Genomic DNA, 51,462 nt, shown 5'->3' on the forward strand with positions numbered 1-51,462 from the left:
GCCCCCTCCCCCCAGCCAGCCAGTCCCAGCCCCTTTCTGGAGACATGTACCTTTGAGATGGTGGATTGGCAGTTTGTCCACAGGAACGGAGGCTGCTAACACGGCAGGTATCAGCACCACTGTGATCCGGGATTGAGCCCCACATTTCTAGTCTTGCCCCCTAATTCTGCCTTAATGGGAACTGTCTCTTTCTTCTGACACATCCAAACGAGGGAGATCCTCGCTGTGCCTACACTTCCAATGGTACTGAAAAGTGTGATGTATCACGGGTCCTCGCACATATGACTGTAGCAGCATCTCCAGGGTTGCACGCTCAAGACTTGGGTGCAGGGCGATCGGCTTGGAGTTACGGCAAGTGACAGCAATGGGCAAAACGGCACTTGCTTAATGACCATTAATGGCAGCAGGGACTCGCCCAGGAAGTGCTGGGGTGTCAGCAAAATCAGGATGGCAGCCGCACAATCAGGTTTCACTACATATCCAGGATAGGATGGGGGACTGGGGCAGAGAGGGAGGGGGTGGGGGACTTGCTACCTAGTGTGCCAGGCTAGTCTGGCCACCGCTGGAACCGGAACCGAGCAGCCTCATGGGCCGAGCAGTCGGGAGCCCACAGCCGGCAGGAGAGGAGAAGAGAGGAGAGGAGCCAGGAGCTGGGCCGGGGGCCGAGGGGTCCCCAGGAGAGGCCTCGGGGGAGCAGAGAGCGCCGAGGCAGCAAGGCGGAGGGAGCGGGTGGCGGAACTGGGGGACGGGGCTGGGTAGAGGGTCTCGGGGGCAGGCAGAAGCTCCTGCTGCTCCAGAGCCTCTCGGGGGGAGCAAGAGAAGGACGACCTAACATCCAGCTGTAAGTACTCTATTGCTTGCCTGCATTATATATGCCAACGTTAAAAAAGCATTCTGTTACAACACACCTCCAGTAACTCAAAAAGCCCTAATACCCCACTTTTCTCCTGCACCCTATATGTTCACAGTTTGAGAAATACATTTATTTAGAACAAACCTCGAGATACTAAAAATGCCCTAATATATTCCTACACTGTATTTTCAATGCATATGTCCACTTTAAAAAAAAGACTAAAACAAATCTTCAATAACTATACTATGTTTGTAATGCATTATATATGTCTACTGCATGTATCATATCTAAAGTATGAAATGAAAAAACAATCCTAAACCCCCTATATATGCCGATATTTCTCTCCTTAATTATATGTCTCCACTTTTTAAAAAGCTTGTTTGGTTAAAACATAGCTCAAGTGACTTAACAAGCCCTAATAGATAGCTAAACTCTACACCTGTAATGTATTATATATGTCCATTTTGATTAAAAGAAACCTGGGAAAATGAAACGATGAAGGACCGAGCAAAAACAATACGACACGGAAAAATTAAAGATATCATGAGATACCAGCATGGTTGCTCAAAGAGCCCTCTGAGAAGAAGAGGGACAATATGGTCAGGTAGAAAAAAAATGGAAAGAGGGGCACATAAGTAAAGCAGAATACCAGCGAGTAGACTGAATCTGCAAGGACGGACTCGGAATAGCAAAGGCCTGGAATGGGCAAAGACTGGCAACAAAGGCCAAAAATAATAAAGGAAAATTTTATGTAAGGAACAAGAAGAAAGTCAAGAAAGTCAATAGGTCCACTGATGGGAGCAGAAGGCAGGAAGGAGACAGGCAGCAGGGTGAATTCAGAAATGCTTAACTCCTTTCCATCTCTTTTTCAGCAAAAGAAAAAAAATCAGCCTATCAACAGCAACATCGAGAGAGATAGAATCTATATACGATTCCAAATAGGCACGAAATTAGTCAAAGAGGACCAATCCACTCTGGATGGGTAGAAATGACACCAACCCTCCCAGGCTTCCAAAGGAGCTGGCAGACCTAATTTTGGGGTCACCAAACGTCATTTCTGAATGCTCCTGCAGCCCAGGGGAGCTCTCAGAGAACTGGAAAAAGAGCTTGACATCAATTCCTGGGAAAATCCTGGAATAGAGAATCAAGTGGTGGGTCCTCAGGGGGCTGACCAGCCGCACCCAGCATTTATTCCTTAATGGAGCTACCGGTACATCTACAAGAAGGGAAGCATTCAGTGGGGTACCTCAGGGATCTGCCTTCGGCCTAGGACTCTTCCACATCTTCATCAATGATCTAGATGAGGGGATAGAAGGGGAACTCATCAAATGTGCAGAGGACATCAAGATTGTTGGAAGATAGGCTCAATATCCAGGAGGATCTTGACAGACTTGAACATTGGGCCCATCTAACAAGATGCAGTTCATTGGTGAGAAAAGTACAGTTCTTCCTTAGGCAGGAAAATCAATTGCACAGGCACAGAATGGCTCAGCAGGGATAATTGTGAGACGGATCTAGAGGAAAACCACTGAAGGATCAGCCAGATGTGTGCTGCAGGTGTCAACATAGGCCAATGCAGTCTTAGGCAGCAATAAAAGAGGGGCAGTTTCAAGATGGCCAGAAGTGCTGCTACCGCTTTATATCGCACTGGTGAGACCACCTTGGAATACTGTATCCAACTCTGGTCAGCCCGATAGAAAACATTGTTGAGACTGCAGAAAGTGTGAAGAGAAGAGCAACAAAGATGATTTAAGAGCTGGAGGCTAAATCATTTCATGAACGGTTCAGGGAGTTCGCTATGTGTAACCTATCGAAGAGGATAAGGATCGGGCAGACACAACAGCAGTCTTCCAGACTGTTAGGGTCTGTCTCAAAGGACAGGGAGTGACTTAAGAACTGCAGAGCAGGAAAAAAGCCAAGGGTGGACGTTGAAAGGGAGACCCAACCAAGAAGTCAGGAGAAATTTTGAGACAGTAAGAAGTTGTGAGTGCTCCATCACTGGAAGTTTTCAAAAATGGACAAGCAAACCATTTGACTGGGATGGCAGAAAGTTCCTGCCTTGAGCAGACGGTTAGAGTAGAAGACCTCCAAAGTCCCTTCCAGCCCTATGAATCAATCTCTTATGTTCTACCACCCCTAAGACTACTTGACCACCCACAGGCCACTGACCACCCCCGGCTTCTCCCTTCTGTTGCCACTCTCTTGCAGGCTCTGGAGCAGCAGGAATGTCTGCCTGCCCCCGAGACCCTCAGCCCAGCCCTGTCTTCCAGCTCTGCCACCAGCTCCGTCAGCCTTGCGGCCTCCGGGGGTCTCTGCTGCCTCGTGGCGTCTCCTGCGGACCCCTCGGCTCCCAGTTCGGCTTCTAGCTGTTCTCCTCTCTGCTCCTCTCCTGTGGGCTGCTGGGATGCCAGCTGCTCGGCTCATTCAGCCACTCGGTTGTGGGTTCCAGATCCTGTTCTGGCCAGACTTTCTGCTCTGCCCACCGCAGAGCCCTCACCCTGTCCCTGGTGGCCCTCATCCTCAGCTGGAACTCTGAGGCTTGGAGAGGAGCCTGTGGACTCACCCTACCAAGTTCACCTCCAGGCTCCTTTTTGGCTCGGAGCCCTGGGATTCCCCAGCCCTCTCAGGCCCTGATGCTCGGTGGCTGTGAGGTGTTCAGCTCAGCTGACAGCCCTGCAGTGATTGGGAGGGCGAGGGTGAAGGTGTTGCTTCAGCTGGTAAAGGGGGGGGGCTCGCCTGGCTCCCCGGCACACTAAGTGGCAAGTCAGGGGAAGGGAGGGGAAGGGGGTGAAAGGGTAAAAGGCCACCGTAACTCCATTCCAGCTATGGGGAGAGAGGGTCAGCGAGTTGTCCCATGTGCTGGTCGCTTAGGAGCACCAAAACCATTTCTGAAGAAGGCCACTTGGCTGGGGACCTCCCTGTGGAGATCTTCACTGTCTTTCTCGAAACACCTGGTCTGCAGCTGTAATTCTTGCATCGTCATTTTGACATGGTTCAGTCCTTCTCCGTTGTCCTCCTCGGCTTTCCACAGGTCTCCAACAGTGGCCTGGGAAGCATAGCTCTGCGGCGGCTGCTGTTGCTGCTGTAGATTGTTGACTTGCTTCTTTTTTCCCCTCAAATTCTGCTGAAGAGGACTGACTTTCTGCATCAGTTGGCTGGAGTGGCTTTTCTCCATATAGTAACTTTGGCCCGTCTCAACCTGTTCATGCTGCAGACTATAGAGGTGCTTCTTAAGTTCTTAAGAAGATTCCAGACTTCTTCGAGACCTCTTCTCAAAGGTTCTAAGGCAGCCTTCTCATATTTGAGAAAGGCCGCTTGGCTGCTGACCTGCAGCGTTCTTTGTGCAGTTCTTCAGTGTGTTTCACCAAATATTTGATCTTTAGCCCTCGCTGAGGGATCATGGTGGTGGCACGCTCCAACCTTTCTCTTTTGTCCAGCAGTTTTCTGCCACTTTTTTGTTGTGCTCTTTAGTTGATGGACCATCTTCTTGAGGCAAGTGTGCTGCTCTTTCATCCATTGTTTGTCTCTTGAATTCCTGGGTCTGAAGGTCAAAGGCATCTCTTGACTGCTTAACCATCACTGGCCACAGAGAGATAGCCCAGGGATATTCACTTTAGGGCCGTTTCTTCCCTGTTGCTGACCTGTCTGAAGAAATGGAGAGACACAGTCACATCCTCCCTCCGTTCAGGGGCCATTTTGCTAACTGGCCTTAAAGTGGCCCATTTTGGGAAACACGGACATAATGCATCGATCATGACCTCCCTTCTAACTGTCCCAAGTTCCCATTTGATTCTGACTCCTTTTCAAGACAAATCACCTCTCAAAAGAGTGCAAAGGAGTCGGCATCAGCAATCGATCAGTTTGGCCATCTCTGGCCCTACTAGGTTGCTTCTGGTGACCGTAAGAAGCGAATTAGGAAAGAAGCCTCCGCTCCAAGTACTGACCAGGGCCATCCAAGGCACAACAGTCTGCTGGGTGACCTTGAGCCAGTCTCCCTCTCTCAGTCTTAGCCTACCTCACAAGCTTGTTGTTGTAGGGACGAAGGAGTCTTCGGTATGTTCACTGCCTTGAGCTATTTAGGGAAACAATAAAGGTCAGTAATAAATCTCAGTAATAAAAATAATAAATAAATAAGTAAATCTATCACCAGGCCGAGTCTGTAGGTGAAATAACCATATCTAGCCAAAGGAGTCCCTTTTTAGCTTAATTTCCCCAAATCTTTGAGCCCGGTCAGTTTCCAGCTTGGTGGTCTCAATGCCTATCTTGAACTGGGACATCTTGAAGCCCATTTTTTCTCTAGATAGCCAGACAGCCAGTCCCAGCCCCTTTCTGGAGACATGTACCTTTGAGATGGTGGATTGGCAGTTTGTCCACAGGAACGGAGGCTGCTAACACGGCAGGTATCAGCACCGCTGTGATCCGGGATTGAGCCCCACATTTCTAGTCTCGCCCCCTAATTCTGCCTTAATGGGAACTGTCTCTTTCTTCTGACACATCCAAACGAGGGAGATCCTCGCTGTGCCTACACTTCCAATGGCACTGAAAAGTGTGATGTATCACGGGTCCTCGCACATATGACTGTAGCAGCATCTCCAGGGTTGCACGCTCATGACTTGGGTGCAGGGCGATCGGCTTGGAGTTACGGCAAGTGACAGCAATGGGCAAAACTGCACTTGCTTAATGACCATTAATGGCAGCAGGGACTCGCCCAGGAAGTGCTGGGGTGTCAGCAAAATCAGGATGGCAGCCGCACAATCAGGTTTCACTACATATCCAGGAGAGGATGGGGGACGGGGGCAGAGAGGGAGGGGGTGGGGGACTTGCTACCTAGTGTGCCAGGCTAGTCTGGCCACCGCTGGACCTGGGAACCGGAACCGAGCAGCCGCATGGGCCGAGCAGTCGGGAGCCCACAGCCCGCAGGAGAGGAGAAGAGAGGAGAGGAGCCAGGAGCTGGGCCGGGAGCCGAGGGGTCCCCAGGAGAGGCCTCGGGGGAGCAGAGAGCGCCGAGGCAGCAAGGCGGAGGGAGCGGGTGGCGGAACTGGGGGACGGGGCTGGGTAGAGGGTCTCGGGGGCAGGCAGAAGCTCCTGCTGCTCCAGAGCCTCTCGGGGGGAGCAAGAGAAGGACGACCTAACATCCAGCTGTAAGTACTCTATTGCTCGCCTGCATTATATATGCCAACGTTAAAAAAACATTCTGTTACAACACACCTCCAGTAACTCAAAAAGCCCCAACACCCCACTTTTCTCCTGCACCCTATATGTTCACAGTTTGAGAAATACATTTATTTAGAACAAACCTCGAGATACTAAAAATGCCCTAATATATTCCTACACTGTATTTTCAATGCATATGTCCACTTTAAATAAAAGACTAAAACAAATCTTCAATAACTATACTATGTTTGTAATGCATTATATATGTCTACTGCATGTATCATATCTAAAGTATGAAATGAAAAAACAATCCTAAACCCCCTATATATGCCGATATTTCTCTCCTTAATTATATGTCTCCACTTTTTAAAAAGCTTGTTTGGTTAAAACATAGCTCAAGTGCCTTAACAAGCCCTAATAGATAGCTAAACTCTACACCTGTAATGTATTATATATGTCCATTTTGATTAAAAGAAACCTGGGAAAATGAAACGATGAAGGACCGAGCAAAAACAATACGACACGGAAAAATTAAAGATATCATGAGATACCAGCATGGTTGCTCAAAGAGCCCTCTGAGAAGAAGAGGGACAATATGGTCAGGTAGAAAAAAAATGGAAAGAGGGGCACATAAGTAAAGCAGAATACCAGCGAGTAGACTGAATCTGCAAGGACGGACTCGGAATAGCAAAGGCCTGGAATGGGCAAAGACTGGCAACAAAGGCCAAAAATAATAAAGGAAAATTTTATGTAAGGAACAAGAAGAAAGTCAAGAAAGTCAATAGGTCCACTGATGGGAGCAGAAGGCAGGAAGGAGACAGGCAGCAGGGTGAATTCAGAAATGCTTAACTCCTTTCCATCTCTTTTTCAGCAAAAGAAAAAAAATCAGCCTATCAACAGCAACATCGAGAGAGATAGAATCTATATACGATTCCAAATAGGCACGAAATTAGTCAAAGAGGACCAATCCACTCTGGATGGGTAGAAATGACACCAACCCTCCCAGGCTTCCAAAGGAGCTGGCAGACCTAATTTTGGGGTCACCAAACGTCATTTCTGAATGCTCCTGCAGCCCAGGGGAGCTCTCAGAGAACTGGAAAAAGAGCTTGACATCAATTCCTGGGAAAATCCTGGAATAGAGAATCAAGTTGTGGGTCCTCAGGGGGCTGACCAGCCGCACCCAGTGTTTATTCCTTAATGGAGCTACCGGTTCATCTACATGGAGCGAAGCATTCAGTGGGGTAGCTCAGGGATCTGCCTTCGGCCTAGGACTCTTCCACATCTTCATCAATGATCTAGAGGAGGGGATAGAAGGGGAACTCATCAAATGTGCAGAGGACATCAAGATTGTTGGAAGATAGGCTCAATATCCAGGAGGATCTTGACAGACGTGAACATTGGGCCCATCCAACAAGATGCAGTTCATTGGTGAGAAAAGTACAGTTCTTCCTTAGGCAGGAAAATCAATTGCACAGGCACAGAATGGGCGGTACCTGGCTCAGCAGGGATAACTGTGAGATGGATCTAGAGGAAAACCACTTAAGGATCAGCCAGATGTGTGCTGCAGATGTCAACATAGGCCAATGCAGTCTTAGGCAGCAATAAAAGAGGGGCAGTTTCAAGATCGCCAGAAGTGCTGGTACCGCATTATATCACACTGGTGGGATAGAAAATGTTGCTGAGACTGCAGAAAGTTTGAAGAGAAGAGCAACAAAGATGATTTAAGAGCTGGAGGCTAAATCGTTTCATGAACGGTTCAGGGAGTTCGCTATGTGTAGCCTATCAAAGAGGATAAGGATCGGGCAGACACAACAGCAGTCTTACACACAGTTAGGGTCTGTCTCAAAGGACATGGAGTGACTTAAGAACTGCAGAGCAGGAAAAAAGACAAGGGTGGACGTTGAAAGGGAGACCCAACCAAGAAGTCAGGAGAAATTTTGAGACAGTAAGAAGTTGTGAGTGCTCCATCACTGGAAGTTTTCAAAAATGGAGAAGCAAACCATTTGACTGGGATGGCAGAAAGTTCCTGCCTTGAGCAGACGGTTGGAGTAGAAGACCTCCAAAGTCCCTTCCAGCCCTATGAATCAATCTCTTATGTTCTACCACCCCTAAGACTACTTGACCACCCACAGGCCACTGACCACCCCCGGCTTCTCCCTTCTGTTGCCACTCTCTTGCAGGCTCTGGAGCAGCAGGAATGTCTGCCTGCCCCCGAGACCCTCAGCCCAGCCCTGTCTTCCAGCTCTGCCACCAGCTCCGTCAGCCTTGCGGCCTCCGGGGGTCTCTGCTGCCTCGTGGCGTCTCCTGCGGACCCCTCAGCTCCCAGTTCGGCTTCTAGCTGTTCTCCTCTCTGCTCCTCTCCTGTGGGCTGCTGGGATGCCAGCTGCTCGGCTCATTCAGCCACTCGGTTCTGGGTTCCAGATCCTGTTCTGGCCAGACTTTCTGCTCTGCCCACCGCAGAGCCCTCACCCTCTCCCTGGTGGCCCTCATCCTCAGCTGGAACTCTGAGGCTTGGAGAGGAGCCTGTGGACTCACCCTACCAAGTTCACCTCCAGGCTCCTTTTTGGCTCGGAGCCCTGGGATTCCCCATCCCTCGGAGGCCCTGATGCTCGGTGGCTGTGAGGTGTTCAGCTCAGCTGACAGCCCTGCAGTGATTGGGAGGGCGAGGGTGAAGGTGTTGCTTCAGCTGGTAGGGGGGGGCTCGCCTGGCTCCCCGGCACACTAAGTGGCAAGTCAGGGGAAGGGAGAGGAAGAATTCCTTTTCTTTCTCGAAAGGGTAAAAGGCCACCGTTCCTCCATTCCAGCTATGGGGAGAGAGGGTCAGCGAGTTGTCCCATGTGCTGGTCGCTTAGGAGCGCCAAAACCATTTCTGAAGAAGGCCACTTGGCTGGGGACCTCCCTGTGGAGATCTTCACTGTCTTTCTCGAAACACCTCGTCTGCAGCTGTAATTCTTGCATCGTCATTTTGACATGGTTCAGTCCTTCTCCGTTGTTCTCCTCAGCTTTCCACAGGTCTCCAACAGTGGCCTGGGAAGCATAGCTCTGCGGCGGCTGCTGTTGCTGCTGTAGATTGTTGACTTGCTTCTTTTTTTCCCTCACATTCTGCTGAAGAAGACTGACTTTCAGCATCAGTTGGCTGGAGTGGCTTTTCTCCACGTAGTAACTTTGGTCCGTCTCAACCTGTAAATGCTGCAGACTTTAGAGGTGCTTCTTCAGTTCTTAAGAAGGTTCCAGATTTCTTCGAGACCTCTTCTCAAAAGTTCTAAGGCAGCCTTCTCATATTTGAGAAAGGCCGCTTGGCTGCTGACCTGCAGCGTTCTTTGTGCAGTTCTTCAGTGTGTTTCACCAAATATTTGATCTTTAGCCCTCGCTGAGGGATCATGGTGGTGGCACGCTCCAACCTTTCTCTTTTGTCCAGCAGTTTTCTGCCACTTTTTTGTTGTGCTCTTTAGTTGATCGACCATCTTCTTGAGGCAACTGTGCTGCTCTTTCATCCATTGTTTGTCTCTTGAATTCCTGGGTCTGAAGGTCAAAGGCATCTCTCGGCTGCTTAACGTGGAGATGGAGACCATCACTGGCCGTTGAGAGATAGCCCAGAGATATTCACTTTAGGGCCGTTTCTTCCCTGTTGCTGACCTGTCTGAAGAAATGGAGAGACACAGTCACATCCTCCCTCCGTTCAGGGGCCATTTTGCTAACCGGCCTTAAAGTGGCCCATTTTGGGAAACATGGACATAATGCATTGATCATGACCTCCCTTCTAACTGTCCCAAGTTCCCATTTGATTCTGACTCCTTTTCAAGACAAATCACCTCTCAAAAGAGTGCAAAGGATTCGGCATCAGCAATCGATCAGTTTGGCCATCTCTGGCCCTACTAGGTTGCTTCTGGTGACCGTAAGAAGCGAATTAGGAAAGAAGCCTCCGCTTCAAGTACTGACCAGGGCCATCCAAGGCACGACAGTCTGCTGGGTGACCTTGAGCCAGTCTCCCTCTCTCAGTCTTAACCTACCTCACAAGCTTGTTGTTGTAGGGACGAAGGAGTCTTCAGTATGTTCATTGCCTTGAGCTATTTAGGGAAACAATTAAGGTCAGTAATAAATCTCAGTAATAAAAATAATAAATAAATAAGTAAATCTATCACCAGGCCGAGTCTGTAGGTGAAATAACCATATCTAGCCAAAGGAGTCCCTTTTTAGCTTAATTTCCCCAAATCTTTGAGCCCGGTCAGTTTCCAGCTTGGTGGTCTCAATGCCTATCTTGAACTGGGACATCTTGAAGCCCATTTTTTCTCTAGATAACATTGCTGCCCCCTCCACCCAGCCAGCCAGTCCCAGCCCCTTTCTGGAGACATGTACCTTTGAGATGGTGGATTGGCAGTTTGTCCACAGGAACGGAGGCTGCTAACACGGCAGGTATCAGCACCGCTGTGATCCGGGATTGAGCCCCACATTTCTAGTCTCGCCCCCTAATTCTGCCTCAATGGGAACTGTCTCTTTCTTCTGACACATCCAAACGAGGGAGATCCTCGCTGTGCCTACACTTCCAATGGCACTGAAAAGTGTGATGTATCACGGGTCCTCGCACATATGACTGTAGCAGCATCTCCAGGGTTGCACGCTCATGACTTGGGTGCAGGGCCATCGGATTGGAGTTACGGCAAATGACAGCAATGGGCAAAACGGCACTTGCTTAATGACCATTAATGGCAGCAGGGACTCGCCCAGGAAGTGCTAGGGTGGCAGAAAAATCAGGATGGCAGCCGCACAATCAGGTTTCACTACATATCCAGGAGAGGATGGGGGACTGGGGCAGAGAGGGAGGGGGTGGGGGACTTGCTACCTAGTGTGCCAGGCTAGTCTGGCCACCGCTGGACCTTGGAACCGGAACCGAGCAGCCGCATGGGCCGAGCAGTCGGGAGCCCACAGCCTGCAGGAGAGGAGAAGAGAGGAGAGGAGCCAGGAGCTGGGCCGGGAGCCGAGGGGTCCCCAGGAGAGGCCTCGGGGGAGCAGAGAGCGCCGAGGCAGCAAGGCGGAGGGAGCGGGTGGCGGAACTGGGGGACGGGGCTGGGTAGAGGGTCTCGGGGGCAGGCAGAAGCTCCTGCTGCTCCAGAGCCTCTCGGGGGGAGCAAGAGAAGGACGACCTAACATCCAGCTGTAAGTACTCTATTGCTCGCCTGCATTATATATGCCAACGTTAAAAAAACATTCTGTTACAACACACCTCCAGTAACTAAAAAAGCCCCAACGCCCCACTTTTCTCCTGCACCCTATATGTTCACAATTTGAGAAATACATTTATTTAGAACAAACCTCGAGATACTAAAAATGCCCTAATATATTCCTACACTGTATTTTCAATGCATATGTCCACTTTAAAAAAAAGACTAAAACAAATCTTCAATAACTATACTATTTTTGTAATGCATTATATATGTCTACTGCATATATAATATCTAAGGTATGAAATGAAAAAAAAATCCTAAACCCCCCTATATATGCCGATATTTCTCTCCTTTATTATATGTTTCCACTTTTTAAAAAGCTTGTTTGGTTAAAACATAGCTCAAGTGCCTTAACAAGCCCTAATAGATAGCTAAACTCTACACCTGTAACGTATTATATATGTCCATTTTGATTAAAAGAAAACCCTGGAAAATGAAACGATGAAGGACCGAGCAAAAACAATAAGACACAGATAAATTAAAGATATCATGAGATACCAGAATGGTTGCTCAAAGAGCCCTCTGAGAAGTACAATATGGTCAGGTAGAAAAAAAATGGAAAGAGGGGCACATAAGTAAAGCAGAATACCAGCGAGTAGACTGAATTTGCAAGGACCGACTCGGAATAGCAAAGGCCTGGAATGGGCAAAGACTGGCAACAAAGGCCAAAAATAATAAAGGAAAATTTTATGTAAGGAACAAGAAGAAAGTCAAGAAAGTCAATAGGTCCACTAATGGGAGCAGAAGGCAGGAAGGAGACAGGCAGCAGGGTGAATTCAGAAATGCTTAACTCCTTTCCATCTCTTTTTCAGCAAAAGAAAAAAAAACAGCCTATCAACAGCAACATCGAGAGAGATAGAATCTATATACGATTCCAAATAGGCACGAAATTAGTCAAAGAGGACCAATCCACTCTGGATGGGTAGAAATCACGCCGACCCTCCCAGGCTTCCAAAGGAGCTGGCCGACCTAATTTTGGTGTCACCAAACGTCATTTCTGAATGCTCCTGCAGCCCAGGGGAGCTCTCAGAGAACTGGAAAAAGAGCTTGACATCAATTCCTGGGAAAATCCTGGAATAGAGAATCAAGTGGAGGATTTGCGAGCACCTAGAAATGGACATCCACCAGTATCACCTTCAGATGGGTCCTCAGGGGGCTGACCAGCCGCACCCAGTGTTTATTCCTTAATGGAGCTACCGCTACATCTACAAGAAGGGAAGCATTCAGTGGGGTACCTCAGGGATCTGCCTTCGGCCTAGATCTCTTCCACATCTTCATCAATGATCTAGATGAGGGGATAGAAGGGGAACTCATCAAATGTGCAGAGGACATCAAGATTGTTGGAAGATAGGCTCAACATCTAAGAGGATCTTGACAGACCTGAACAGGATGCAGTTCATTGGTGAGAAAAGTACAGTTCTTCCTTAGGCAGGAAAATAAATTGCACAGGCACAGAATGGGCGGTACCTGGCTCAGCAGGGATAATTGTGAGACGGATCTAGAGGAAAACCACTTAAGGATCAGCCAGATGTGTGCTGCAGATGTCAACATAGGCCAATGCAGTCTTAGGCAGCAATAAAAGAGGGGCAGTTTCAAGATCGCCAGAAGTGCTGGTACCGCATTATATCACACTGGTGGGATAGAAAATGTTGCTGAGACTGCAGAAAGTTTGAAGAGAAGAGCAACAAAGATGATTTAAGAGCTGGAGGCTAAATCGTTTCATGAACGGTTCAGGGAGTTCGCTATGTGTAACCTATCGAAGAGGATAAGGATCGGGCAGACACAACAGCAGTCTTCCACACTGTTAGGGTCTGTCTCAAAGGACAGGGAGTGACTTAAGAACTGCAGAGCAGGAAAAAAGACAAGGGTGGACGTTGAAAGGGAGACCCAACCAAGAAGTCAGGAGAAATTTTGAGACAGTAAGAAGTTGTGAGTGCTCCATCACTGGAAGTTTTCAAAAATGGAGAAGCAAACCATTTGACTGGGATGGCAGAAAGTTCCTGCCTTGAGCAGACGGTTGGAGTAGAAGACCTCCAAAGTCCCTTCCAGCCCTATGAATCAATCTCTTATGTTCTACCACCCCTAAGACTACTTGACCACCCACAGGCCACTGACCACCCCCGGCTTCTCCCTTCTGTTGCCACTCTCTTGCAGGCTCTGGAGCAGCAGGAATGTCTGCCTGCCCCCGAGACCCTCAGCCCAGCCCTGTCTTCCAGCTCTGCCACCAGCTCCGTCAGCCTTGCGGCCTCCGGGGGTCTCTGCTGCCTCGTGGCGTCTCCTGCGGACCCCTCGGCTCCCAGTTCGGCTTCTAGCTGTTCTCCTCTCTGCTCCTCTCCTGTGGGCTGCTGGGATGCCAGCTGCTCGGCTCATTCAGCCACTCGGTTCTGGGTTCCAGATCCTGTTCTGGCCAGACTTTCTGCTCTGCCCACCGCAGAGCCCTCACCCTGTCCCTGGTGGCCCTCATCCTCAGCTGGAACTCTGAGGCTTGGAGAGGAGCCTGTGGACTCACCCTACCAAGTTCACCTCCAGGCTCCTTTTTGGCTCGGAGCCCTGGGATTCCCCATCCCTCGGAGGCCCTGATGCTCGGTGGCTGTGAGGTGTTCAGCTCAGCTGACAGCCCTGCAGTGATTGGGAGGGCGAGGGTGAAGGTGTTGCTTCAGCTGGTAGGGGGGGGGGGCTCGCCTGGCTCCCCGGCACACTAAGTGGCAAGTCAGGGGAAGGGAGGGGAAGGGAGTGAAAGGGTAAAAGGCCACCGTTCCTCCATTCCAGCTATGGGGAGAGAGGGTCAGCGAGTTGTCCCATGTGCTGGTCGCTTAGGAGCGCCAAAACCATTTCTGAAGAAGGCCACTTGGCTGGGGACCTCCCTGTGGAGATCTTCACTGTCTTTCTCGAAACACCTGGTCTGCAGCTGTAATTCTTGCATCGTCATTTTGACATGGTTCAGTCCTTCTCCGTTGTCCTCCTCGGCTTTCCACAGGTCTCCAACAGTGGCCTGGGAAGCATAGCTCTGCGGCGGCTGCTGTTGCTGCTGTAGATTGTTGACTTGCTTCTTCTTATTTTCCCTCACATTCTGCTGAAGAGGACTGACTTTCTGCATCAGTTGGCTGGAGTGGCTTTTCTCCACGTAGTAACTTTGGTCCGTCTCAACCTATTCATGCTGCAGACTTTAGAGGTGCTTCTTAAGTTCTTAAGAAGGTTCCAGACTTCTTCGAGACCTCTTCTCAAAGGTTCTAAGGCAGCCTTCTCATATTTGAGAAAGGCCGCTTGGCTGCTGACCTGCAGCGTTCTTTGTGCAGTTCTTCAGTGTGTTTCACCAAATATTTGATCTTTAGTCCTCGCTGAGGGATCATGGTGGTGGCACGCTCCAACCTTTCTCTTTTGTCCAGCAGTTTTCTGCCACTTTTTTGTTGTGCTCTTTAGTTGATCGACCATCTTCTTGAGGCAACTGTGCTGCTCTTTCATCCATTGTTTGTCTCTTGAATTCCTGGGTCTGAAGGTCAAAGGCATCTCTTGACTGCTTAACCATCACTGGCCACTGAGAGATAGCCCAGGGATATTCACTGTAGGGCCGTTTCTTCCCTGTTGCTGACCTGTCTGAAGAAATGGAGAGACACAGTCACATCCTTCCTCCGTTTAGGGGCCATTTTGCTAACCGGCCTTAAAGTGGCCCATTTTGGGAAACACGGACATAATGCATCGATCATGACCTCCCTTCTAACTGTCCCAAGTTCCCATTTGATTCTGACTCCTGTTCAAGTCAAATCACCTCTCAAAAGAGTGCAAAGGAGTCGGCATCAGCAATCGATCAGTTTGGCCATCTCTGGCCCTGCTAGGTTGCTTCTGGTGACCGTAGGAGGCGAATTAGGAAAGAAGCCTCCGCTCCAAGTACTGACCAGGGCCATCCAAGGCACGACAGTCTGCTGGGTGACCTTGAGCCAGTCTCCCTCTCTCAGTCTTAGCCTACCTCACAAGCTTGTTGTTATAGGGATGAAGGAGTCTTCAGCATGTTCATTGCCTTGAGCTATTAAGGGAAACAATAAAGGTCAGTAATAAATCTCAGTAATAAAAATAATAAATAAATACAGATAAATCTATCACCAGGCCGAGTGTGTTCGGGAAATAACCATATCTAGCCAAAGGAGTCCCTTTTTAGCTTAATTTCCCCAAATCTTTGAGCCCGGTCAGTTTCCAGCTTGGTGGTCTCAATGCCTATCTTGAACTGGGACATCTTGAAGCCCATTTTTTCTCTAGATAGCCAGCCAGCCAGTCCCAGCCCCTTTCTGGAGAGTTGAAAAATAATCACCAACTGGCTGCCTTCACTGGAGGGCCTGGCTTATTCACTGATTGGCCGGCTCTTCAGGGGCTTTTGCAAGTGAGCCCTGAATCCTCATCCTCCAGAGCTCCTCCACCTGAATGGACAACTGTCCATTGTCCGGAGAGCTGGGAAGCCACAGATGTTGCCCCTTGTTTTGGGGGTAAAGTCCAAATTAAAACGTTGTCCCTTGCATCTGAAATCTAGCATTAGAGATCCAGAGAATCCAGGTTTTTGTGTCCATGTCAATTGGAGTCAAAGGGAAATACACATAAGGATTAGATGTTATTTATCTTAAAAAGATGTTATGAGAATGTGGGTAAAGAAACAAAAAGATTAAATCTTGTACAGTCCCTAAACAAGTACCCTGCAATAGTCCTTGTTTTATAGCCTTTCCTTTGGGGACCGTTCAAAGTTCCAATGGCACTGAAAAGTGTGATGTATCACGGGTCCTTGCACATATGACTGTAGCAGCAACCCCAGGGTCACACGCTCATGACTTGGGTGCAGGGCGATCGGCTTGGAGTTATGACAAGTGACAGCAATGGGCAAAACTGCACTTGCTTAATGACCATTAATGGCATCAGGGACTCGCCCGGGAAGTGCTGGGGTGTCAGAAAAATCAGTGACTGGGAGGGAGAGGGTGAAGCTGTTGCTTCAGCTGGTGGGGGGGGTCACCTGGCTCCCCGGCACATTAAGTGGCAAGTCAGGGGAAGGGAGGGGAAGAATTCCTTTTCTTTCTCGAAAGGGTAAAAGGCCACCGTTCCTCCATTCCAGCTATGGGGAGAGAGGGTCAGCGAGTTGTCCCATGTGCTGGTCGCTTAGGAGTACAAAAACCATTTCTGAAGAAGGTCAATTGGCTGGGGACCTCCCTGTGCAGATCTTCACTGTCTTTCTCGAAACACCTCGTCTGCAGCTGTAATTCTTGCATCGTCATTTTGACATGGTTCAGTCCTTCTCCGTGGTCCTCCTCAGTTTTCCACAGGTCTCCAACAATGGCCTGGGAAGATAAGCTCTGCGGCGGCTGCTGTTGCTGCTGTAGATTGTTGACTTGCTTCTTCTTATTTTCCCTCACATTCTGCTGAAGAGGACTGACTTTCTGCATCAGTTGGCTGGAGTGGCTTTTCTCCGCATAGTAACTTTGGTCCGTCTCAACCTATTCATGCTGCAGACTTTAGAGGTGCTTCTTCAGTTCTTAAGAAGGTTCCAGATTTCTTCGAGACCTCTTCTCAAAGGTTCTAAGGCAGCCTTCTCATATTTGAGAAAGGCCGCTTGGCTGCTGACCTGCAGCGTTCTTTGTGCAGTTCTTCAGTGTGTTTCACCAAATATTTGATCTTTAGTCCTCGCTGAGGGATCATGGTGGTGGCACGCTCCAACCTTTCTCTTTTGTCCAGCAGTTTTCTGCCACTTTTTTGTTGTGCTCTTTAGTTGATCGACCATCTTCTTGAGGCAAGTGTGCTGCTTTTCATCCATTGTTTGTCTCTTGAATTCCTGGGTCTGAAGGTCAAAGGCATCTCTCGGCTGCTTAACCTGGAGATGGAGACCATCACTGGCCGCTGACATAGCCCAGGGATATTCACTTTAGGGCCGTTTCTTCCCTGTTGCTGACCTGTCTGAAGAAATGGAGAGACACAGTCACATCCTTCCTCCGTTCAGGGGCCATTTTGCTAACCGGCCTTAAAGTGGCCCATTTTGGGAAACACGGACATAATGCATCGATCATGACCTCCCTTCTAACTGCCCCAACTTCCCATTTGATTCTGACTCCTTTTCAAGACAAATCACCTCTCAAAAGAGTGCAAAGATGTCGGTATCAGCAATCGATCAGTTTGGCCATCTCTGACCCTACTAGGTTGCTTCTGATGACCGTAGGAGGCGAATTAGGAAAGAAGCCTCCGCTCCAAGTACTGACCAGGGCCATCCAAGGCACGACAGTCTGCTGGGTGACCTTGAGCCAGTCTCCCTCTCTCAGTCTTAGCCTACCTCACAAGCTTGTTGTTGTAGGGACGAAGGACTCTTCGGTACGTTCACTGCCTTGAGCTATTTAGGGAAACAATAAAGGTCAGTAATAAATCTCAGTAATAAAAATAATAAATAAATAAGTAAATCTATCACCAGGCCGAGTGTGTTCGGGAAATAACCATATCTAGCCAAAGGAGTCCCTTTTCAGCTTAATTTCCCCAAATCTTTGAGCCCGGTCAGTTTCCAGCTTGGTGGTCTCAATGCCTATCTTGAACTGGGACATCTTGAAGCCCATTTTTTCCTAAATCACATTGCTGTCCCATCCCCCCAGCCAGCTGGTCCCAGCCCCTTTTCAGAGACATGTACCTTTGAGATGGTGGATTGGCAATTTGGTCACATATATGGAGGCTGCTAACATGGCAGGTATCAGCACCGCTGTGATCCGGGATTGAACCCCACTTTTCTAGTCTCGCCCCCTAATTCTGCCTCAATGGGAACTGTCTCTTCCTTCTGACACGTCCAAACGAGGGAGGTCCTCGCTGTGCCCACAGTGCCAGCCATCCAATCCAGACACTTGCCAGGGATTTGGAACAGAGCCTTCCAGCCCTGTGGTCCAGACTACCAAGGATGCTGGAGGTTGTCATGGCAATCTCCAGCCAATGAGGTTAGGAGGAGCCCCTGATGTCACAAGCCAAGCTGAGAGTTGAAAAATAATCACCAACTGGCTGCCTTCACTGGAGGGCCTGGCTTATTCACTGATTGGCCGGCTCTTCAGGGGCTTTTGCAAGTGAGCCCTGAATCCTCATCCACCAGAGCTCCTCCACCTGAATGGACAACTGTCCATTGTCCGGAGAGCTGGGAAGCCACAGATGTTGCCCCTTGTTTTGGGGGTAAAGTCCAAATTAAAACGTTGTCCCTTGCATCTGAAATCTAGCATTAGAGATCCAGAGAATCCAGGTTTTTGTGTCCATGTCAATTGGAGTCAAAGGGAAATACACATAAGGATTAGATGTTATTCAGTTTAAAAAGATGTTATGAAAATGTGGCTAAAGAAACAAAAAGATTAAATGTTGTACAGTCCCTAACCAAGTACCCCATAATAGTCCTCGTTTTATAGCCTTTCCTTTTGGGACCGTTCAAAGTTCCAATGGCACTGAAAAGTGTGATGTATCACGGGTCCTCACACATATGACTGTAGCAGCAACCCCAGGGTCACACGCTCATGACTTGGGTGCAGGGACATCGGCTTGGAGTTACGACAAGTGACAGCAATGGGCAAAACTGCACTTGCTTAATGACTGCCTGATTCACTAAACAACTACCGTGATTCGTTTAACGATCATGTCAAAAACACCGTAAATCTGAGGACAACTCGCTTAAGGACCACCTAGCTTAGCAATGGCAATACTGGTTCCAATTCTGGCTGTAAGTTGAGGACTGCCTTAAGGATGTAGCAGTGGACTGATCTGGAAAAGCTTAAGCAGACTTGGATTAAAGCAGGGATGGGAGACCACTAGGAAATGCCGGGGTTAGTTTGCGAAGGGAGTTGGAAGTTAACGCCTTTTCTTTCTCTTTTCCCCTTTTCCCTCCCTTTTTTCCTCCCCAATTCTTCCTACTCTTGTCTTGTGTCTTTTTGCATTTTATGCCTTAAAGTAATAAAAAATAAAACAAGAGAGAGAGAGAGAGAAAGTGGCCAAGCTGTATCCCTCACAGGAAAACCGCCTGGGTGCAGCCGCCCAATTCAGGGGGCTCATCTCCCCCCATGGAGGGCGGCCCTACTTGAATTCCTCTGGGATCTGCAGAGTGACCGCCAATGTCTGAGACACTCTGTTACTTACAGCGACTGCACTACTGCAAGGGATCCACCTAGGGAACCCGAGGGATGCAGGGAGTCCTTGACTTATGGCCATGATACAAGCCCGCCGTTCCTCGGCGAATCAAGCAGGTCCTTCTGTGAGTCAGAGCTACCGTTGTTAAGGAAATCGCTGCAGTTGCGAAATGAATCCCGAGTTTGGGGTTCGTTTCATTAAGGGAATCCGGCTTTTCCCATTGACTTAGTTTGTTGGAAGCCAGTTGGGAAAGTTTCAGATTGAGATCACATGAGCCAAAGACTGCAACCGTGACAAATACAAGCTGGCTGCCAAGTGCCCACCTTTTGATCATGTGACTGGGAATTTTGCAATGGTTGTAACTGTGAGGACTGGTCATAAATCCCTTTTTTCAGTGCCACTAGCATTTTCAACGGCCGACAGAGGTCTCATTTTACGTTGCTGACTCTCTGCAGCTCCATCAGCACTTCTGTCCTCCCTCCGTGGTGTCGCTGCAGAATAGCTGAGCTTTCTGTGCTCCGTCCCAGAGCAGACCTGGAGCCACATTCCCTGTTCTTTCTTTTGGATGTGGGACTCCGTTTGCTCTTGCTGGTGGGTTTTAATTCCTGGGAGCCCCTTGCCAGCTTTCTGGAAATCCAGAATTGTGCTGAGACAACAGACAAATGGTGTGAAAACAGCTCCGGTAAGGAGGTTGTCACTTTGGGGAATCCAAGCTCCCTGTGGATGGTGGTAGGGAGGCAGGGAGGGGGAGGTGGGCAAGATTGGGGGTCTCTATGACTCCCAGGGGCTTCCTTGGCACAAGAGCGCTAAGGAAGAGTCGGCCAAGTCTGTGCTCCTTCGTCAAAAAGCTTCCTCATGCAACAGACTTTGCGAGGGGCCTGGAGCCTCTCTGGGAACTGAAGCTGGTCTGGCTTTCTTGGTAATGATGACGACGACGATGATGATCCTTTTGTAAAATTGTCCCTTTTTGTGACTCCTTTCCTGCCTTCTATGGGCAGATGGAACCGGCACGTCGGTCAGAGACCGGTGAGCCATTGGCCCTGCGCCCAGCTGGCTGGACCATGAGCTGAGAAGCTGGCCAGATCAGAAGGGCAGGACCTCCCCATCGCCCACACTCCATGGACTGCTCTATTCCTTTCTTTGGGGCAGTGATTGTTAGCTGACTATTTCAAGATGGATGTTAAGAAATCTTGAGCCACGTCTTCATTTTTGACATTTTGTGGAAGGTTGAAGGTTTCTTGGGAGTGGCTACCTGCTTGTCCAGAGTAGCAAATGCAGGAGAAGGCCCACAAGTGGGAGGCCGCAAATCAGGATGACTCATTGCACCGGATTCTTCTTCTTTCCTGGGAATTGAGGAAAGAGATAGGAAGTGGGAGAAGGACAGAGGGGAAAGAGCTTCTGGGTGCAAACACAGTGTTGATCTTCAGGAGGGGGTCTGGTGTCTTGAATCTGTCCTGGGGATGGCTTTCTTCAGCTTGGCAATTTCAGACAGGTTCAATTACAACTCCCAGGATTCTCAGCAGAGCTTTGATTACATCATCGGGGATGCTTCTGACCTATGGGCATCTCATCCACGGGAGTTCTTGGAACTGCAATCAACACAGCTGCGGGATGATGGAACGGAGAAGAGGGCTCCCGTGGGATTTGCGGACTGGATTCAGGCCTTCCTACTTGAAAGGAGCCTCCAAATGAAGAGATGAAGGACAGGAACGTGACCTTTAGGACATAATAGGATTAACCCACCACCTTTAAAAAACCCCAAAAGGGCACACTCAAGCCAGGTGTAAGTACATTGCACAGGGACAGGAAGAACCTCAAATACAAAGCCCAAAGAAGGTATAAAAGCCCACCATTCCCAGCTCCATTTTGTCAGCCACCCAGAAACATGCTGTGTCACTGAAGTTTCGGGTAAGTAAATAAACAAGAATCTTCTTTCCAAACAGCCTCCATTTTATTTATTCCCAGCTTGGACTGGACCTTATGATTTTTCTTTCAACAGGACAAACTTGATTCAGCAGATACATATCTTCCTAGCTGCTTCTTTGATGTTCTGAAAACCAAAATGGCATTTTCTCAGTATACCTCGAAATCCTGCAAAATGATGGCCTAAGCCAGGGGTCTGCAACCTTAAACACTCAAAGAGCCACTTGGACTCGTTTCCCAGAGGAAAAAAAAACACTGGGAGCAGCAAAACTTGCAAGCGCAGGTGCACAGGCATGAGGGGCGGAGCTTGTTTGAAGGGTTTAATTAAAAATAAAATAGAGGCTGCTGTGCATGAGTTCTCTCTCTCTTTCTCTGTTTCCTCTCTCTCTCTTTCTCTTTCTCTCTTTCTCTCTCTCTCTCTCTTTCCTCTCCCTCTCCCTCTTTCCTCTCGCTCTCTCTTTCTCTCTCTCCCTCTCTTTCTCCCTCTCTCCTCTCCCCCTTTCTTTTCTCTCTCTCTCCCTCCCTCTCTCCCTCTCTTTTCTCTCTCTTTCTCTCCCTCTCTCCCCCCCCTCTCTCTTTTTCTCTCTCTCACTACACTACATCCACATGGAGAGAAGTAAGCAGTGGGGTACCACAATGTTCCGTCTTAGGCTCAGGACTCTTCAATATCTTCATCAATGACTTAGATGAGAGAACAGTCAAGTGACTCGTCTGTCTTTTTAGCTACACTTCGAGGTAGATGGACTCGCATGGAAGGATGCTCATTTTCATTGCCCTTCCTTCCCCTACTCCCACAAAACACACCCAGGCCCCACAGCTTCCAAAAATAAGCCATAAATACAAGATGTTTTATATAAATGAAATCAATAAAATATGAATAAAAAATGAAAAACAAATTCTGCATTTGAAAACTTGCATTCTTTAATGACCATTAATGGCATTACAGGAAGTGCTGGGGTGTCAGAAAAATCAGGATGGCAGCCGCTGGCAGCCGCACAATCAGGTTTCACTACATATCCAGGAGAGGATGGGGGACGGTGGCAGATAGAAAGGGGGTGGGGGACTTGATACCTAGTTTGCCGGGCGAGTCTGGCCACGGCTGGAACCGGAACCGAGCACCCGAATGGGCCAAGCAGTCGGGAGCCCACAGCCGGCAGGAGAGGAGAAGAGAGGAGAGGAGCCAGGAGCTGGGCCGGGAGCCGAGGGGTCCCCAGGAGAGGCCTCGGGGGAGCAGAGAGCGCCGAGGCAGCAAGGCGGAGGGAGCGGGTGGCGGAACTGGGGGACGGGGCTGGGTAGAGGGTCTCGGGGGCAGGCAGAAGCTCCTGCTGCTCCAGAGCCTCTCGGGGGGAGCAAGAGAAGGACGACCTAACATCCAGCTGTAAGTACTCTATTGCTCGCCTGCATTATATATGCCAACGTTAAAAAAACATTCTGCTACAACACACCTCCAGTAACTCAAAAAGCCCTAATACCCCACTTTTCTCCTGCACCCTATATGTTCACAATTTGAGAAATACATTTATTTAGAACAAACCTCGAGATACTAAAAATGCCCTAATATATTCCTACACTCTATTTTCAATGCATATGTCCACTTTAAAAAAAAGACTAAAACAAATCTTCAATAACTATACTACTTTTGTAATGCATTATATATCTCTACTGCATATATAATATCTAAAGTATGAAATGAAAAAAAAATCCTAAACCCCCCTATATATGCCGATATTTCTCTCCTTTATTATATGTCTCCACTTTTTAAAAAGCTTGTTTGGTTAAAACATAGCTCAAGTGCCTTAACAAGCCCTAATAGATAGCTAAACTCTACACCTGTAACGTATTATATATATGTCCATTTTGATTAAAAGAAAACCCTGGAAAATGAAACGATGAAGGACCGAGCAAAAACAATAAGACACAGAAAAATTAAAGATATCATGAGATACCAGCATGGTTGCTCAAAGAGCCCTCCGAGAAGTACAATATGGTCAGGTAGAAAAAAAATGGAAAGAGGGGCACATAAGTAAAGCAGAATACCAGCGAGTAGACTGAATTTGCAAGGACCGACTCGGAATAGCAAAGGCCTGGAATGGGCAAAGACTGGCAACAAAGGCCAAAAATAATAAAGGAAAATTTTACGTAAGGAACAAGAAGAAAGTCAAGAAAGTCAATAGGTCCACTAATGGGAGCAGAAGGCAGGAAGGAGACAGGCAGCAGGGTGAATTCAGAAATGCTTAACTCCTTTCCATCTCTTTTTCAGCAAAAGAAAAAAAAACAGCCTATCAACAGCAACACCGAGGGAGATAGAATCTATGTACAATTCCAAATAGGCACGAAATTAGTCAAAGAGGACCAATCCACTCTGGATGGGTAGAAATCACGCCGACCAGATGGTTTGCCACCCAGGCATCCAAAGGAGCTGGCAGACCTAATTTTGGGGTCACCAAATATAATTTCTGAATGCTCCTGCAGCCCAGGGGAGCTCTCAGAGAACTGGAAAAAGAGCTTGACATCAATTCCTGGGAAAATCCTGGAATAGAGAATCAAGTGGTGGATCCTCAGGGGGCTGACCAGCCGCACCCAGTGTTTATTCCTTAATGGAGCTACCGCTACATCTACAAGAAGGGAAGCATTCTGTGGGGTACCTCAGGGATCTGCCTTCGGCCTAGATCTCTTCCACATCTTCATCAATGATCTAGATGAGGGGATAGAAGGAGAACTCACCAAATGTGCAGAGGACATCAAGATTGTTGGAAGATAGGCTCAACATCTAAGAGGATCTTGACAGACCTGAACAGGATGCAGTTCATTGGTGAGAAAAGTACAGTTCTTCCTTAGGCAGGAAAATCAATTGCACAGGCACAGAATGGGCGGTACCTGGCTCAGCAGGGATAACTGTGAGACGGATCTAGAGGAAAACCACTTAAGGATCAGCCAGATGTGTGCTGCAGCTGTCAACACAGGCCAATGCAGTCTTAGGCAGCAATAAAAGAGGGGCAGTTTCAAGATCGCCAGAAGTGCTGGTACTGCTTTATATCGCACTGGTGAGACCACCTTGGAATATTGTATCCAATTCTGGTCAGCCCGATAGAAAACATTGTTGAGACTGCAGAAAGTTTGAAGAGAAGAGCAACAAAGATGATTTAAGAGCTGGAGGCTAAATCGTTTCATGAACGGTTCAGGGAGTTCGCTATGTGTAACTTATCGAAGATGATAAGGATCGGGCAGACACAACAGCAGTCTTCCACACTGTTAGGGTCTGTCTCAAAGGACAGGGAGTGACTTAAGAACTGCAGAGCAGGAAAAAAGACAAGGGTGGACGTTGAAAGGGAGACCCAACCAAGAAGTCAGGAGAAATTTTCAGACAGTAAGAAGTTGTGAGTGCTCCATCACTGGAAGTTTTCAAAAATGGAGAAGCAAACCATTTGACTGGGATGGCAGAAAGTTCCTGCCTTGAGCAGACGGTTGGAGTAGAAGACCTCCAAAGTCCCTTCCAGCCCTATGAATCAATCTCTTATGTTCTACCACCCCTAAGACTACTTGACCACCCACAGGCCACTGACCACCCCCGGCTTCTCCCTTCTGTTGCCACTCTCTTGCAGGCTCTGGAGCAGCAGGAATGTCTGCCTGCCCCCGAGACCCTCAGCCCAGCCCTGTCTTCCAGCTCTGCCACCAGCTCCGTCAGCCTTGCGGCCTCCGGGGGTCTCTGCTGCCTCGTGGCGTCTCCTGCGGACCCCTCGGCTCCCAGTTCGGCTTCTAGCTGTTCTCCTCTCTGCTCCTCTCCTGTGGGCTGCTGGGATGCCAGCTGCTCGGCTCATTCAGCCACTCGGTTCTGGGTTCCAGATCCTGTTCTGGCCAGACTTTCTGCTCTGCCCACCGCAGAGCCCTCACCCTGTCCCTGGTGGCCCTCATCCTCAGCTGGAACTCTGAGGCTTGGAGAGGAGCCTGTGGACTCACCCTACCAAGTTCACCTCCAGGCTCCTTTTTGGCTCGGAGCCCTGGGATTCCCCAGCCCTCTCAGGCCCTGATGCTCGGTGGCTGTGAGGTGTTCAGCTCAGCTGACAGCCCTGCAGTGATTGGGAGGGCGAGGGTGAAGGTGTTGCTTCAGCTGGTAGGGGGGGGGCTCGCCTGGCTCCCCGGCACACTAAGTGGCAAGTCAGGGGAAGGGAGGGGAAGGGAGTGAAAGGGTAAAAGGCTAGCGTTCCTCCATTCCAGCTATGGGGAGAGAGGGTCAGCGAGTTGTCCCATGTGCTGGTCGCTTAGGAGCGCCAAAACCATTTCTGAAGAAGGCCACTTGGCTGGGGACCTCCCTGTGGAGATCTTCACTGTCTTTCTCGAAACACCTGGTCTGCAGCTGTAATTCTTGCATTGTCATTTTGACATGGTTCAGTCCTTCTCCGTTGTCCTCCTCGGCTTTCCACAGGTCTCCAACTGTGGCCTGGGAAGCATAGCTCTGCGGCGGCTGCTGTTGCTGCTGTAGATTGTTGACTTGCTTCTTTTTTTCCCTCAAATTCTGCTGAAGAGGACTGACTTTCTGCATCAGTTGGCTGGAGTGGCTTTTCTCCACATAGTAACTTTGGCCCGTCTCAACCTGTTCATGCTGCAGACTTTAGAGGTGCTTCTTCAGTTCTTAAGAAGGTTCCAGACTTCTTCGAGACCTCTTCTCAAAGGTTCTAAGGCAGCCTTCTCATATTTGAGAAAGGCCGCTTGGCTGCTGACCTGCAGCGTTCTTTGTGCAGTTCTTCAGTGTGTTTCACCAAATATTTGATCTTTAGCCCTCGCTGAGGGATCATGGTGGTGGCACGCTCCAACCTTTCTCTTTTGTCCAGCAGTTTTCTGCCACTTTTTTGTTGTGCTCTTTAGTTGATCGACGGTCTTCTTGAGGCAAGTGTGCTGCTCTTTCATCCATTGTTTGTCTCTTGAATTCCTGGGTCTGAAGGTCAAAGGCATCTCTTGACTGCTTAACCATCACTGGCCACAGAGAGATAGCCCAGGGATATTCACTTTAGGGCCGTTTCTTCCCTGTTGCTGACCTGTCTGAAGAAATGGAGAGACACAGTCACATCCTCCCTCCGTTCAGGGGCCATTTTGCTAACTGGCCTTAAAGTGGCCCTTTTTGGGAAACATGGACATAATGCATCGATCATGACCTCCCTTCTAACTGTCCCAAGTTCCCATTTGATTCTGACTTCTTTTCAAGACAAATCACCTCTCAAAAGAGTGCAAAGGAGTCGGCATCAGCAATCGATCAGTTTGGCCATCTCTGGCCCTACTAGGTTGCTTCTGGTGACCGTAAGAAGCGAATTAGGAAAGAAGCCTCCGCTCCAAGTACTGACCAGGGCCATCCAAGGCACAACAGTCTGCTGGGTGACCTTGAGCCAGTCTCCCTCTCTCAGTCTTAGCCTACCTCACAAGCTTGTTGTTGTAGGGACGAAGGAGTCTTCGGTATGTTCACTGCCTTGAGCTATTTAGGGAAACAATAAAGGTCAGTAATAAATCTCAGTAAAAAAAATTATAAATAAATAAGTAAATCTATCACCAGGCCGAATCTGTAGGTGAAATAACCATATCTAGCCAAAGGAGTCCCTTTTTAGCTTAATTTCCCCAAATCTTTGAGCCCGGTCAGTTTCCAGCTTGGTGGTCTCAATGCCTATCTTGAACTGGGACATCTTGAAGCCCGTTTTTTCTCTAGATAACATTGCTGCCCCCTCCCCCCAGCCAGCCAGTCCCAGCCCCTTTCTGGAGACATGTACCTTTGAGATGGTGGATTGGCAGTTTGTCCACAGGAACGGAGGCTGCTAACACGGCAGGTATCAGCACCACTGTGATCCGGGATTGAGCCCCACATTTCTAGTCTTGCCCCCTAATTCTGCCTTAATGGGAACTGTCTCTTTCTTCTGACACATCCAAACGAGGGAGATACTCGCTGTGCCTACACTTCCAATGGTACTGAAAAGTGTGATGTATCACGGGTCCTCGCACATATGACTGTAGCAGCATCTCCAGGGTTGCACGCTCAAGACTTGGGTGCAGGGCGATCGGCTTGGAGTTACGGCAAGTGACAGCAATGGGCAAAACGGCACTTGCTTAATGACCATTAATGGCAGCAGGGACTCGCCCAGGAAGTGCTGGGGTGTCAGCAAAATCAGGATGGCAGCCGCACAATCAGGTTTCACTACATATCCAGGAGAGGATGGGGGACTGGGGCAGAGCGGGAGGGGGTGGGGGACTTGCTACCTAGTGTGCCAGGCTAGTCTGGCCACCGCTGGACCTTGGAACTGGAACCGAGCAGCCGCATGGGCCGAGCAGTCGGGAGCCCACAGCCGGCAGGAGAGGAGAAGAGAGGAGAGGAGCCAGGAGCTGGGCCGGGAGCCGAGGGGTCCCCAGGAGAGGCCTCGGGGGAGCAGAGAGCGCCGAGGCAGCAAGGCGGAGGGAGCGGGTGGCGGAACTGGGGGACGGGGCTGGGTAGAGGGTCTCGGGGGCAGGCAGAAGCTCCTGCTGCTCCAGAGCCTCTCGGGGGGAGCAAGAGAAGGACGACCTAACATCCAGCTGTAAGTACTCTATTGCTCGCCTGCATTATATATCCCAACGTTAAAAAAACATTCTGTTACAACACACCTCCAGTAACTCAAAAAGCCCTAATACCCCACTTTTCTCCTGCACCCTATATGTTCACAGTTTGAGAAATACATTTATTTAGAACAAACCTTGAGATACTAAAAATGCCCTAATATATTCCTACACTGTATTTTCAATGCATATGTCCACTTTAAAAAAAAGACTAAAACAAATCTTCAATAATTATACTATGTTTGTAATGCATTATATATGTCTACTGCATGTATCATATCTAAAGTATGAAATGAAAAAACAATCCTAAACCCCCCTATATATGCCGATATTTCTCTCCTTAATTATATGTCTCCACTTTTTAAAAAGCTTGTTTGGTTAAAACATAGCTCAAGTGACTTAACAAGCCCTAATAGATAGCTAAACTCTACACCTGTAATGTATTATATATGTCCATTTTGAGTAAAAAAAAACCGGGAAAATGAAACGATGAAAGACCGAGCAAAAACAATACGACACGGAAAAATTAAAGATATCATGCAATACCAGCATGGTTGCTCAAAGAGCCCTCTGAGAAGAAGAGGGACAATTAGGCCATGTAGAAAAAAAATGGAAAGAGGGGCACATAAGTAAAGCAGAATACCAGCGAGTAGACTGAATCTGCAAGGACGGACTCGGAATAGCAAAGGCCTGGAATGGGCAAAGACTGGCAACAAAGGCCAAAAATAATAAAGGAAAATTTTATGTAAGGAACAAGAAGAAAGTCAAGAAAGTCAATAGGTCCACTGATGGGAGCAGAAGGCAGGAAGGAGACAGGCAGCAGGGTGAATTCAGAAATGCTTAACTCCTTTCCATCTCTTTTTCAGCAAAAGAAAAAAAATCAGCCTATCAACAGCAACATCGAGAGAGATAGAATCTATATACGATTCCAAATAGGCACGAAATTAGTCAAAGAGGACCAATCCACTCTGGATGGGTAGAAATGACACCAACCCTCCCAGGCTTCCAAAGGAGCTGGCAGACCTAATTTTGGTGTCACCAAACGTCATTTCTGAATGCTCCTGCAGCCCAGGGGAGCTCTCAGAGAACTGGAAAAAGAGCTTGACATCAATTCCTGGGAAAATCCTGGAATAGAGAATCAAGTGGTGGGTCCTCAGGGGGCTGACCAGCCGCACCCAGCATTTATTCCTTAATGGAGCTACCGGTACATCTACAAGAAGGGAAGCATTCAGTGGGGTACCTCAGGGATCTGCCTTCGGCCTAGGACTCTTCCACATCTTCATCAATGATCTAGATGAGGGGATAGAAGGGGAACTCATCAAATGTGCAGAGGACATCAAGATTGTTGGAAGATAGGCTCAATATCCAGGAGGATCTTGACAGACTTGAACATTGGGCCCATCTAACAAGATGCAGTTCATTGGTGAGAAAAGTACAGTTCTTCCTTAGGCAGGAAAATCAATTGCACAGGCACAGAATGGCTCAGCAGGGATAATTGTGAGACGGATCTAGAGGAAAACCACTGAAGGATCAGCCAGATGTGTGCTGCAGGTGTCAACATAGGCCAATGCAGTCTTAGGCAGCAATAAAAGAGGGGCAGTTTCAAGATGGCCAGAAGTGCTGCTACCGCTTTATATCGCACTGGTGAGACCACCTTGGAATACTGTATCCAACTCTGGTCAGCCCGATAGAAAACATTGTTGAGACTGCAGAAAGTGTGAAGAGAAGAGCAACAAAGATGATTTAAGAGCTGGAGGCTAAATCATTTCATGAACGGTTCAGGGAGTTCGCTATGTGTAACCTATCGAAGAGGATAAGGATCGGGCAGACACAACAGCAGTCTTCCAGACTGTTAGGGTCTGTCTCAAAGGACAGGGAGTGACTTAAGAACTGCAGAGCAGGAAAAAAGCCAAGGGTGGACGTTGAAAGGGAGACCCAACCAAGAAGTCAGGAGAAATTTTGAGACAGTAAGAAGTTGTGAGTGCTCCATCACTGGAAGTTTTCAAAAATGGACAAGCAAACCATTTGACTGGGATGGCAGAAAGTTCCTGCCTTGAGCAGACGGTTAGAGTAGAAGACCTCCAAAGTCCCTTCCAGCCCTATGAATCAATCTCTTATGTTCTACCACCCCTAAGACTACTTGACCACCCACAGGCCACTGACCACCCCCGGCTTCTCCCTTCTGTTGCCACTCTCTTGCAGGCTCTGGAGCAGCAGGAATGTCTGCCTGCCCCCGAGACCCTCAGCCCAGCCCTGTCTTCCAGCTCTGCCACCAGCTCCGTCAGCCTTGCGGCCTCCGGGGGTCTCTGCTGCCTCGTGGCGTCTCCTGCGGACCCCTCGGCTCCCAGTTCGGCTTCTAGCTGTTCTCCTCTCTGCTCCTCTCCTGTGGGCTGCTGGGATGCCAGCTGCTCGGCTCATTCAGCCACTCGGTTCTGGGTTCCAGATCCTGTTCTGGCCAGACTTTCTGCTCTGCCCACCGCAGAGCCCTCACCCTGTCCCTGGTGGCCCTCATCCTCAGCTGGAACTCTGAGGCTTGGAGAGGAGCCTGTGGACTCACCCTACCAAGTTCACCTCCAGGCTCCTTTTTGGCTCGGAGCCCTGGGATTCCCCAGCCCTCTCAGGCCCTGATGCTCGGTGGCTGTGAGGTGTTCAGCTCAGCTGACAGCCCTGCAGTGATTGGGAGGGCGAGGGTGAAGGTGTTGCTTCAGCTGGTAGGGGGGGGGGCTCGCCTGGCTCCCCGGCACACTAAGTGGCAAGTCAGGGGAAGGGAGGGGAAGGGAGTGAAAGGGTAAAAGGCCACCGTTCCTCCATTCCAGCTATGGGGAGAGAGGGTCAGCGAGTTGTCCCATGTGCTGGTCGCTTAGGAGCGCCAAAACCATTTCTGAAGAAGGCCACTTGGCTGGGGACCTCCCTGTGGAGATCTTCACTGTCTTTCTCGAAACACCTGGTCTGCAGCTGTAATTCTTGCATCGTCATTTTGACATGGTTCAGTCCTTCTCCGTTGTCCTCCTCGGCTTTCCACAGGTCTCCAACAGTGGCCTGGGAAGCATAGCTCTGCGGCGGCTGCTGTTGCTGCTGTAGATTGTTGACTTGCTTCTTTTTTTCCCTCAAATTCTGCTGAAGAGGACTGACTTTCTGCATCAGTTGGCTGGAGTGGCTTTTCTCCACATAGTAACTTTGGCCCGTCTCAACCTGTTCATGCTGCAGACTATAGAGGTGCTTCTTAAGTTCTTAAGAAGATTCCAGACTTCTTCGAGACCTCTTCTCAAAGGTTCTAAGGCAGCCTTCTCATATTTGAGAAAGGCCGCTTGGCTGCTGACCTGCAGCGTTCTTTGTGCAGTTCTTCAGTGTGTTTCACCAAATATTTGATCTTTAGCCCTCGCTGAGGGATCATGGTGGTGGCACGCTCCAACCTTTCTCTTTTGTCCAGCAGTTTTCTGCCACTTTTTTGTTGTGCTCTTTAGTTGATCGACCATCTTCTTGAGGCAAGTGTGCTGCTCTTTCATCCATTGTTTGTCTCTTGAATTCCTGGGTCTGAAGGTCAAAGGCATCTCTTGACTGCTTAACCATCACTGGCCACAGAGAGATAGCCCAGGGATATTCACTTTAGGGCCGTTTCTTCCCTGTTGCTGACCTGTCTGAAGAAATGGAGAGACACAGTCACATCCTCCCTCCGTTCAGGGGCCATTTTGCTAACTGGCCTTAAAGTGGCCCATTTTGGGAAACATGGACATAATGCATCGATCATGACCTCCCTTCTAACTGTCCCAAGTTCCCATTTGATTCTGACTCCTTTTCAAGACAAATCACCTCTCAAAAGAGTGCAAAGGAGTCGGCATCAGCAATCGATCAGTTTGGCCATCTCTGGCCCTACTAGGTTGCTTCTGGTGACCGTAAGAAGCGAATTAGGAAAGAAGCCTCCGCTCCAAGTACTGACCAGGGCCATCCAAGGCACGACAGTCTGCTGGGTGACCTTGAGCCAGTCTCCCTCTCTCAGTCTTAGCCTACCTCACAAGCTTGTTGTTGTAGGGACGAAGGAGTCTTCGGTATGTTCACTGCCTTGAGCTATTTAGGGAAACAATAAAGGTCAGTAATAAATCTCAGTAATAAAAATAATAAATAAATAAGTAAATCTATCACCAGGCCGAGTCTGTAGGTGAAATAACCATATCTAGCCAAAGGAGTCCCTTTTTAGCTTAATTTCCCCAAATCTTTGAGCCCGGTCAGTTTCCAGCTTGGTGGTCTCAATGCCTATCTTGAACTGGGACATCTTGAAGCCCATTTTTTCTCTAGATAGCCAGACAGCCAGTCCCAGCCCCTTTCTGGAGACATGTACCTTTGAGATGGTGGATTGGCAGTTTGTCCACAGGAACGGAGGCTGCTAACACGGCAGGTATCAGCACCGCTGTGATCCGGGATTGAGCCCCACATTTCTAGTCTCGCCCCCTAATTCTGCCTTAATGGGAACTGTCTCTTTCTTCTGACACATCCAAACGAGGGAGATCCTCGCTGTGCCTACACTTCCAATGGCACTGAAAAGTGTGATGTATCACGGGTCCTCGCACATATGACTGTAGCAGCATCTCCAGGGTTGCACGCTCATGACTTGGGTGCAGGGCGATCCGCTTGGAGTTACGGCAAGTGACAGCAATGGGCAAAACTGCACTTGCTTAATGACCATTAATGGCAGCAGGGACTCGCCCAGGAAGTGCTGGGGTGTCAGCAAAATCAGGATGGCAGCCGCACAATCAGGTTTCACTACATATCCAGGAGAGGATGGGGGACGGGGGCAGAGAGGGAGGGGGTGGGGGACTTGCTACCTAGTGTGCCAGGCTAGTCTGGCCACCGCTGGACCTGGGAACCGGAACCGAGCAGCCGCATGGGCCGAGCAGTCGGGAGCCCACAGCCCGCAGGAGAGGAGAAGAGAGGAGAGGAGCCAGGAGCTGGGCCGGGAGCCGAGGGGTCCCCAGGAGAGGCCTCGGGGGAGCAGAGAGCGCCGAGGCAGCAAGGCGGAGGGAGCGGGTGGCGGAACTGGGGGACGGGGCTGGGTAGAGGGTCTCGGGGGCAGGCAGAAGCTCCTGCTGCTCCAGAGCCTCTCGGGGGGAGCAAGAGAAGGACGACCTAACATCCAGCTGTAAGTACTCTATTGCTCGCCTGCATTATATATGCCAACGTTAAAAAAACATTCTGTTACAACACACCTCCAGTAACTCAAAAAGCCCCAATACCCCACTTTTCTCCTGCACCCTATATGTTCACAGTTTGAGAAATACATTTATTTAGAACAAACCTCGAGATACTAAAAATGCCCTAATATATTCCTACACTGTATTTTCAATGCATATGTCCACTTTAAAAAAAAGACTAAAACAAATCTTCAATAACTATACTATGTTTGTAATGCATTATATATGTCTACTGCATGTATCATATCTAAAGTATGAAATGAAAAAACAATCCTAAACCCCCCTATATATGCCGATATTTCTCTCCTTAATTATATGTCTCCACTTTTTAAAAAGCTTGTTTGGTTAAAACATAGCTCAAGTGCCTTAACAAGCCCTAATAGATAGCTAAACTCTACACCTGTAATGTATTATATATGTCCATTTTGATTAAAAGAAACCTGGGAAAATGAAACGATGAAGGACCGAGCAAAAACAATACGACACGGAAAAATTAAAGATATCATGCAATACCAGCATGGTTGCTCAAAGAGCCCTCTGAGAAGAAGAGGGACAATATGGTCAGGTAGAAAAAAAATGGAAAGAGGGGCACATAAGTAAAGCAGAATACCAGCGAGTAGACTGAATTTGCAAGGACGGACTCGGAATAGCAAAGGCCTGGAATGGGCAAAGACTGGCAACAAAGGCCAAAAATAATAAAGGAAAATTTTATGTAAGGAACAAGAAGAAAGTCAAGAAAGTCAATAGGTCCACTAATGGGAGCAGAAGGCAGGAAGGAGACAGGCAGCAGGGTGAATTCAGAAATGCTTAACTCCTTTCCATCTCTTTTTCAGCAAAAGAAAAAAAAACAGCCTATCAACAGCAACATCGAGAGAGATAGAATCTATATACGATTCCAAATAGGCACGAAATTAGTCAAAGAGGACCAATCCACTCTGGATGGGTAGAAATGACACCAACCCTCCCAGGCTTCCAAAGGAGCTGGCAGACCTAATTTTGGGGTCACCAAACGTCATTTCTGAATGCTCCTGCAGCCCAGGGGAGCTCTCAGAGAACTGGAAAAAGAGCTTGACATCAATTCCTGGGAAAATCCTGGAATAGAGAATCAAGTTGTGGGTCCTCAGGGGGCTGACCAGCCGCACCCAGTGTTTATTCCTTAATGGAGCTACCGGTACATCTACATGGAGCGAAGCATTCAGTGGGGTAGCTCAGGGATCTGCCTTCGGCCTAGGACTCTTCCACATCTTCATCAATGATCTAGATGAGGGGATAGAAGGGGAACTCATCAAATGTGCAGAGGACATCAAGATTGTTGGAAGATAGGCTCAATATCCAGGAGGATCTTGACAGACGTGAACATTGGGCCCATCTAACAAGATGCAGTTCATTGGTGAGAAAAGTACAGTTCTTCCTTAGGCAGGAAAATCAATTGCACAGGCACAGAATGGGCGGTACCTGGCTCAGCAGGGATAACTGTGAGATGGATCTAGAGGAAAACCACTTAAGGATCAGCCAGATGTGTGCTGCAGATGTCAACATAGGCCAATGCAGTCTTAGGCAGCAATAAAAGAGGGGCAGTTTCAAGATCGCCAGAAGTGCTGGTACCGCATTATATCACACTGGTGGGATAGAAAATGTTGCTGAGACTGCAGAAAGTTTGAAGAGAAGAGCAACAAAGATGATTTAAGAGCTGGAGGCTAAATCGTTTCATGAACGGTTCAGGGAGTTCGCTATGTGTAGCCTATCAAAGAGGATAAGGATCGGGCAGACACAACAGCAGTCTTCCACACTGTTAGGGTCTGTCTCAAAGGACAGGGAGTGACTTAAGAACTGCAGAGCAGGAAAAAAGACAAGGGTGGACGTTGAAAGGGAGACCCAACCAAGAAGTCAGGAGAAATTTTGAGACAGTAAGAAGTTGTGAGTGCTCCATCACTGGAAGTTTTCAAAAATGGAGAAGCAAACCATTTGACTGGGATGGCAGAAAGTTCCTGCCTTGAGCAGACGGTTGGAGTAGAAGACCTCCAAAGTCCCTTCCAGCCCTATGAATCAATCTCTTATGTTCTACCACCCCTAAGACTACTTGACCACCCACAGGCCACTGACCACCCCCGGCTTCTCCCTTCTGTTGCCACTCTCTTGCAGGCTCTGGAGCAGCAGGAATGTCTGCCTGCCCCCGAGACCCTCAGCCCAGCCCTGTCTTCCAGCTCTGCCACCAGCTCCGTCAGCCTTGCGGCCTCCGGGGGTCTCTGCTGCCTCGTGGCGTCTCCTGCGGACCCCTCGGCTCCCAGTTCGGCTTCTAGCTGTTCTCCTCTCTGCTCCTCTCCTGTGGGCTGCTGGGATGCCAGCTGCTCGGCTCATTCAGCCACTCGGTTCTGGGTTCCAGATCCTGTTCTGGCCAGACTTTCTGCTCTGCCCACCGCAGAGCCCTCACCCTGTCCCTGGTGGCCCTCATCCTCAGCTGGAACTCTGAGGCTTGGAGAGGAGCCTGTGGACTCACCCTACCAAGTTCACCTCCAGGCTCCTTTTTGGCTCGGAGCCCTGGGATTCCCCAGCCCTCGGAGGCCCTGATGCTCGGTGGCTGTGAGGTGTTCAGCTCAGCTGACAGCCCTGCAGTGATTGGGAGGGCGAGGGTGAAGGTGTTGCTTCAGCTGGTAGGGGGGGGGCTCGCCTGGCTCCCCGGCACACTAAGTGGCAAGTCAGGGGAAGGGAGGGGAAGGGATTCCTTTTCTTTCTCGAAAGGGTAAAAGGCCACCGTTCCTCCATTCCAGCTATGGGGAGAGAGGGTCAGCGAGTTGTCCCATGTGCTGGTCGCTTAGGAGCGCCAAAACCATTTCTGAAGAAGGCCACTTGGCTGGGGACCTCCCTGTGGAGATCTTCACTGTCTTTCTCGAAACACCTCGTCTGCAGCTGTAATTCTTGCATCGTCATTTTGACATGGTTCAGTCCTTCTCCGTTGTCCTCCTCGGCTTTCCACAGGTCTCCAACAGTGGCCTGGGAAGCATAGCTCTGCGGCGGCTGCTGTTGCTGCTGTAGATTGTTGACTTGCTTCTTTTTTCCCCTCACATTCTGCTGAAGAGGACTGACTTTCGGCATCAGTTGGCTGGAGTGGCTTTTCTCCACGTAGTAACTTTGGTCCGTCTCAACCTGTTCATGCTGCAGACTTTAGAGGTGCTTCTTCAGTTCTTAAGAAGGTTCCAGACTTCTTCGAGACCGCTTCTCAAAGGTTCTAAGGCAGCCTTCTCATATTTGAGAAAGGCCGCTTGGCTGCTGACCTGCAGCGTTCTTTGTGCAGTTCTTCAGTGTGTTTCACCAAATATTTGATCTTTAGCCCTCGCTGAGGGATCATGGTGGTGGCACGCTCCAACCTTTCTCTTTTGTCCAGCAGTTTTCTGCCACTTTTTTGTTGTGCTCTTTAGTTGATCGACCGTCTTCTTGAGGCAACTGTGCTGCTCTTTCATCCATTGTTTGTCTCTTGAATTCCTGGGTCTGAAGGTCAAAGGCATCTCTCGGCTGCTTAACCTGGAGATGGAGACCATCACTGGCCGTTGAGAGATAGCCCAGGGATATTCACTTTAGGGCCGTTTCCTCCCTGTTGCTGACCTGTCTGAAGAAATGGAGAGACACAGTCACATCCTTCCTCCGTTCAGGGGCCATTTTGCTAACCGGCCTTAAAGTGGCCCATTTTGGGAAACATGGACATAATGCATTGATCATGACCTCCCTTCTAACTGTCCCAAGTTCCCATTTGATTCTGACTCCTTTTCAAGACAAATCACCTCTCAAAAGAGTGCAAAGGAGTCGGCATCAGCAATCGATCAGTTTGGCCATCTCTGGCCCTACTAGGTTGCTTCTGGTGACCGTAAGAAGCGAATTAGGAAAGAAGCCTCCGCTCCAAGTACTGACCAGGGCCATCCAAGGCACGACAGTCTGCTGCGTGACCTTGAGCCAGTCTCCCTCTCTCAGTCTTAGCCTACCTCACAAGCTTGTTGTTGTAGGGACGAAGGAGTCTTCGGTACGTTCACTGCCTTGAGCTATTTAGGGAAACAATAAAGGTCAGTAATAAATCTCAGTAATAAAAATAATAAAAAATAAGTAAATCTATCACCAGGCCGAGTGTGTTCGAGATATAACCATATCTAGCCAAAGGAGTCCCTTTTTAGCTTAATTTCCCCAAATCTTTGAGCCCGGTCAGTTTCCAGCTTTGTGGTCTCAATGCCTATCTTGAACTGGGACATCTTGAAACCCATTTTTCTCTAGATCACATTGCTGGCCCCTCCCCCCAGCCAGCCAGTCCCAGCCCCTTTCTGGAGACATGTACCTTTGAGATGGTGGATTGGCAGTTTGTCCACAGGAACGGAGGCTGCTAACACGGCAGGTATCAGCACCGCTGTGATCCGGGATTGAGCCCCACATTTCTAGTCTCGCCCCCTAATTCTGCCTCAATGGGAACTGTCTCTTTCTTCTGACACATCCAAACGAGGGAGATCCTCGCTGTGCCTACACTTCCAATGGCACTGAAAAGTGTGATGTATCACGGGTCCTCGCACATATGACTGTAGCAGCATCTCCAGGGTTGCACGCTCATGACTTGGGTGCAGGGCGATCGGCTTGGAGTTACGGCAAGTGACAGCAATGGGCAAAATGGCACTTGCTTAATGACCATTAATGGCAGCAGGGACTCGCCCAGGAAGTGCTGGGGTGGCAGAAAAATCAGGATGGCAGCCGCACAATCAGGTTTCACTACATATCCAGGAGAGGATGGGGGACTGGGGCAGAGCGGGAGGGGGTGGGGGACTTGCTACCTAGTGTGCCAGGCTAGTCTGGCCACCGCTGGACCTTGGAACTGGAACCGAGCAGCCGCATGGGCCGAGCAGTCGGGAGCCCACAGCCGGCAGGAGAGGAGAAGAGAGGAGAGGAGCCAGGAGCTGGGCCGGGAGCCGAGGGGTCCCCAGGAGAGGCCTCGGGGGAGCAGAGAGCGCCGAGGCAGCAAGGCGGAGGGAGCGGGTGGCGGAACTGGGGGACGGGGCTGGGTAGAGGGTCTCGGGGGCAGGCAGAAGCTCCTGCTGCTCCAGAGCCTCTCGGGGGGAGCAAGAGAAGGACGACCTAACATCCAGCTGTAAGTACTCTATTGCTCGCCTGCATTATATATGCCAACGTTAAAAAAACATTCTGTTACAACACACCTCCAGTAACTCAAAAAGCCCTAATACCCCACTTTTCTCCTGCACCCTATATGTTCACAATTTGAGAAATACATTTATTTAGAACAAACCTTGAGATACTAAAAATGCCCTAATATATTCCTACACTGTATTTTCAATGCATATGTCCACTTTAAAAAAAAGACTAAAACAAATCTTCAATAACTATACTATTTTTGTAATGCATTATATATGTCTACTGCATATATAATATCTAAGGTATGAAATGAAAAAAAAATCCTAAACCCCCCTATATATGCCGATATTTCTCTCCTTTATTATATGTTTCCACTTTTTAAAAAGCTTGTTTGGTTAAAACATAGCTCAAGTGCCTTAACAAGCCCTAATAGATAGCTAAACTCTACACCTGTAACGTATTATATATGTCCATTTTGATTAAAAGAAAACCCTGGAAAATGAAACGATGAAGGACCGAGCAAAAACAATAAGACACAGAAAAATTAAAGATATCATGAGATACCAGAATGGTTGCTCAAAGAGCCCTCTGAGAAGTACAATATGGTCAGGTAGAAAAAAAATGGAAAGAGGGGCACATAAGTAAAGCAGAATACCAGCGAGTAGACTGAATTTGCAAGGACCGACTCGGAATAGCAAAGGCCTGGAATGGGCAAAGACTGGCAACAAAGACCAAAAATAATAAAGGAAAATTTTATGTAAGGAACAAGAAGAAAGTCAAGAAAGTCAATAGGTCCACTAATGGGAGCAGAAGGCAGGAAGGAGACAGGCAGCAGGGTGAATTCAGAAATGCTTAACTCCTTTCCATCTCTTTTTCAGCAAAAGAAAAAAAAACAGCCTATCAACAGCAACATCGAGAGAGATAGAATCTATATACGATTCCAAATAGGCACGAAATTAGTCAAAGAGGACCAATCCACTCTGGATGGGTAGAAATCACGCCGACCCTCCCAGGCTTCCAAAGGAGCTGGCCGACCTAATTTTGGTGTCACCAAACGTCATTTCTGAATGCTCCTGCAGCCCAGGGGAGCTCTCAGAGAACTGGAAAAAGAGCTTGACATCAATTCCTGGGAAAATCCTGGAATAGAGAATCAAGTGGAGGATTTCGAGCACCTAGAAATGGACATCCACCAGTATCACCTTCAGATGGGTCCTCAGGGGGCTGACCAGCCGCACCCAGTGTTTATTCCTTAATGGAGCTACCGCTACATCTACAAGAAGGGAAGCATTCAGTGGGGTACCTCAGGGATCTGCCTTCGGCCTAGATCTCTTCCACATCTTCATCAATGATCTAGATGAGGGGATAGAAGGGGAACTCATCAAATGTGCAGAGGACATCAAGATTGTTGGAAGATAGGCTCAACATCTAAGAGGATCTTGACAGACCTGAACAGGATGCAGTTCATTGGTGAGAAAAGTACAGTTCTTCCTTAGGCAGGAAAATCAATTGCACAGGCACAGAATGGGCGGTACCTGGCTCAGCAGGGATAACTGTGAGACGGATCTAGAGGAAAACCACTTAAGGATCAGCCAGATGTGTGCTGCAGATGTCAACATAGGCCAAAGCAGTCTTAGGCAGCAATAAAAGAGGGGCAGTTTCAAGATCGCCAGAAGTGCTGGTACCGCATTATATCACACTGGTGGGATAGAAAATGTTGCTGAGACTGCAGAAAGTTTGAAGAGAAGAGCAACAAAGATGATTTAAGAGCTGGAGGCTAAATCGTTTCATGAACGGTTCAGGGAGTTCGCTATGTGTAACCTATCGAAGATGATAAGGATCGGGCAGACACAACAGCAGTCTTCCACACTGTTAGGGTCTGTCTCAAAGGACAGGGAGTGACTTAAGAACTGCAGAGCAGGAAAAAAGACAAGGGTGGACGTTGAAAGGGAGACCCAACCAAGAAGTCAGGAGAAATTTTGAGACAGTAAGAAGTTGTGAGTGCTCCATCACTGGAAGTTTTCAAAAATGGACAAGCAAACCATTTGACTGGGATGGCAGAAAGTTCCTGCCTTGAGCAGACGGTTGGAGTAGAAGACCTCCAAAGTCCCTTCCAGCCCTATGAATCAATCTCTTATGTTCTACCACCCCTAAGACTACTTGACCACCCACAGGCCACTGACCACCCCCGGCTTCTCCCTTCTGTTGCCACTCTCTTGCAGGCTCTGGAGCAGCAGGAATGTCTGCCTGCCCCCGAGACCCTCAGCCCAGCCCTGTCTTCCAGCTCTGCCACCAGCTCCGTCAGCCTTGCGGCCTCCGGGGGTCTCTGCTGCCTCGTGGCGTCTCCTGCGGACCCCTCGGCTCCCAGTTCGGCTTCTAGCTGTTCTCCTCTCTGCTCCTCTCCTGTGGGCTGCTGGGATGCCAGCTGCTCGGCTCATTCAGCCACTCGGTTGTGGGTTCCAGATCCTGTTCTGGCCAGACTTTCTGCTCTGCCCACCGCAGAGCCCTCACCCTGTCCCTGGTGGCCCTCATCCTCAGCTGGAACTCTGAGGCTTGGAGAGGAGCCTGTGGACTCACCCTACCAAGTTCACCTCCAGGCTCCTTTTTGGCTCGGAGCCCTGGGATTCCCCAGCCCTCTGAGGCCCTGATGCTCGGTGGCTGTGAGGTGTTCAGCTCAGCTGACAGCCCTGCAGTGATTGGGAGGGCGAGGGTGAAGGTGTTGCTTCAGCTGGTAGGGGGGGGGGCTCGCCTGGCTCCCCGGCACACTAAGTGGCAAGTCAGGGGAAGGGAGGGGAAGGGAGTGAAAGGGTAAAAGGCCACCGTTCCTCCATTCCAGCTATGGGGAGAGAGGGTCAGCGAGTTGTCCCATGTGCTGGTCGCTTAGGAGCGCCAAAACCATTTCTGAAGAAGGCCACTTGGCTGGGGACCTCCCTGTGGAGATCTTCACTGTCTTTCTCGAAACACCTGGTCTGCAGCTGTAATTCTTGCATCGTCATTTTGACATGGTTCAGTCCTTCTCCGTTGTCCTCCTCGGCTTTCCACAGGTCTCCAACTGTGGCCTGGGAAGCATAGCTCTGCGGCGGCTGCTATTGCTGCTGTAGATTGTTGACTTGCTTCTTTTTTTCCCTCAAATTCTGCTGAAGAGGACTGACTTTCTGCATCAGTTGGCTGGAGTGGCTTTTCTCCACGTAGTAACTTTGGTCCGTCTCAACCTGTAAATGCTGCAGACTTTAGAGGTGCTTCTTCAGTTCTTAAGAAGGTTCCAGACTTCCTCGAGACCTCTTCTCAAAGGTTCTAAGGCAGCCTTCTCATATTTGAGAAAGGCCGCTTGGCTGCTGACCTGCAGCGTTCTTTGTGCAGTTCTTCAGTGTGTTTCACCAAATATTTGATCTTTAGCCCTCGCTGAGGGATCGTGGTGGTGGCACGCTCCAACCTTTCTCTTTTGTCCAGCAGTTTTCTGCCACTTTTTTGTTGTGCTCTTTAGTTGATCGACCATCTTCTTGAGGCAAGTGTGGTGCTCTTTCATCTGTCGTTTGTCTCTTGAATTCCTGGGTCTGAAGGTCAAAGGCATCTCTTGACTGCTTAACCATCACTGGCCACTGAGAGATAGCCCAGGGATATTCACTGTAGGGCCTTTTCTTCCCTGTTGCTGACCTGTCTGAAGAAATGGAGAGACACAGTCACATCCTCCCTCCGTTCAGGGGCCATTTTGCTAACCGGCCTTAAAGTGGCCCATTTTGGGAAACATGGACATAATGCATCGATCATGATCTCCCTTCTAACTGTCCCAAGTTCCCATTTGATTCTGACTCCTTTTCAAGACAAATCACCTCTCAAAAGAGTGCAAAGGAGTCGGCATCAGCAATCGATCAGTTTGGCCATCTCTGGCCCTACTAGGTTGCTTCTGGTGACCGTAGGAGGCGAATTAGGAAAGAAGCCTCCGCTCCAAGTACTGACCAGGGCCATCCAAGGCACGACAGTCTGCTGGGTGACCTTGAGCCAGTCTCCCTCTCTCAGTCTTAGCCTACCTCACAAGCTTGTTGTTGTAGGGACGAAGGAGTCTTCGGTATGTTCACTGCCTTGAGCTATTTAGGGAAACAATAAAGGTCAGTAATAAATCTCAGTAATAAAAATAATAAATAAATATAGATAAATCTATCACCAGGCCGAGTGTGTTCGGGAAATAACCATATCTAGCCAAAGGAGTCCCTTTTTAGCTTAATTTCCCCAAATCTTTGAGCCCGGTCAGTTTCCAGCTTGGTGGTCTCAATGCCTATCTTGAACTGGGACATCTTGAAGCCCATTTTTTCTCTAGATAGCCAGCCAGCCAGTCCCAGCCCCTTTCTGGAGAGTTGAAAAATAATCACCAACTGGCTGCCTTCACTGGAGGGCCTGGCTTATTCACTGATTGGCCGGCTCTTCAGGGGCTTTTGCAAGTGAGCCCTGAATCCTCATCCACCAGAGCTCCTCCACCTGAATGGACAACTGTCCATTGTCCGGAGAGCTGGGAAGCCACAGATGTTGCCCCTTGTTTTGGGGGTAAAGTCCAAATTAAAACGTTGTCCCTTGCATCTGAAATCTAGCATTAGAGATCCAGAGAATCCAGGTTTTTCTATCCATGTCAAATGGAGTCAAAGGGAAATACACATAAGGATTAGATGTTATTCAGCTTAAAAAGATGTTATGAAAATGTGGCTAAAGAAACAAAAAGATTAAATCTTGTACAGTCCCTAAACAAGTACCCTGCAATAGTCCTAGTTTTATAGCCTTTCCTTTTGGGACCGTTCAAAGTTCCAATGGCACTGAAAAGTGTGATGTATCATGGGTCCTTGCACATATGACTGTAGCAGCAACCCCAGGGTCACACGCTCATGACTTGGGTGCAGGGCGATCGGCTTGGAGTTACGACAAGTGACAGCAATGGGCAAAACTGCACTTGCTTAATGACCATTAATGGCATCAGGGACTCGCCCGGGAAGTGCTGGGGTGTCAGAAAAATCAGTGACTGGGAGGGAGAGGGTGAAGCTGTTGCTTCAGCTGGTGGGGGGGTCACCTGGCTCCCCGGCACATTAAGTGGCAAGTCAGGGGAAGGGAGGGGAAGAATTCCTTTTCTTTCTCGAAAGGGTAAAAGGCCACCGTTCCTCCATTCCAGCTATGGGGAGAGAGGGTCAGCGAGTTGTCCCATGTGCTGGTCGCTTAGGAGTACAAAAACCATTTCTGAAGAAGGTCAATTGGCTGGGGACCTCCCTGTGGAGATCTTCACTGTCTTTCTCGAAACACCTCGTCTGCAGCTGTAATTCTTGCATCGTCATTTTGACATGGTTCAGTCCTTCTCCGTTGTCCTCCTCAGCTTTCCACAGGTCTCCAACTGTGGCCTGGGAAGCATAGCTCTGCGGCGGCTGCTGTTGCTGCTGTAGATTGTTGACTTGCTTCTTCTTATTTTCCCTCACATTCTGCTGAAGAGGACTGACTTTCTGCATCAGTTGGCTGGAGTGGCTTTTCTCCGCATAGTAACTTTGGTCCGTCTCAACCTATTCATGCTGCAGACTTTAGAGGTGCTTCTTAAGTTCTTAAGAAGGTTCCAGACTTCTTCGAGACCTCTTCTCAAAGGTTCTAAGGCAGCCTTCTCATATTTGAGAAAGGCCGCTTGGCTGCTGACCTGCAGCGTTCTTTGTGCAGTTCTTCAGTGTGTTTCACCAAATATTTGATCTTTAGTCCTCGCTGAGGGATCATGGTGGTGGCACGCTCCAACCTTTCTCTTTTGTCCAGCAGTTTTCTGCCACTTTTTTGTTGTGCTCTTTAGTTGATCGACCGTCTTCTTGAGGCAACTGTGCTGCTCTTTCATCCATCGTTTGTCTCTTGAATTCCTGGGTCTGAAGGTCAAAGGCATCTCTTGACTGCTTAACCATCACTGGCCACTGAGAGATAGCCCAGGGATATTCACTGTAGGGCCTTTTCTTCCCTGTTGCTGACCTGTCTGAAGAAATGGAGAGACACAGTCACATCCTTCCTCCGTTCAGGGGCCATTTTGCTAACTGGCCTTAAAGTGGCCCTTTTTGGGAAACATGGACATAATGCATCGATCATGACCTCCCTTCTAACTGTCCCAAGTTCCCATTTGATTCTGACTCCTGTTCAAGTCAAATCACATCTCAAAAGAGTGCAAAGGAGTCGGCATCAGCAATCGATCAGTTTGGCCATCGCTGGCCCTACTAGGTTGCTTCTGGTGACCGTAGGAGGTGAATTAGGAAAGAAGCCTCCGCTCCAAGTACTGACCAGGGCCATCCAAGGCACGACAGTCTGCTGGGTGACCTTGAGCCAGTCTCCCTCTCTCAGTCTTAGCCTACCTCACAAGCTTGTTGTTGTAGGGACGAAGGAGTCTTCGGTATGTTCATTGCCTTGAGCTATTTAGGGAAACAATAAAGGTCAGTAATAAATCTCAGTAATAAAAATAATAAATAAATAAGTAAATCTATCACCAGGCCGAGTATGTTCGGGAAATAACCATATCTAGCCAAAGGAGTCCCTTTTTAGCTTAATTTCCCCAAATCTTTGAGCCCGGTCAGTTTCCAGCTTGGTGGTCTCAATGCCTATCTTGAACTGGGACATCTTGAAGCCCATTTTTTCCTAAATCACATTGCTGCCCCCTCCCCCCAGCCAGCCAGTCCCAGCCCCTTTCTGGAGACATGTACCTTTGAGATGGTGGATTGGCAGTTTGGCCACAAGTACGGAGGCTGCTAACACGGCAGGTATCAGCACCACTGTGATCCAGGATTGAACCCCACTTTTCTAGTCTTGCCCCCTAATTCTGCCTTAACGGGAACTGTCTCTTCCTTCTGACACGTCCAAATGAGGGAGGTCCTCACTGTGCCCACACTGCCAGCCATCCAATCCAGTCACTTTCCAGGGATTTGGAACAGAGCTTTCCAGCCCTGTGGTCCAAACTACCAAGGATGCTGGAGGTTGTCATGGCAATCTCCAGCCAATGAGGTTAGGAGGAGCCCCTGATGTCACAAGCCAAGCTGAGAGTTGAAAAATAATCACCAACTGGCTGCCTTCACTGGAGGGCCTGGCTTATTCATGGATTGGCCGGCTCTTCAGGGGCTTTTGCAAGTGAGCCCTGAATCCTCATCCACCAGACCTTTCACCTGAATGGACAACTGTCCATTGTCTGGAGAGCTGGGAAGCCACAGATGTTGGCCCTTGTTTTGGGGGTAAAGTCCAAATTAAAACGTTGTCCCTTGCATCTGAAATCTAGCATTAGAGATCCAGAGAATCCAGGTTTTTGTGTCCATGTCAATTGGAGTCAAAGGGAAATACACATAAGGATTAGATGTTATTCAGCTTAAAAAGATGTTATGAAAATGTGGCTAAAGAAACAAAAAGATTAAATGTTGTACAGTCCCTAACCAAGTACCCCATAATAGTCCTCATTTTATAGCCTTTGCTTTTGGGACTGTTCCAAGTTCCAATGGCACTGAAAAGTGTGATGTATCACGGGTCCTCACACATATGACTGTAGCAGCAACCCCAGGGTCACACGCTCATGACTTGGGTGCAGGGACATCGGCTTGGAGTTACGACAAGTGACAGCAATGGGCAAAACTGCACTTGCTTAATGACTGCCTGATTCACTAAACAACTACCGTGATTCGTTTAACGATCATGTCAAAAACACCGTAAATCTGAGGACAACTCGCTTAAGGACCACCTAGCTTAGCAATGGCAATACTGGTTCCAATTCTGGCTGTAAGTCGAGGACTGCCTTAAGGATGTAGCAGTGGACTGATCTGGAAAAGCTTAAGCAGACTTGGATTAAAGCAGGGATGGGAGACCACTAGGAAATGCCGGGGTTAGTTTGCAAAGGGAGTTGGAAGTTAACGCCTTTTCTTTCTCTTTTCCCCTTTTCCCTCCCTTTTTTCCTCCCCAATTCTTCCTACTCTTGTCTTGTGTCTTTTTGCATTTTATGCCTTAAAGTAATAAAAAATAAAACAAGAGAGAGAGAGAGAGAAAGTGGCCAAGCTGTATCCCTCACAGGAAAACCGCCTGGGTGCAGCCGCCCAATTCAGGGGGCTCATCTCCCCCCATGGAGGGCGGCCCTACTTGAATTCCTCTGGGATCTGCAGAGTGACCGCCAATGTCTGAGACACTCTGTTACTTACAGCGACTGCACTACTGCAAGGGATCCACCTAGGGAACCCGAGGGATGCAGGGAGTCCTTGACTTATGGCCATGATACAAGCCCGCCGTTCCTCGGCGAATCAAGCAGGTCCTTCTGTGAGTCAGAGCTACCGTTGTTAAGGAAATCGCTGCAGTTGCGAAATGAATCCCGAGTTTGGGGTTCGTTTCATTAAGGGAATCCGGCTTTTCCCATTGACTTAGTTTGTTGGAAGCCAGTTGGGAAAGTTTCAGATTGAGATCACATGAGCCAAAGACTGCAACCGTGACAAATACAAGCTGGCTGCCAAGTGCCCACCTTTTGATCATGTGACTGGGAATTTTGCAATGGTTGTAACTGTGAGGACTGGTCATAAATCCCTTTTTTCAGTGCCACTAGCATTTTCAACGGCCGACAGAGGTCTCATTTTACGTTGCTGACTCTCTGCAGCTCCATCAGCACTTCTGTCCTCCCTCCGTGGTGTCGCTGCAGAATAGCTGAGCTTTCTGTGCTCCGTCCCAGAGCAGACCTGGAGCCACATTCCCTGTTCTTTCTTTTGGATGTGGGACTCCGTTTGCTCTTGCTGGTGGGTTTTAATTCCCGGGAGCCCCTTGCCAGCTTTCTGGAAATCCAGAATTGTGCTGAGACAACAGACAAATGGTGTGAAAACAGCTCCGCTAAGGAGGTTGTCACTTTGGGGAATCCAAGCTCCCTGTGGATGGTGGGAGGGAGGCAGGGAGGGGGAGGTGGGCAAGATTGGGGGTCTCTATGACTCCCAGGGGCTTCCTTGGCACAAGAGCGCTAAGGAAGAGTCGGCCAAGTCTGTGCTCCTTCGTCAAAAAGCTTCCTCATGCAACAGACTTTGCGAGGGGCCTGGAGCCTCTCTGGGAACTGAAGCTGGTCTGGCTTTCTTGGTAATGATGACGACGACGATGATGATCCTTTTGTAAAATTGTCCCTTTTTGTGACTCCTTTCCTGCCTTCTATGGGCAGATGGAACCGGCACGTCGGTCAGAGACCGGTGAGCCATTGGCCCTGCGCCCAGCTGGCTGGACCATGAGCTGAGAAGCTGGCCAGATCAGAAGGGCAGGACCTCCCCATCGCCCACACTCCATGGACTGCTCTATTCCTGTCTTTGGGGCAGTGATTGTTAGCTGACTATTTCAAGATGGATGTTAAGAAATCTTGAGCCACGTCTTCATTTTTGACATTTTGTGGAAGGTTGAAGGTTTCTTGGGAGTGGCTACCTGCTTGTCCAGAGTAGCAAATGCAGGAGAAGGCCCACAAGTGGGAGGCCGCAAATCAGGATGACTCATTGCACCGGATTCTTCTTCTTTCCTGGGAATTGAGGAAAGAGATAGGAAGTGGGAGAAGGACAGAGGGGAAAGAGCTTCTGGGTGCAAACACAGTGTTGATCTTCAGGAGGGGGTCTGGTGTCTTGAATCTGTCCTGGGGATGGCTTTCTTCAGCTTGGCAATTTCAGACAGGTTCAATTACAACTCCAAGGATTCTCAGCAGAGCTTTGATTACATCATCGGGGATGCTTCTGACCTATGGGCATCTCATCCACGGGAGTTCTTGGAACTGCAATCAACACAGCTGCGGGATGATGGAACGGAGAAGAGGGCTCCCGTGGGATTTGCGGACTGGATTCAGGCCTTCCTACTTGAAAGGAGCCTCCAAATGAAGAGATGAAGGACAGGAACGTGACCTTTAGGACATAATAGGATTAACCCACCACCTTTAAAAAACCCCAAAAGGGCACACTCAAGCCAGGTGTAAGTACATTGCACAGGGACAGGAAGAACCTCAAATACAAAGCCCAAAGAAGGTATAAAAGCCCACCATTCCCAGCTCCATTTTGTCAGCCACCCAGAAACATGCTGTGTCACTGAAGTTTTGGGTAAGTAAATAAACAAGAATCTTCTTTCCAAACAGCCTCCATTTTATTTATTCCCAGCTTGGACTGGATCTGATGATTTATCTTTCAACAGGACAAACCTGATTCAGCAGATACGTATCTTCCTAGCTGCTTCTTTGATGTTCTGAAAACCAAAATGGCATTTTCTCAGTATACCTCGAAATCCTGCAAAATGATGGCCTAAGCCAGGGGTCTGAAACGTTAAACACTCAAAGAGCCACTTGGACCCGTTTCCCCAAAAAACACTGGGAGCAGCAAAACTTGCAAGCGCACGTGCACAAGCATGAGGGGCGGAGCTTGTTTGAAGGGTTTAATTAAAAATAAAATAGAGGCTGCTGTGCATGAGTTCTCTCTCTCTCTCTCTCTCTCTCTCTCTGTCTCTTTCTCTGTTTCCTCTCTCTCTTTCTCTTTCCTCTCCCTCTTTCCTCTCTCTCTCTCTCTTTCCTCTCCCTCTCCCTCTTTCCCCCCTCTCTCTTTCTCTCTCTCCCTCTCTTTCTCCCTCTCTCCTCTCCCCCTTTTTTTCTCTCTCTCTCCCTCCCTCTCTCCCTCTCTTTTCTCTCTCTTTCTCTCCCTCTCTCCCCCCTCTTTCTTTTTCTCTCTCTCACTACACTACATCACATGGAGAGAAGTAAGCAGTGGGGTACCACAATGTTCCGTCTTAGGCTCAGGACTCTTCAATATCTTCATCAATGACTTAGATGAGAGAACAGTCAAGTGACTCGTCTGTCTTTTTAGCTACACTTCGAGGTAGATGGACTCGCATGGAAGGATGCTCATTTTCATTGCCCTTCCTTCCCCTACTCCCACAAAACACACCCTGCCCCCACAGCTTCCAAAAATAAGCCATAAATACAAGATGTTTTATATAAATGAAATCAATAAAATATGAATAAAAAATGAAAAAAAAATTCTGCATTTGAAAACTTGCATTCTTTAATGACCATTAATGGCATCACAGGAAGTGCTGGGGTGTCAGAAAAATCAGGATGGCAGCCGCACAATCAGGTTTCACTACATATCCAGGAGAGGATGGGGGACTGCGGCAGAGAGAAAGGGGGTGGGGGACTTGCTACCTAGTGTGCCGGGCGAGTCTGGCCACCGCTGGACCTTGGAACCGGAACCGAGCACCCGAATGGGCCAAGCAGTCGGGAGCCCACAGCCGGCAGGAGAGGAGAAGAGAGGAGAGGAGCCAGGAGCTGGGCCGGGAGCCGAGGGGTCCCCAGGAGAGGCCTCGGGGGAGCAAAGAGCGCCGAGGCAGCAAGGCGGAGGGAGCGGGTGGCGGAACTGGGGGACGGGGCTGGGTAGAGGGTCTCGGGGGCAGGCAGAAGCTCCTGCTGCTCCAGAGCCTCTCGGGGGGAGCAAGAGAAGGACGACCTAACATCCAGCTGTAAGTACTCTATTGCTCGCCTGCATTATATATGCCAACGTTAAAAAAGCATTCTGCTACAACACACCTCCAGTAACTAAAAAAGCCCCAACGCCCCACTTTTCTCCTGCACCCTATATGTTCACAGTTTGAGAAATACATTTATTTAGAACAAACCTCGAGTTACCAAAAACGCCCTAATATATTCCTACACTCTATTTTCAATGCATATGTCCACTTTAAATAAAAGACTAAAACAAATCTTCAATAACTATACTATTTTTGTAATGCATTATATATGTCTACTGCATGTATCATATGTAAAGTATGAAATGAAAAAAAAATCCTAACCCCCCCCTATATATGCCGATATATCTCTCCTTAATTATATGTCTCCACTTTTTAAAAAGCTTGTTTGGTTAAAACATAGCTCAAGTGCCTTAACAAGCCCTAATAGATAGCTAAACTCTACACCTGTAACGTATTATATATGTCCATTTTGAGTAAAAAAAAACCGGGAAAATGAAACGATGAAGGACTGAGCAAAAACAATACGACACGGAAAAATTAAAGATATCATGCGATACCAGCATGGTTGCTCAAAGAGCCCTCTGAGAAGAAGAGGGACAATTTGGCCATGTAGAAAAAAAATGGAAAGAGGGGCACATAAGTAAAGCAGAATACCAGCGAGTAGACTGAATTTGCAAGGACGGACTCGGAATAGCAAAGGCCTGGAATGGGCAAAGACTGGCAACAAAGGCCAAAAATAATAAAGGAAAATTTTACGTAAGGAACAAGAAGAAAGTCAAGAAAGTCAATAGGTCCACTAATGAGAGCAGAAGGCAGGAAGGAGACAGGCAGCAGGGTGAATTCAGAAATGCTTAACTCCTTTCCATCTCTTTTTCAGCAAAAGAAAAAAAAACAGCCTATCAACAGCAACACCGAGGGAGATAGAATCTATGTACAATTCCAAATAGGCACGAAATTAGTCAAAGAGGACCAATCCACTCTGGATGGGTAGAAATCACGCCGACCAGATGGTTTGCCTCCCAGGCATCCAAAGGAGCTGGCAGACCTAATTTTGGGGTCACCAAATATAATTTCTGAATGCTCCTGCAGCCAAGGGGAGCTCTCAGAGAACTGGAAAAAGAGCTTGACATCAATTCCTGGGAAAATCCTGGAATAGAGAATCAAGTGGTGGGTCCTCAGGGGGCTGACTAGCCGCACCCAGTGTTTATTCCTTAATGGAGCTACTGGTACATCTACATGGGGCGAAGCATTCAGTGGGGTAGCTCAGGGATCTGCCTTCGGCCTAGGACTCTTCCACATCTTCATCAATGATCTAGATGAGGGGATAGAAGGGGAACTCATCAAATGTGCAGAGGACATCAAGATTGTTGGAAGATAGGCTCAATATCCAGGAGGATCTTGACAGACGTGAACATTGGGCCCATCTAACAAGATGCAGTTCATTGGTGAGAAAAGTACAGTTCTTCTTTAGGCAGGAAAATCAATTGCACAGGCACAGAATGGGCGGTACCTGGCTCAGCAGGGATAGCTGTGAGATGGATCTAGAGGAAAACCACTTAAGGATCAGCCAGAAGTGTGCTGCAGATGTCAACATAGGCCAAAGCAGTCTTAGGCAGCAATAAAAGAGGGGCAGTTTCAAGGTAGCCAGAAGTGCTGGTACCGCATTATATCACACTGGTGGGATAGAAAATGTTGCTGAGACTGCAGAAAGTTTGAAGAGAAGAGCAACAAAGATGATTTAAGAGCTGGAGGCTAAATCGTTTCATGAACGGTTCAGGGAGTTCGCTATGTGTAACCTATCGAAGAGGATAAGGATCAGGCAGACACAACAGCAGTCTTCCACACTGTTAGGGTCTGTCTC

The 51,462-nt window shown here is 48.8% G+C and overlaps 3 long non-coding RNA genes across 3 annotated transcripts; all 3 read right to left on the minus strand.

Moving 5' to 3' along the window:
* Positions 1-1,520: 1,520 nt before the first annotated feature.
* LOC120299062 lies at positions 1,521-6,164 on the minus strand. Its single transcript, XR_005554320.1, has 3 exons — positions 5,197-6,164; positions 4,869-4,925; positions 1,521-4,498 (listed from the first exon to the last, which is right to left on the minus strand). It is a non-coding gene; the product is annotated as an uncharacterized LOC120299062 (long non-coding RNA).
* Positions 6,165-22,154: 15,990 nt separating this feature from the next.
* Positions 22,155-33,001, minus strand: LOC120299060. Its single transcript, XR_005554318.1, has 5 exons — positions 32,162-33,001; positions 31,834-31,890; positions 27,009-31,463; positions 26,663-26,719; positions 22,155-26,292 (listed from the first exon to the last, which is right to left on the minus strand). It is a non-coding gene; the product is annotated as an uncharacterized LOC120299060 (long non-coding RNA).
* Positions 33,002-35,743: 2,742 nt separating this feature from the next.
* Positions 35,744-45,841, minus strand: LOC120299061. Its single transcript, XR_005554319.1, has 3 exons — positions 44,819-45,841; positions 36,986-37,042; positions 35,744-36,615 (listed from the first exon to the last, which is right to left on the minus strand). It is a non-coding gene; the product is annotated as an uncharacterized LOC120299061 (long non-coding RNA).
* Positions 45,842-51,462: the final 5,621 nt, after the last annotated feature.

This window comes from Crotalus tigris, unplaced genomic scaffold (genome assembly GCF_016545835.1).
Source record: "Crotalus tigris isolate CLP2741 ecotype Arizona unplaced genomic scaffold, ASM1654583v1 scf7180000024222.51462, whole genome shotgun sequence".
Classification (NCBI taxonomy): domain Eukaryota; kingdom Metazoa; phylum Chordata; class Lepidosauria; order Squamata; family Viperidae; genus Crotalus; species Crotalus tigris.